This window comes from Microtus oregoni, unplaced genomic scaffold, assembly GCF_018167655.1.
Source record: "Microtus oregoni isolate MIOR12 unplaced genomic scaffold, Mior012 000080F_ref0000499, whole genome shotgun sequence".
NCBI classification, from domain to species: Eukaryota; Metazoa; Chordata; class Mammalia; order Rodentia; family Cricetidae; genus Microtus; species Microtus oregoni.
This window is the reverse complement of record NW_024544538.1, coordinates 2,249,581-2,321,669: the sequence shown is the minus strand read 5'-3', so window position 1 is coordinate 2,321,669 and position 72,089 is coordinate 2,249,581. Positions and strand designations below refer to the sequence as shown.

The following is a 72,089-nucleotide window of genomic DNA, read 5'->3' as shown; positions in this document are numbered from 1 at the left end:
AGGTTATAGTGCAACCCCTTATTTTGTACATCAAAAGTGATTGATAGAAAAAAAATCAATGAAAAAGGCTAATCAATGTGTGCATCAGTGATTGCAACACTTTCAATACAAGTGTGTGTCAGAAGCATCTGCATGACTTGAGAGATTGGCAGAAGTGTGCAATCTCAGGTGGCTTGGCTGAGAATGAGTGGAAGCCATTCTTTGTTTATGAAATCCAATGGTCATGAAAAATGAAGATCATTTTCCCTTGAGCCCATAGAAACAGAAATGTGGGCACATTTACATCATTTAACTTCCTATACCTGGTTAAAGTTCTTGTTATTGTCTCTGGTATTCAGCACTGTATTACTTACTTTTCTCATCATTGTGATCAAGTCCTTGACATGAAGCAACCTCAGGGAAGAAGGATTTACTCTGGTTCACAATTTGAATGAATACTGTCTATAATGGTGGCTAGAATCTCTGGGATGGCAGAAGCCAAAAGTGAATTGCTTATATCTTGGTGGGCTAGAAAATTGACAGGCCAGGGCTAAAAATGAGACTGAGCTATAACTCAAGGTCTGTTCTCTAGTGACCCACTTCCCCTACCAAGTACCACTTCCTAAAGATGTCACAACTTCTCAGAATAGCACCATCATCTAAGGACTTAGTTTTCAAACATATAAGGCTGGGGGGAACCTTTTCTATCCAAACCATGACAAACATGGTATTACCTTTCCTCTTTATTATTGTATCTTTCTCCTCCAATTTCCCCATGCCTATACCCACCATACCGGCTAATTTAATGAGTGTATTCTCTGTACTAGTTACTCTGTTCTGTAACAGCTTTTCATACATTTGCTTAAAACATGTGAATGAGGGGCTATTAGCATCCCTGCTAGCCTGCTTAGGAGGTGATGCTTAGAGGTGAAGGATCCTACCCAAGGTCACTCAGCTAGGAAGGAGTGGTAGATTTGGAATTAGAATTCAGTCCTCGGTGGCGGGGAAGAGACAGAAAACTTAAATAAATAAATAAATAAATAAATAAATAAATAAATAAATAAATAAATAAATAAATATTAAAAAAAGAATTCAGTCCTCATTGTTCCTAGTTAAATAACCTTGTTGCTTCTTTTTTATTTTTATTGATTTAAAAAAATTTATGTGTATGGGTGTTTTGCCTACATGTTTGTCTGTACACCACTTGTGTGCCCGTTACCCACAGAGACCAGAAGATGGCATCATATTCCCTAGAAATGGAGTTACATATGGTTGTGAGTTGCTGACTGAGGTTTCTGTCCTGCCCAGTTCCCACAGTCGTTAAGCCCCTAAAGAAATCACACAGAGGTCTACATTAATTATAAACTGATTGGCCTAGTATCTCAGGCTTCTTATTAACTCTTATAACTTATATTAGCCCATAATTCTTGTCTATATTAGCCACATGGCTTGGTACGTTTTACGGCGAGGCAGTCACATCTGTGTCTGGTTTCCTCTCTGTCTGGGTGATGACTGCAAACTGAAACTTCCCTCTTCTTGTAATTCTTGTTGCCATGCCTCTACTTCCTGCCTGGTCGCCATCACCCTTCCTATACTTCCCGCCTGGCTACTGGCCAATCAGCATTTTATAATTTTGTAATTGTTTTGTAAAAATAATACAAGTGATAGGATAAAAGACCATTGTCCCACAGTAATGATTTACCATGTAAGTACCAGGAATCAAACCTGAGACCTCTACAAGAGCAGCCAGTACTGTTAACTGCTGAGCCATTTCTCTAGCTCCATGTGGTAGGCCAGAAAAAGTCCCACCATACTGATACCTACTTATTATGTGTGTAATGCTAAAAATCGAGCCCAGAACCTAGCATAAATTAGGCAAATGGATGACTGAGCATCACCAGCCCCTGTTTTTTGAGACAGGGTCTCACCATGTAGCCCAGGGTGGCCTCAAACTCATTATCTGTTGAAGGCTGGGATTAGAGGTTCATGTCACCATGTCTGACTGATGTCCATGTTGTAATCCCTGTAGTCTAGAAACATGCCATTTATAGTGAAACAGTTACTTTGCAGATGCAACTTTGCAGATATGAATAAGTTAAGGATCTTGAGATGTACTTATTATTCTAGATTTTCCAGGTGCACCCAAAAATATCATTACAAGTGTCCTTGTGAGCAATGATCAAATGAATGATCAGCATGAACAATTGGCAGTCTGACAAGAGAGTCCAAAGTTAAGTGATGCAAGGCAGAGATTGTCAACCAAGAATCGCTGTCAAGTAACCTCTTTCAGAGCTTCCAGAATAAACCATGTCGCTCAGCACTCTGACTGACATTAGCTCACTGAAATTCACTTCAGAATTCTGGCCTCAAGAATGGAAGGAAATGGTTTTTAAAGAAGTGGGTGGAGAGGGTAATAGAATACATGAACCATGAAAGTGGAAAGAAGACTACAGGGAGTAGAAGGGGACAAGAGAGGGAGGGAGGATCAGGCAAAACAAAGTATTACGAGAATGCCACAATTAGTCTTGCTGCTTTTGCCTGCTAATTAGAAAGATCCAGAGGCCAGGAAGATGGGTCCATCAATGAAGGACTTGCTGTACAAACATGAGAACCCGAGTTTGGATCTCCAGCACCCATGAATAAAAAGCTCAGCACAGCAGTTATAATCATGCTTATAATCCCAGCATTAGAGGCAGAGGTTAAAGGATCTCTGGGGTTTGCTGGTTAGCCTTTTAGCCAAATGGGCAATCTCCAAGTTCAGGGAGAGACTTTGTCTGAAAAAGAATTGATAGCAATACCCAATATCGACTTCTGGTCTCTACATATGAATGCATTCATGTGTGCGTGCACATACACATGGACACATATATGAACATGTATACACCATTGCACCACGTGTATACAAAAATAAATACACACCAATCAATAGATACCAAGAAAAAAAGACAACTGAAGGAAAATGAATCTGTCATTTTAAGCCACTGAAGTTTGCAGTTAGTTATTATAGCAACAATAGAAAAACAAGGTATGAGGTTAAAGGTTAACATGAGGAGAAAATTTAAAAAATTTGGCTCTGTTTATATTGCTTTTCAGTAGTGAAGCATTTGGCTGCCAAAATACAAAGATATCCTCAAAAGCATGCTGGCAGAAGACACCAAGGTACCAGTGATCAGAACGTCCAGCAGAGGGCACTATGCATGGAAAAAACAATGTAGGAAAGGTGTTTAAAAGAAAAGATGCAGTTCATCACTTCTGGGTTGCTCCAGCTGTGCTGCATCTTAGATGCTGCTTTCATGCAGGTCAGAGGAGCTCTAGTCTGTTGAGTATACACAATTTTTGACTTGATATTTAGAACTTAGTTCCTGTGTTTTGTGTGCGTGTACCCTCCCCACCCCCCGTGTGTGTGTGTTCCTGCTAGAAAACAACCTTGGCATCATTATCAGGAGAACCTTCCACCTCCTTTGAGACAAGGTTTCCCATTCTTTTGAAGCTCACCAATTATGTCAGACTGGCTGGCCAGTTAGCCCCACGGATCCTCCTGTTGGCACCTCAGCAGTACCAGGATTACAAGCTCACCCTACCATGCCCCAACATTTTTATGTAGCTTCTTCTGGGGACTGAGCTCAGGTTCTCATGCTTGCAAGGCAAGCACTTTACCCATTTAGCTCTCTGCTGGGACCTCTCTTTCTTCTTCATTTCAAACTTATCTTTGGGACTGAAGAAATGGCTCAGAGCACTTGGGGCTCTCACAAAGGATCCGAGTTTGGTTCACAGCATCCACATGGAAGCTCATAACCATTTGTGGTCCCAGCTTTAGGAGAGCCAAGGCTGACTTCTGGCTTCCATGGACAGCAGGCATATACACGGTGCACAGACATACATGCAGATACCCATACACATGAAAATAAAGATTTTTTTTAAAAAAAAGTTTATTTATATCACTGGAACAAGTATATTGAAATCCTTCCTTACCCTGTAGAACTGGGTACAAACCTTCTTAGCTAATGTCTTGTGGAATGAGGTGGAGTCAGGGGAGAAACTATATATATTCTTTCTTGGGTTTTTTGTTTCACTGAAGGATTGTCTTAAAGAAAGACTTTACTAAAGAGAAAATTCTAGCCTGAAGTTTATGTAGCACCTCTCTAACTCCAAGATATCTATTCTCAAGTTTTACCTAAGAGAATAAGATTTTTGGGACCAACAATGAATTGACAAATATGAGGGCAGCCTGGGCTACATAGATCTGGGCAAGTATAGGGAAGAACAAATCAGTTTTTGAGAGAGAGAGAGAGAGAGAGAGAGAGAGAGAGAGAGAGAGAGAGAGAAAGGGGTGAGATCAGTTCATCTAACCATTATCACAATCCTGAGGAGATACTTTCACCATTTCGTAATTTTGGCATCCTAACACAAACAAGAGAATTGGAGCTAAATTATCCAAAGTCTCAAAGCTAGCAAGTAGTGGGACCAAGACTTGCTACAGGTCTTCTAAACCTTAGATTCTGTGTTTTAACTAGGCCGTGTGGTCTTTCCAGAATGAAAGAAGATGCTGACCAGACACAGGATGAAAACTGGGTCATTATTCTATGACTCTGAAAACCTGTGGCCAGCCCTCCAAAGCTTTCCAGTTTAAAAAAAAAATAATGGCTCCGAGCCTTCATGTATATTCATTGCAATTTGAGCCATGACTGGCTTCATTAGTCACCTTTTTTTTTCTGTGATAAAATGTTCTCACAAAAGACAACTTAATGTGAGGCAGAGGCAGGCTGATCTTTCTGAGTTTGAGGCCAGCCTGGTCTATACAGTGAGTTTTGGGCCACTTTGGCCCATGTAGTTGAGACCCTCTCTCAAAAGGAAACCAAAAATCAATTTAATGACAGATTACTTTTTTTAACTCAAGGTTCTGGGATACAGTCCATCGTGATGGGAAAGTCGTGAGTCACAGCAGGAGCATAAGGCAGCTGGCCACATGACACCCGAAGTCAGGAGGCAGAGTGATGAATGCTGGTGCTCAGCTCACTTTCTCCTTTCTCTTCAGTCCAGAGCCCCATCTCAGGAGATGGTGCCACCCATGGGTAAGGTGGCTCTTGTCACCTCAACCAACCTCAGCTAGATAATCTACGCAGACCAAGAAGCTAAATACTCCTTACAGGTATGCCCAGAGTCTTGCCTCCTAGACGATTCTAAAGTGTATCACATTGACAAAATTAACCATCACACAGGCCAACACCACCATGCTTTGTCTCTGAGGTTTTAGTATTGTCCTATGGCATTTTTGTCACCTGTCTGTTCCAGTGCCATGTTTTACTTGGCATTCCTGATCTTTGGCCTATCCTCTCCCTTCCCACAGACTGTCTCCTGTTGGACGGGTTTCACCTGGTATTCTTGTAGTATAATATACTATCATGTTATATGTCTCAGCAATAGAGCACTCCTGGAAAAATCTGGGTTGAGAACAGTGAAAGTGACAGAGAAAAGGGGAAAAGTGTCCCTTGCAAACAATCTTTTGGAGAAGAGAAGGTGGCCATTACTCAGTGGCTTGAAACAACCTGCTTCAATGTAGTTGTGGCAGTCATTTGGGAACTCTTGCCCTGGGCAGCCTTCTGCTAGTCCTTAAAATTCTTTTTTCATTGAGTTCTAGTTTAGATTGACCCGGTAACATATTTTATCAAACCCTGTCTGCTTATCCCCTCCCCCTTTTTTTAGCCTGGCCTTCCTGTCTTTTAGGCTTGCATGCCAGTGTGGACTTCACATGAATGTGGTGTAAATGTGATTTGTGATGAATGGTGCCTCTTTAAGCATCTTTTCTTTCTCCCTGGAACGGAATTCTGCTTTTTAATCAACTTTGGCAGATTCAGCTCTGAAATTTGTGCTGACTGAGGTATGGAAAATTACTGCTTTGACCTGGGCAGAGGAAGAAAAGTAAATGTAAACAGTGGCAGCCGGGTGGAAAGGAAACAAAATACATACCATCTGTATGTCTTTAGGAAAACAAAATACATACCATCTGTATGTCTTTAGGAAAACAAAATACATATTATCTGTATGTCTTTAGGAAAACAAAATACATATTATCTGTATGTCTTTAGGAAAACAAAATACATATCATCTGTTTTTCTTTAAGAAAACAAAATACATATCATCTGTATGTCTTTAGGAAAACAAAATACATATCATCTGTATGTCTTTTGGAAGGCACAGTCACCCCTGGAAATAACTTGGCCTCTTCTTAAGAATTTAGGTTCTCTATTCAGCATCTCCATGTTATTCTTAAGCATGAGATTGCTAACTCTCTTAACTCATGCTAGTTTTCTTGCAACAACTTCTTGAAAGCTTAGCAACAGCTCGTGGTTGTCTCTGGGTAACAGTATTCACAGGCAATCATTAATACTCTAAAGCAGTGGTCATTAGTTGTTTGTTTGTTTGTTTGTTTGTTTGAGCCACAGAACTCTTTTAGAATCTAAGAGGCACCACAACTCATTTTCAAAATGTACTTGCTCGTATGTGCACACACATACAAACTCAGGATCATCATAGACTCCTTGAGGCCCATGAATGGATCCCAACTTAGTATACCTGGAAGAAGTGATAAGAGCTTCTATTGATGGAGCACATATTTATTATTCTCTTTATTTTCCCACTCAATTCACCATTCAGCCAGTTGACATGGCTACGTCATACACAGATGAAGGGACTCATGCATGAACACAAGGGCTTAGCTGAATCATACATGGGTGATGTAATCCACGCCACATGTGGGTGGGTCATGTGGGGAGGGAGGTTAACATCCACGGAGGGGGGGGGTGCAATTAGGCACTTCTGCCTGAGGGCTTGTCTGCACCTGCTTGACCCCTAGAACCTGGAAGTATCAGCTTATGTGGCTGAAATCATTACAAAGCCCACATTCACTCTTTTTGATTTATTGTTTGTTTCATTAAATAGCATTATTCCTAATGTCGTCGGTGCAAAATTAGGTAAAATATAGGATGGCAGAACTGTGATGTTGAATTAACTTTTTTTGATAGTAACTTTGTTTTGGGTCAATTGAAATTAGTGGGTGAAAACAAGTACCCAACAAATGTGATTGGCTGGATGAATGAAGATTGTCCTGGTGCTGTGATCAACAGCAGGACTAAAAGGCACTGGGGAGTAAAGGATTTTTTGGTTTTCACATCTGATCACAGTGTCATTGACAGGAACTCACACAAGAGCAGAGGCAGGAACGGTGGAGGAAATCTGCTTATCAGTTTGAGTCCTGTGGCTTGCTCAGCTTGTTTTTGTCTTTTTTTTTTAAACCTTAGTTAAAATATAAACACAACATTTCCCCCTTCTCTTTTGTCTTTCCAATGCATCCTTTATCCTCTCCCCGCCCAACTCCTCCCATAATCCCTATCCTATTTATAGTCTCTCTTTTTCTATGACTGTTGAGTCCATTTAGTGTTGCTTGCATGAACAGAATTTCAGGCTTGGCATTGTATATCTCATTAGGGGGCTCATCCTTGGTGAAGACAAGTTCTCTCTCTCTCTCTCTCTCTCTCTCTCTCTCTCTCTCTCTCTCTCTCTCTCTTTCTCTCTCTCAGAAATCATTAGTTGCTTGATTTTTTTAAGTCTAGGTGCCAGGCACTATGAGCTATTCCCCTTTTGTGTTAACATGTGTTTTGGTGTTGTCTTTCTTTGGGTCTTGATTAGGCAGTCATACTGTTGTGGTATCATAGGTATAGCTTTCCTCTTGCCTGTAATTTGTCAGAGATACAATATCCTAGCAGACTTCCCCCAGCTTTTACAATTGTTGTTTACCTTCTCCTTGATGTTCCTTTAGCACGTTCTCTGTATTTTGACCAGTTGTGGTTTTCTGTGATGGTCTCTATCACAGCTATACTTATCAAGCATAAATATCAGGAATAAATCCAGCTCATTGAGTTGTTGGTTTGTGATGTGGAGATGGTAGCAGGAGCAGATGAGAAAGCTCAGCTGCTTTCTTACATAACGCAGGACCAAGCTGCCCAAGGGTGGCACTATTCACAGTGGGCTGGGCCCTCCCACATCCACCAGTGTTCAAGAAAATGCCTCACAGACATGTCCACAGGATAATCTGATGGAGTCGGTTCTTCAGTTGAGATTCCCTATTGCCAGATATATCTAGATTTGTGTTAAGTTGACAAAGAGGTTTAGAGACTATGTCAGAAGAGGTGATGGGAAGATTGTAAGAGTCAGAAGAACAGCAAGGCTGCTACAATATTGTGTTTACTGGACTTGACAGGGATGCTGCTGAATAGCTATGGTTGCCTTCCTAAGACCTGCACAATACACATTGGTCAACATTCCAGCATTGAAGGGAAGGTGGGCTCACAAATCTCCTCAAATAGGGGTGAGATGTTCCTTAAGCCTTGGGTGTGTTTGAGGGTGGGCACTTGACAGTCCCTTATTATCTGCACTTCAACCGCCATCTTCTGAAAAAAAAAAAGCTGCTTTGATAAGGGATGAGAGCTGCACTAATCCTTGGGTATGAGGATAACTATTTAGAAGACAGTTATTAATTTAGCAAATGGTAGTAGTAGGTTCTCCTCTAGAGTCTGTGACCTCTAGCCATGACGTCTTAGCTAGGTTTTCCATGCCAAGCATAGTTCCCTTCTTTTGAGCAGGTCTTCAGTCCAATCAGGCATCTGTTTGTTTCTCCCAAGGCATTAGTGCCACTATTGCACCACTGAGCATATCTTTCTGAGCCAATCATCGTAGTTTGTAGGATTTATAGCTGGGTAGTACTGTTGATAACCCTTCTTCTCTGGCAACTTGCACAAGATCTTCCAACACTATGAGAGTTGGCCACCCAGAAGAGACTTCCAGGTCAGCACCAGTTTGATTTTTTTGAGTTCTGTGGCCAGAAAAAAAACTTTATTATTTAAAACAGATATAAGTTGAATAAACAAAATACAAAGTGCTTAATGTCATAAAGAAGGTGTGAGTGATTGGCGTCAGGATGGGGTGAGGAAGAAATAATTTTGATTACTCTAAGGCCTGGGGATAGAAAACAGATTGTCAGAGGAAAGTACACACAGATAACTGGCTCACAGTTGAGCTGGGCCTTGGAGACAGACACTGCAGGAGATGGATACCATGCAGAGAGCATTTCCAGTAGATGTCCAGCCCAAGGCAAAAGCATGGGGGGGCATAAATACATAATAAATGAAGAAGACAGAAATTTGAGAGAAGGGTATTAAGGTGGAAGTGGGAGGGAGGAGCTGAGGGGATGATGGAGATGTAGTTAAGATCAAAATGCAATGTAAAACAGCGGGGCAGATCTGTAAGAAAATGAAGAGCAAGTCATGCTTTCATGGCTCTGGGATCAGAGTGTTCCACGAATTGGGAATGTTCAGTACAGATGTCCTGAGACAGGTCTCTGTTTAAGAAACAGCAAGTTGTGGCTAGGGAGATGGCTCAGTGCAAGTTTGAGGAACTAAAGTTTGGATCACGAACATGCACATAAATAGCAACCTGCTTGTAATCTCAGTCCTTACGAGGCAGAGACATGGAATCCCTGGGACCAGCTGGCAAGATAGATTAGCTGAACCCACGAGGTTCAAGTGTGTGTGTGTGTGTGAGAGAGAGAGAGAGAGACCCTACTTTAACTTACACGATGGAGAATGATCAAGAAAGATGCCTGCTGTCAAACTTTTATCTCCACACACATGTACAGCACACATATATGTGACTGATAATACACAGACGCACACAACACATACACATGCTCAGGTGCTCATGCTTTTGCTCTTAGTTGCCTGCCAGAATTTGAGGGTACTATCCTATTGCTGAAGATGCCATGGTTTTTCAGTTTAATCAACTACCTTCCCTTTATACAGCAGCAAAACCACACCATACTTTGTCCCCTTAGCCTGCTTCACTCTTCCTTTATAGCATTTATTGATACAGGATGTATCTACACATTTATTTCCCATCTTCTCCAATAAGAATACAGGCTCCGCGGAGACAGGAACTTTGCTTGATTTGTTCATGGTTAAATCTCTAGCATCTAGGATAGCATTTGACATTTAATAGATGCTTGTTAAATATTTGCTGAGTGAATAAATAAATGGCAAAAAAAGAAATGCCAGGAATGCTCTTCCAAGATAGTTTAGCAATAAAAACAGAAGAATCTGGATAAGGATAAGACTATTATAATTGTATAGCTAGGTACCAAAGGGAACAAAGGCATCTTCTACCTTCTACACCCTGAGGGTGTGCAAGGCCAGAGCCTTACCTCTCAGGGTCTCATAGTCTCATTGGGAGAGTGTAAAGGATTTCTGAAGTGCTACAGAGTTCAGAAGTAGGAGCCATCACAGGGAACTGGCAGAATGGAGTGGGTTTTTGTTGTTGTTGTTGTTTTGTTTTGCTTTTGTTTTGTAGGACAGAAGACTGGATGGGGCATTGGAGTTTGAGCAGGTTTCAATCAGAGAGATGATGATGGCCCAGGGCATGTGACTTTCTTGGCAGATGTGTGTAGTTTGCATAATGAGCTGGGCCTCAAGGGAAGAGGCTAGATGAAGTGAAGGCTTTATGTTGAGAGATCAGGAAGATAGCTAGATAGGAGTTAGGGCAGCTTTGATGCATGCTCAAAAAAGCCAGGGGTGATAAATGTTTGTAGTAGAATTGTGATTTGAATAGATGTATCTCACAGGCACTGTAGTAGATCTTGGTGATTGGATAAGGAATGTAAGGGGAGAAATAAGAATGGAGCCTAGGAAATCTGGAAAACCATTTTCACTGATGTAAATAGGGAAACCAGTAAAGGAAACTGTTTGAGGGTGTGGTGTGGTAAGATGATGAGAATATTGATAAACAAAATTTCCAGTCTTTCCTTAATATGGGTTTTCCCTTTGACTTCTTTAGCTAGTACTACATGTTACATACAGCAATTACTAAATGAATGTTATTTATGGATATCGCCAACAGCTATCTTTCATGGATGGCAAATCCATTTTCTCCTCTCCAGCGTTAAATTCTGAGGGCACTTTCGACCTTTATCCCTTTTAAATTAGACTTCCATATATTTTCTAGGCATCATTACTTAACAGTTCCTACTAACTATAAACACCACCATGAAAAACATGGCTTCTTGCTTCTTCTGGCTCCTCTGGGGTGATCAGATTTCCAAGTTTATGCCTGGCTTGCCTTTTAGAACAGTGAAATCTAAGGTCTCAGGAAGTCCTTAATACTAGCACATTGGGATAGTGTTCAGCTCCCTCAGTTCTAGAACAGCTCTGCTGATTGGGCATGGTAGCAGGGAAAGGCAGGAGGACTGGGAGTTCAAGCTATATAAGACTCTGTCTCAGACAACAGAAGAAGAAGAAGAAGAAGAAGAAGAAGAAGAAGAAGAAGAAGAAGAAGAAGAAGAAGAAGAAGAAGAAGAAGAAGAAGAAGAAGAAGAAGAAGAAGAAGAAGAAGTTGAAGAAGAAGAAGAAGAAGAAGAGGAGGAGGAGGAGGAGGAGGAGGAGGAGAAAGGAAGAAAGGAAAGGAAGGAAGGAAGGAAGGAAGGAAGGAAGGAAGGAAGGAAGGAAGGAAAGAAGGAAGAAAACCAAACTGTAACGGCGTAAACGAATGCAGACAGATTGTAAAAATATATACAGCTTTAATGGAGAAATAGACTTACAGAACCACCATTCAGCGGAGACCAGGAAAGCAGAAGCAAGTGCTGCAAACACACTCACTAGATTTATAGGTAAACATTAGCCTGAGGCGAACATGCACCCTAAGGGGCGGGACTTATCCCTACATCTCCCCCTTTTGTCTAAAAAAGACAGAACTAAACCAAATACAACTATATACAATAATAACAAATAATAAATATAACAAACAATATCGAGAACAAAAGTTTTGCTAAACATTCTATCTCAAGGAGTCTAAATAATGTAGAGAGTAACTACAATTATATAATCTTCAACTCCGTCAAAGATCTGAGAAGGGAATAAATATTACTTAACAAACAAGATGTATCCAAAATGTGCAACAATTGACAGAGACAACTGACTACCTGGGCAATCACCCAAAGTCTCATTTGCAATGTTGAGTCAACCAATTTTGGCTAAGGCCTAACATAACTGACATACCATTATTAAAGGCAAGGAACTTTTCAAAACTATCTTACCCTGTCTTGGCAGGATATGACAGTCCTGTTTTATCCATTGATGCACGCTCTGTATCTCTGTCAGTGGTTGAGGTATGGGCATTTCTTTGCCCAAAGGCCAGTTCTGCCAAAAAGAAAGGCTCCAGGTGGAGTGTCTTTGGTGCTCAACATTCTCTCGGGAATAGAGTGGTGTTGCCAGGAGCAATTGTGTCTCACTATCACGAAACTCTGAGTTAGATTAAAGGCCATTTTTTACAGCTCTTTGAAGAGGTTGAAGATAATCTATCTATACTGAGTATAATCTCTATATATCTAGAGAACCTGATTAGTCTAATTATAAATGACAAACTTAGATGACTATTTATCTATATAATTCTCAATATCTATCTAACTTAAAGACTAAGACAATAAACAACTGTGTAACAAATGAGGACAATGACCTCCAAATATAAACACTGTACAAATATACATTGCTATATGGTAAATATATATCAATACACAAATATTATATAAGTATCTTAATCAGAGATAGAAATGTACACTGCAATATGGTAAATATATACAATATATATATCAATACAATATATGTCAATACATAAACAATGTTTTAAACAGAGGTAGAAACATGCATGCATAAAATAGTCAATATAATTTAACTTTGTATCAATACACAAGAATTGATACCAATATATTTGTCTAAAAACAGTAACTCACAATTATAAATCTATTATCCCATAATTCCCTCTCTTTTTTTTCCAAAATGATCCCTGAGCTTATAAAATTCCTCCCCCAACCTCCCAACCCCTAAATGATGTCCCTAAACCCAGGGGCAAACTTTACTGGGAGAGGGGACGTCATCCTCTAGAATTACTTCCAGCTGTCATGGGGGCGACGTTCTTTCTGGGGGATCCTGTGAAAGTAAAATGATGGTTAAATTTCAAGATCAATGTCTTTTAAAATTGCAAATAGTCTCTGAGTATTTTGTGGGGGTCTGGCCAGAATGTTGTACAAGATGTGCACCATTTCAGCTAACCAAGTTGGGATCGTCTTGTGCAGCTGGTACCCAAAACAGGTCTTGTAGTAGCGCTATCAGTATTATGACGTCATATCAACCAGGTAGAGTTGATGTTGTGGGGCTCCATCTTCTTCCTGGAAACTTCAAAAGTCACTTCAGGAAAAACTCATTGTTCATTGTGAAAAACTTAAACATTAATCATATAGACATATATAGACATACATATATATATTCAATTAAAGGCATGATAGATATATTTAATGAAAAGTATGATAGATATGAAGAAAAGCAAAGATGTTTTCTAAACTCATATTTCTTTCTGTCCCATATCATGGCTCTTGACATGAGACAGAAACTCCAGAAACTCTGGGTTTTTCTTACTAACAGGCTTGGAATTGGAGAGGGACTGAGCCAGAGTCCAACTTCAAAACCAGCTCTATATATTTATAAAGAAATGTTTAATACAACATATATATATATATAATTAATACTTACAAAATGTGTCCATCCGTCAGTAATTAAATATTCAGGGTCCCTTAATTTCTTTGAAGATGAGTATTTTCCTGTGGAGATAAGAAAAGAACCCTGCCCCCAACCTATCTGTATTTCTTACCATCAGTATGCTCGCCATCCTTGTGAATGAATTGTTATTTATCTTTTCCAAGTGGCTTCTCTTCTTCAAACCGAACCTTTATTAATTTTGACAGTATCCACAATTTTTCCTCACCTGTGGAGATAAGAGCAAAACCCCTTCCCCAACGCAACACATCTCCTGGCTTCCATTGTGAGGTCAGCACATCCTTGAAATAAACTGGTTGATTTAGTTCAGTAGACTTTTCCATTATCCAATGTCTTTCTGCAGCCGTTGTTCCCTTCTCATTAGCGTTGAGAAAATTCAAGGTTAACAAAGCATTATGTAACCTATTTCTGGGCATGTTTTCCACCCCTTTCTGTTTGTTCAACATATCCTTTATAGTTCGATTTGATCTTTCTATGACTGCTTGACCTGTAGGATTGTATGGTATACCTGTAACATGCTTGATATTGTAAAAATCAAAAAACCGTTTCATTTTCCTAGAGACATAAGCAGTATCATTATCTGTCTTTATTTGTGTAGGTATACCCATGATAGCCATGACTTCTAATAAATGAGTGATTACTGAATCAGCTTTTTCTGAACTTAAAGCAGTTGCCCACTGAAAGCCTGAATAAGTGTCAATGGTGTAATGAACATATTTTAATTTGCCAAATTCTGCAAAGTGGAACACATCCATCTGCCAGATTTCATTCCTTTGGGTGCCCTTTGGATTAGCCCCTGCAGGCAGTGGCGTTTGGTCATAGAAAGAGCAAGTAGGGCATTTTTTTTTTTAATTTTCGAGACAGGGTTTCTCCGCAGCTTTTTGGTTCCAGTCCTGGAACTAGCTCTTGTAGACCAGGCTGGCCTCGAACTCCCAGAGATCCACCTGCCTCTGCCTCCCGAGTGCTGGGATTAAAGGCGTGCGCCACCACTGCCCGGCCAGTAGGGCATTTCTTTACAATCTCCTTAGCTTGTTGCCATGTAATAGAAAACTCTTTCTTCAAACCTTTGCTATTAACATGATGTTTTTTATGAAATTCAGAGGCTTGTAGCATACTACCAATCAATAATTGATCAATTTCTGCATTATTTTGTGCTAGAGGACCTGGCAGACCTGTATGGGATCGGATGTGTGTTATGTACATAGGGCAAAGCCTGTTCCTGATCAAATCTTGAACCTGGAGAAACAATGAGGTTAGTTCTTATCATCAGGTATAAATTCAGCAGTTTCAATATGTAAAATAACTCTTTCTGTGTATTGTGAATCAGTAACTATGTTAATAGATTCTTTAAAATCCCTTAGCACCATAAGAATGGCATATAATTCCGCTTTCTGGACAGAATCATAAGGACGTTGTTCCACCTTACCCAATTCTTCTGATTTGTAACCTGCCTTCCCTGATTTATTGGCATCAGTATAGAATGTACGGGCTCCAGTTATTGGAGCATCACGGACGATTCGAGGAAGAATCCAAGAAGTTCTCTTTATGAAGTTAAAGCCTTTCCTTTTTGTTTAAACAGAAAAAGGGGAAATGATGGAGGAAGGTCATTGGTTAAGTAATAAAGAAACTGCTTGGCCTCATAGGTTAAGTAATAAAGAAACTGCTTGGCCTCATAGGTTAAAACATAGGTGGGAGGAGTAAACAGAACAGAATGCTGGGAGGAAGAGGAAGTGAGGTAAGACAGACGCCATATCTCAGCTCTCGGGGGCACACGTGATCAAGCTCCGGCCCAGGATGGACGTAGGCTAGAATCTTCCCGGTAAGTGCACCTCGGTGCTTCACACTTTATTAGAAATGGGCTAGTCCAGGTGTGAGAGTTAGCTGAGAAGAGGCTAGATATAATGGGCCAAGCAGTGTTTAAAAGAATACAGTGTCTGTGTAATTATTTCGGGGCATAAGCTAGCAGGAGGCTGGGGTGCTGGGGACGCAGCCCCGCCGCTCCTATTACAACATCAAACTAAACCAATGAGCATTTCTGTGAGGGGAGGAGGAGAAAGGAAGGAAAAGAAGGAAGGAAGAAAGAAAGAAAGGAAGGAAGGAAGGAAACCAAACTAAACCAATGAGCATTTCTGTGAGGAGAGGAGGCGAAAGGAAGGAAAAGAAGGAAGAAAGGAAGGAAGGAAGGAAGGAAACCAAACTAAACCAATGAGCATTTCTGTGAAACCCAAAAGTTCGATAGAAATATTCCCCATTCTCAACATAAATTATCCTTCCATTTGGTTGACCCCACTTTCTCTTATGCTCCACCTTCCTTCTGAATTCAGATGACTGAGCCCCAGGTGTATCCCCAACTTGCTTATTTCACAGTTACCAGAAGACACCAGCAAGATAATACTGCCTGCAAGCTTATCACTTTGCAAGTGGCTACTATAGTCCTACCAACAAAGCAAGTGGAGATTTCTAGGAACAGATAAAATCCAATATGCAATCTGTCACTGTTTAGTTTTCACCGGCAATATTATTCAGCAAAGTTAATGAATAGCAGGGTAGGAAGGGAGAAGAGGGTGTAGCTGGCTTGAAGTGAGGAAGTCAAAGGCAGGCCCCTAATTCACAGGTGAACACCTGAGGAGAAACTGTCCTTGGTAGGCAGACTTTGCTTCTTGCAGGAACCTGGATGTAGGTTGAGCCAGTTGATAGTACAATTATCATCAGCAAAATACTTTTGTGAATGGCCTTATATCTGGTGCTCTGAATAAGGGCCACTAAAACTACTAACTATCCCTCTGAAGCTTCACTTTTAGAGTATTATATTTCATGACCAGATATTGATATAGACATACAGGATAGCATACATATGACATACATATATTCTGTAAGGCTCATGTCACATGTTATGTGTTATTATTTCTTCAATTTGCTAGGTAGCTAGACAGACATTAGTAAACTTGGAAGCCATTGAAGATGGGCCCCTCCATCTTAACCAGCTTTGCCTTTCTTTAAAGTTTAAAATACCATATGTAAAGGTAGAGGTATCAGAGCTTTGTTAAGGTCCATTAATGGAAAGCTACTTCCTCTTGGTAAAGGACTGTATTGTGAGTTCTACCTCTGGCTTTAGGTGGAGACAAGACATTTTGAGCTGTCTCAAATGAGAATATTACATATTGTCCTGTACTGTAAAAGGTCCATGCTGCCTTTAGTCACAGCACTTGGAAGGCAAAGGCAGGCAGATCTCTGTGAATCTGAGACCAGGTTGGCTTACATGGTGAATTCCAGGAAAGACAGAGCTATATAGTGAGACCCTGACTCAAAAAAAAAAAAAGAAAAAGAAGAAGAAAAGAAAGGAGTTCCATGCTTCTGGATTGGTAGAACAAATATTGTGAATATGACTATACTATCAAAATTAATTTGTAAATTAAATGTAACACCTTTCAAACTTCTGATACATTTCACAGGTTTAGGAGAAAAACAAGACTTCATATGGAACCCCAAAAGACTACAGAAAGCCAAAGAAATCCCAAAGAGTAAGAGCAGTGCTGGAGGTATTATGATACCTGGCCTTAAAGTTTCCTATAGAGTTATAGTCATAAAGACAGCCTGGTACTGGAGTAAAAATAGACATTAACACCAGTGGAATAGAATGAGAGGAACCAGAAATAAAATGACAAATCTATGCCCACTTAATTTTTGACAAAGAGGTTAAAAACATACACTGGGGAAAAGAGAGCCTATTCAGCAAACAGCTGACCAACTGAATTTCTCCCTGCAGAAGACAGAAATTAGATTCTTATCCTTCACCTTGTACAAAAATCAGTTCAGAAATATATCAAGAACCTTAATTAAAAATCTGAAATACGGACACTTCTAGAAGAAAACATGAGGATACTCTTTAAGATATTGGGATAGGCAAGAATTTTTTGAATCGAACACCAATAGCACAGGAACTAACCCTATGTTTTCACAGATGGGACTACATGGAAATAAAAAGTCTCTTTATGGCAAAGGAAATTAGTGTGGGAGAATTGTCTGTATTCTGTCAATCATGTTTTAAATAAATGTTGATTGGCCAGGCAGGAAGTATAGGCAGGTCAACCAGACAGGAAGTAGAGGCAGGGCCATGAGAACAGGAGAATTCTAGGAAGGAGGAAGACCATTCTCACTAGTCCAGCCCAGACCACCAAAGAGGCAACATGTGACCTGCCCGGCTGAGAAAGGTACAGAGCCGTGTGGCTAGCATAGATAAGAGTAATGGGTTAATATAAGCTACAAGAGCTAATAAGAAGACTGAGCTAATGGGTCAATCAGTTTTATAACTTATGGAGATCTCTGTGTGATTTTTCTTTGGGACTTGCCAGCTGTGGGGTACTGGGCGGGACAGAAACCCCAACAAGTCGGCCCTCATGTTACAGGAAATGCTCAGCAGAGCTAACAGACAGCCCACGGGATGGGAGAAAATATTTACCAGCTATACTTCAGAGGTCTACTTTTGAAAACTTACAAAAAAATTGTAATTAAACAACAAGGATTTAAAGAAATTTGTCAGTCAACAAATAGGTTTACTATCCAAAGCCATCAGGAAAATAAAAATTACAAATAATAAAATTAAATTTAAATAGGAAATAAAAATCACCACTTAGAGATACCACCACAAGGTGTCACCTGTCAGAGTGGCTATAGTCAATGAATCTAACAACAAATGTTGGAGAGGACGTGGAGAGAAAAGAAACTTCATTCACTGGTGGTGGTGGTGGGTGCAAATTAATACAACCATTGTGGAAATCAACTTTCAGAGTTTTCAAAAAAATTAAAACTAGAACTACCATATGACCCTTATGTTTTACTCCTGGCATATACCCAGAGAGTTCCATACATCATAGACATATTTGCATCCCTATGTTTATTACTTCTTTATTCACTATAATCAGCCTTACTACTCAGCAACAAGAGAATAGATAATTAAAAGTTGGTATATGTAAAAGGTGGAATACTATTTAACTATAAGAAAAAATATGAAACCACAAAATTTGTAGAAAATGGATGGAATTATGATGTATAACATTAAGTGAGGTCACACAGTCTCAGAAAGTCTCTGCATCCCTCATATGCATAATTTAGCTATATATATATATATATATATATATATATATATATATATTCTAGCTAGCTATACATGTACATGCCAGTGCAGTACATTGTGTAGAAAAGAGAACAAGAAAGGCTCAATATTAGGTGATAAGGATGGACTGAATGCAAATAATGGACATGAGCGAAAGAGGATATAAATCAAATTCTTCTACTAGTTCTTTTTTATTGATTTTTATTGAGCTCTACATTTTTCTCTGCTCTCCTCCCTGCTTCTCCCCTCCCCTTTAACCCTCTCCCAAGGTCCCCAGCTCCCAATTTACTCAGGAGATTTTTTTTCTACTTCCCTCTTCTTCTAGTTCTAATGTGGTGTGTAGTGAGCCGGACAGGATCGCCATTACAAGATGGCGCTGACATCCTGTCTTGTTGGAAACAAACAACTCCATATTTGGCTATGGCTTTGAGAGCTGCTCGTCCCCGCTTCCCGCATGCGCAGAGGATGAGGATCCTTGAGCCTATCCCGATGCGGTCTGATGTCAGCTGTTGGTGGCAGCCAATCACGGGGCGACCCGTGTGCCATTTCCCTATTTAAGCAGCTGCCTAAGTGCCCTTCGACCCCTTCGCTTCATGCTCTCCCTCCCCTTCGCTTCCTGCTGCCTCTCCCGTCTGCTCCCTGTTCCTCGTTTTCCCGCCCCTCATTCCATGCTCCCCGTCAATCAAGGGCACTCCAGTAAAAGCGTGATCTGAGTGGAATCCTGGTGTGGTGGTCATTCTTCATCGCCGGTCGAGAGGTCCGCCACAGCTGGTGCCGGAAACCCGGGAACTTCGGTCACCAGGCGAAGGGCCGAAGAGGATTCTAAACTCAACACGCGGAGTGGCGACGTCGGTAAGTTTCTCCCAGTATGCTAATTTCAGTCTCCCCAAGTATGCTGTTTGTGGGAGTGGGTTCTTGGGTGTTTGGTCTCGTGTTCGTGGCGTTTATGATGTTTATACTGGCCTGCTGTCTCTGGTTGCACTGCCGTAAGTCCGGCCGCAACCTCAGGGCGGGGAACAAAGTTGACGTTCCGAGAGAGGGGCGAAAGGCCCGCATTAAACACAAGAACAGTTTTTCAGATTCAGATTCAAAGGGAGGAAACTTGGAAAGGCCTGAAAGAAAAAAAAGTAAGAGAAAAGGATCCTGGTACAAACCTCTCTAAAAGAGAGGCTAATGAGATGAGGGGAGGTCCCCTCTATCCAGCGCTCGAGGAATTTGCGGGCCTGGATCGGTCTGAGGAGGAGGAAGAACTGGAGAAAGCCGCCTCTGGCAACCTTAATGTGTCATCCTATGATAGGCTTGATAGAGATCTGGCTGCTAAACAAGATATGCTAAGGAAGGGAATTATATTCTTCTGGTTCGAGTTACCAAGGCCTCCAGATTTTGTAAAATATGAACAGCTGTGGCTCCAAGATGCAAAGCTACAAACATAGGACCTGCCTTGAGGACCGACAGGCTAGAATGCTAGGCCACTCCCAATGTGGGCCTCAGGGCATAGCGCAGCAAGACCCTGGTGAGGCTCACCAGCTTGAACCTCTGTCCTAGCCCGGAGCAACCGGCCTGGATCAGGTCGGCACAACTGCTCCACTCAGCCACACCTCCAAGCAAGGCTGAGCACATGTTCTTGTGGTTAAACAACTATGTATTTAAGCCCAAAAGGGGTATTGCTAAGTTTTGAGGTAGATATTTGCCTAATTTTAAAAAATAGACATAATGGGAGACTCCCAATGCTGGGGAGACTCTCACTAAGGTCTAGGGATGGCGCGGGCCCCCACATGGCTCGCCGGAGACCGTCCTTGCTGAGGTCACATGGCTTTGATTGGCAGGGGAGGAGTTTGACCCCTAGTGACCTGAAAAAAAATTTTTTAAGAAAAGAGGCCACAGCCCTATACTCAGGGAGGGTCATAAATTCCAAAAATCCAATGGTGGTCGCAGGGGGACTCCCTGCCTCGGGACCACTCCCAAGGTCATAATCAGCTAGTTCCTAAAACAGCAAGCTGATAATCACAAGGAGGAAACTCACTGTTTATCTGGATTGTTATCAGGATTGCAGTCTGGTTTTGTCTTCAGCTAGTTCCTGATGCAGGGTCGCTGAAGCGGCTAGTCCTGGATTTTTGGTTCTTCTCTTCCTGCTGGAGGAGTCTAGATTTGTTCAGGTTTTTCAATAAAATGTGTGATCCAAAGATGGCTGTCGGTTTACACTTCCAACAATAAGGTTTTTTTCTTTACCCACATTTTCTTAAGCATAAATTGTTAACAATAATTTTTAATCTTGGTCATTTTTACAAGGTTAAGATAAAATCTCAAAGTTTTGGTTTACATTTCTCTGATGGCTAAAGGATGTTATGTTTAAAAAATTTTTAAATGTCTCAGTCATTTTTAAGTTCGTCTGTTGAAAATTTTCAGTTTAGGTCTGTAATAGGTAAAGATCTTTTCCCACTCTAACCTTGTTATACAAAAGTTTCTCAATTCAAGAGATATAATTTATGGTTTCTCACAATGTTTGTGCCACTAAGGCTATGTTTGAGACGTGACAAAATGTGCTTCAAAAATTTTTCTCTGTGAGGTTCAACATAATTTTTATATGCTAAGGCCTTTGGCTCATTTAAACTTAAATTTTGTACATGGAGATGGATGTAGATCTATTTTCATTTTTCTACGCCGTTGGGGCCTGGTCTTGGCACCCGATGAGATCCAAGAGACTACTACTATAAAATTTCTGGGGGCAATTATATCCCCTTTGACGGTGACCCCTCAAAAGATTTCCATTCGCACCCATCATTTGAGGACACTTAATGATTTTCAACAATTATTGGGGGATATTAATTGGATTAGGGGGTATTTAAACATCCCCCGGGCAAAGTTGTTGCCCTTGTTTTCTATTTTGGAAGGTGATCCAAATGTTAATTCTAGCAGAACCTTGACCCCCTTGGCTAAAAAGGCTTTAAAACAGGTGGAGAAAGCAATGACTAAGGCACAATTGTGCCGAGTCGATCCTGCTTTGCCCATATTCTTATGCATCTTAAAAACTACACATTACCCTACTGGGGTGCTATGGCAAGATGGCCCTTTATGGTGGTTCCATGGTAATTCTTCAGGTACCAAAGCTATTCAATATTATCCTGAGTTGGTTGCTTCTCAAGCGGTATTGGGGATAAAGCATTGCTTAACATCTTTTGCAACCATGCCAGATAAATTAATTATTCCCTATACCAAGGGACAGGTGGAGACATTGGCAGCTACAGTAAATGAATGGGCTGTTTTGGTTTGCGCTTTTCCTAACCTTATTGATAATCATTATCCAAGACATCCCATATTGAATTTTGTGGAAAGGAACTTAGTGTATTTTCCTAAGGTTACCTTTAAAAAGCCCATTAATATGGCCTTGACTGTTTTTACTGATGGCTCCAAAACTGGCAAAGGTGCCATAGTAATTGAAGGTAGGGAACCCATTTTGCTTGATTTTCGACCTGATTCCCCACAAGTCACGGAATGTATGACCATGCTGGAAGTTTTTAAAAGATTTTCAGAACCCTTCAATTTATTTTCAGATTCTAAATATGTGGTGAATGCTGTTGCCTCGTTGGAGGTGGCCGCCTTTGTTAGAAATTCAAGTACAGTTTCCAATATTTTATGTCAAATTCAAGCGTACATTTTACAAAGGGATAATCCCTTTTTCATTGGACATATTCGGGCACATACTTTGCTTCCAGGACCCATGTCTGAGGCCAATGATTTGGCTGACTGCCTTACCCGGTCCATGGCTTTGGTCGTCTCGGACCCTGTAGAATTAGCACGAGATTTTCATAAGCTTTGGCATGTGCCTGCCAATACCCTTAGAAAAAAAAATTTCATATTTCCAGACAAATAGCCAGAGATATAGTTAAAGCCTGTTCTTCATATGTGACCTTTTTATACCCCCCTAATGTTGGGGTCAACCCTAGAGGGCTGCAACCTAACGCGTTGTGGCAAATGGATGTTACCCATCTGCCTGATTTTGGCAAATTAAAATATTTACATATATCAGTGGATACCTTTTCTGGCATTATTCATGCCACGCCCCTAGCGGGAGAAAAGGTGACTCATGTAAAAACACATTGCCTTGAGGCCTGGGCTGCCTGGGGAAAACCCCTACGCCTAAAGACAGACAATGGCCCGGCATATACCTCCCATGGATTTCGTGCCTTTTGCACACAGCTCCAAGTGACCCACATTACGGGTCTTCCATACAATCCACAAGGACAAGGTATTGTGGAGAGAGCCAACAAAAATATTAAAAAAATTCTACAAAAACAAAAAGGGGGAATAGCTGAATCCGCCTCCCCCAGGGAAAGAATCTCCCTTGCTCTCTTCACACTTAATTTTTTAAACCTGAATGAGTCGGGTACTGCAGCAGCTGAAAAGCATGCAGCAGGCCCTATGGAACAAAAGGAATATGTGATGTGGAAAGATATATTGGATAACAAATGGTATGGACCGGATCTTGCGGTGGCAAGATCCAGGGGAGCTGTATGTGTTTTTCCACAGGGCCAAGAGGCTCCACTTTGGATTCCGAGCCGGCTGACACGCATGATCAAGGAAGTTCCTAAGGAAGAGGCTGAGTCGCTGGAGAAAGTTCCTGCTAACATCCCTGATGACGTGGATCCAGGGGAAGGTGGAGCACAGAAGGAGAAGCCTGTCAGCCTTCCCAAAGGCGATGCCCATTCGCCATGATTTCCCCAGATTTTTACCACCGATAGAAACCTTGAGTTATAAGTCTAAAGTGGCCCTTTTAGGAAAAGCACGTAACATTACAGAGAAAGCGTCCCTGTGCTTTCAGTTCCATGGGCATGTTTTTTGGCAAGCTGCCTGGGTGGCTATGTGTTGTGCCTGTGGTTGGTTTGCTGCCTTCGAGCACCAGACCAATAGGGATAAGGCTATATTGGGATAAGGTTATAATCTCTCAGGCTTTAGCTACCCTGGAGTGTGGCTCCTTCCCCCAGATATGGTTGTCAGCACTAAGAGACGCTTAGGGCTTCCATCCTGCACAGCCTTTGCACCCCATGGGATCTGTTGATTGATCCATTGCACTTGGGTAGGTGTGCGGATGTAGGTTCCTCCTGCACAGCCTTTGCACCCCATGGGATCTGTCGATCCATTGCACTTGGGAAGGTGTGTGGTTGTAGGTTCCTGCGACACAGCCTTTGCACCCCCGGGGTTCCTCGAGTACCCATTGCACAGGGGAAGGTGTGTCCATGGAAAATATCTTCCATCCTCGATCGACCAACACATCATGAGGTGGGGGTCAGATTGGATGACGTTAGTCCTGCGCTCATTGCTTACAAACAATAAGGGGGATCTGTAGTGAGCCGGACAGGATCGCCATTACAAGATGGCGCTGACATCCTGTCTTGTTGGAAACAAACAACTCCATATTTGGCTATGGCTTTGAGAGCTGCTCGTCCCCGCTTCCCGCATGCGCAGAGGATGAGGATCCTTGAGCCTATCCCGATGCGGTCTGATGTCAGCTGTTGGTGGCAGCCAATCACGGGGCGACCCGTGTGCCATTTCCCTATTTAAGCAGCTGCCTAAGTGCCCTTCGACCCCTTCGCTTCATGCTCTCCCTCCCCTTCGCTTCCTGCTGCCTCTCCCGTCTGCTCCCTGTTCCTCGTTTTCCCGCCCCTCATTCCATGCTCCCCGTCAATCAAGGGCACTCCAGTAAAAGCGTGATCTGAGTGGAATCCTGGTGTGGTGGTCATTCTTCATCGCCGGTCGAGAGGTCCGCCACAGTGGTGGACAAGTGAGTAAAATATATTTATTAGTGATAGCATGAAGTCCAAAATGAAGTTGCACAGCTTCTGTTCTGAATGCTACTCAAACTGTGTACAAGTTCATTGGGTTGTATTGTCTTTGGGTCTGGTTAATTTCAGTGTTAAACTTGCAATCTTCTCTTTTGAAATAATTAAGTTTGAAATAAAACAATTAATGTGAGTTAACCCAGTAGGATCTGTTGATCACCTACTCATGAGATTATCCCTCAGCAAAGCTGCTTCGCCTGTAGACCCTAAATCAAAAGGCATCGCTTTCTTGTTTCCTTTTAAACATCTTCCTTCCACTAGCTGCCAAGATTTGTAGTTTCCTCGCACTGTTGTCATTCAAAATTTAATAAACTGGCCTTTACGTTTTCTTCTGAGTCCATTTAAAAATTCTATTATTAAAGAGACTAAGAATTCACAAAATGGCACCCCTATTCTCTGCTGGCATATGGACTTCTGAATATTTATGACATGAACTATCCAAGTAAATATGTATTGCCCCTTCAGATTCCTTTCTACAGACCAACTGTACAGGACAAACCTAGATGCTCAATAAGGGCTGCTTAAATTGGCCTGACCTGATTGGGACAAGCAGAGCAGTTCGAACTACTCAAAATGTAAAAGATTAATTAGTTTTATTCATGTGTATGTATGTGTGTGTATGCCATGTGCGTGCAGGTACCTACAGAGGCTGGAGGAGAAGGATGGGTCTTTTGAAACTGGAGTTGTGGTTTGCCTGTTGTGGGTGCTGGAAGCTAAATACAGGTCCTCCAGAAGATTACCAAATAGTTGTAACCACTGAGCAGTATCTCCAGACCTTCAAGCTAGCTAATTGCTTTGGAGTGCAGTTTCTCCCTCTGTAAAATGGGGATAATAACTGTTAGGAGTTTGAGTTCTTGGGGTTGTTGGGAGGGTAGAGATTGAATGAAAAAATGAAAATGGTTCAGTTCTATGGGGATCCGGCTGGGGAAAGGGAAGCAGAAGCCCAGCCCCTGGGAGGGAGAGGTTTAGGGTAGGGGAGGAGTGAAGAGTGCTGGTGGGAGTCACAGGTACTGAACGAGACCTAACAGAGATAGCCTGTTTAAGTTGTCTACCCCATCATTCATCGCTTGTTCACTATCTTCTCAATTGATAGATACTAATTTGACTATATTAATTTCTGCTTGCTGGTGGAAAGAGGCCACATTTCTTACATAAATCTGTGGGTATTTAATTCAGTTTGTAGAGCAACACCGGTCCATCCTTAATATTGGGGCAGGAAACAATATCTAGCATCTCATGGCTATCTTCTTTACTTTTCCGCTGTTTTCGTCCTGAAAAGGGACGCTTTGAGGGACTGTTTCTGAGCAGCTACCCAAGAGTAAAAGAACAGGGCTTTAGATTAAGAGATAGAACTGGGACTTTCAGACCCCGGAGCAGACACACTACCTCATTCAGAAAACGTTTAAAGCTAAATCAAATAATGCCTTATCCAGAAAGCCAACGATCCCGCCCCTGCTTACATCACAAAAGGAAGCAACGACTAACTCGGGAACTATTTGCCTCAGGAGCAAAGATTACTAAGCGTGAGAAAGCGCTTCCGCCTACTGCGCAGATGCCAGTAGCAGGGAACTTACAGCGGAAGTTCCGCCTCGAGTTCTGCAGGCTCCAATCTGAGCTGTGTGATCAGGTTGCGTGCGCTCTTCGTAGCTTCACCCGGAAGCTGATGACTTGAGCGTGGAGCGCGAAGGCGCAAATATGAAGTAAGGCTTTAGTTTCTCTGTGGAAGGGGGAGTGGGATGCGGGTGGTCGCCCACAAAGACGGTGACCGGTCCTCGCCGGGGTGGTAGGGCCTTCATGGCCTCGGGGCGGGAGAAGATCGGTATCTAGAAGGTACCTCATAGAGGAAAGCTGCTTAATGTCTTTCATTTCTCCCGCGCAGCCCTTTAACCAAGGTGAAGCTGATCAACGAACTGAATGAGCGAGAGGTTCAGCTCGGGGTGGCAGAAAAGGTGTCTTGGCACTCGGAATACAAGGACAGCGCCTGGATTTTTCTTGGTGAGGTCCACAGTTTTCTCTAACAGTGCTGTTCAAAGTCGCTGCGCCCCCGCTCCGGGTATTTTGCACCTCTGGTCATTACTTCTGACCAATCTAGTCACCCACCCTCTTGTAACTTGTCTGCCCGCAGGTCCGTTTTTTATTTTTATTTTTTTTTACTCGTCCATTTTAAGTTGTCTTAAAAACCAGTGCTTTTAAGGATTGTTATTTACTTAAAATCTTGTACTTAAAATTTTGCCACTTGGCTGCTGAAACACAGGTAACTCCACAATGAACCCATTATGATATCAAAGAAACTGAGGTGCAGACAGATTAATAGAGTTCTTTAAGGTCACACACTGCTGCACTGAAAACTGTAAGATTAGTGCTTATTATTTCATGTTTACTATCTGTCCTCAAAATTATTTTCTCCTCTGATTGACTTTTGCTTCTAGTCCTTTGCTGTATTGCTAGGCATCAGGACAAACATTAGCCAGCGTGGAAGACACTGAAGGCAGACTCCCCACTCAAAATCAGCTCCACTCCTGTTTAAGATTTAAAATGCTACCTGAAAAAGGTGGCGGTATCGCGGTTTGTTCTTTAAGGGAAAGCTACTTCTCCTGATGAAAAGAATACCGTCTGTATTACACTCTTGGCCCTGGGTGGCTATGGGACATTTTAAGCAAACCTAAGTACTACATACTAATGTGTCCCTTCCTTAAGACTTAATCCAACTGGGTTTAAGATCATCTGGCTAGCCGGGCGGTGGTGGCACACGCCTTTAATCCCAGCACTCGGGAGGCAGAGGCAGGCGGATCTCTGTGAGTTCGAGGCCAGCCTGGTCTACAAGAGCTAGTTCCAGGACAGTAACCAAAAGCTACGGAGAAACCCTGTCTCGAAAATCAAAAAAAAAAAAAAAAAAAAAAATCATCTGGCTAGGAGTCGCCTGCCAGAAAAGTTCATTCACCTGAAGACATGGGAAGAAAAACGATCCCATTAATGAAACAGTGTCCTTATACACCTGAGGAGGTTCTCAGTGCGGGTGTTTGCCGATTGCTGTTAAGTCTACCTGCTGTTCTGACTTCTTACTTATCTACCCCCTTCCCTTATATCCCTTCTTTGGATACTGACTGAAATCCTGAGCGTGCTTGTCCCAACACACTAGACTTCCTTATTTCAAATCTAAAGGCTCTGCTGTTCCCTTGCAGCCGCTTCTCAGCCTCCAATTCTGAGCATGCCTGCCTGCCTGACCCTCTAATTCAGTAGGCACGGCAACATATTTCTTATTTCCCTCCTCCCAGTAGCTGGTGTAACTGACGACTTGCTGGACCTTAAGCTTCTTCCTTAATCTTTTTTTTTAATTTATTTATTTATTTTTACTTAAAATTTTCTACCTCCTCCCATTTCCCTCCCCCTCCCTCCATCCTCCTCCTCCTCCCTCCATCCCCCTCCCCCTCCCTCTCCAGTCCATCCTTAGTCCATCCTTAATCTGTTTTAAAATTACTAGCGAGACTAAGAACCTGCAAAGGGGACCTGTTACGTCTCTGGTAACAGTATTACTATTCTGTGTTCACTTTATGACTTTTGTTTTTTGTTTTTTTTCTTAACTTTATGACTTTTGAAAGAGTCTGTTCCACTAGATATTGTGTTAAGCACTTTCTATGCACAGTTTTGTGTCTGTGACATTCCCGTGAGGCAAGTATACTGATGACCCCTGTCTACACATGAGGGGAAAGTCATGGAGGGGAATTTATGTCCTCTGAAATGCATAACAGCTTTTTTATGTCTATAATTCCTAGTTTGCGTGTAGCTGAGCATAAAGGCATATTTGAACTTAGTGTTTGTGAGATATGAGTCTTTTGCAGGAAATGATCTGCTTTATAGGATTTTGGTTGTGAGGACTGAATGATAAGATTCATTTGGTAAGTGGTGACTCCTTTCCACTCAGAATTAATCACTTTTATTCCTCTTTTTTTTTTTGAGACAGTCTCATTATGTAGCTCTTGCTGTTCGGGAACACACTATGTAGACCAGGCTGGCCTCAAACTCAGAGATCCAAGAGTTACTTTTCCTCTGGACTATTGTCACCTTCCCCACTCTGTCATGGTATGAGGCTGATTTCTGTGAGCTCAAGGCTTACTGACTCTGCAACTCCAGTGTCTGTTAGTGCATAGTATGCAGTAAACACTTGATTAATGCTTGCTGAACTGGACTGTGCTTTTTTCTTTTCTAGGAGGGCTTCCTTATGAACTGACAGAAGGAGACATCATCTGTGTGTTCTCACAGTAAGTCTTCTTTCATTCCCTACCTTCTGGGTGCACAGAGCACTTTGCTTCTGTAGTTTATTTTTGTAATGCCAAAAAGGTATTACACCTCTGACACCGGTAGAAGAAGCTGAAGTAGGAGGATCACCATGAGTTTGAGGCCTGCCTAGGCTACATAATACATTCTATCTAGGTCAGCCTGCACTACAGAGTGAGACCTTGTCTCAAAAAGCCACCAATTTTCATTCTAGGCTGAATGACATCCCTGCATGAGGAAGGCTAGAGCTTTGATCAGTCCCAGGATAGATAAGGTTCCAGAACATTAGCACGTGGGAGATTCCAGAGCTTGGAACTTTTAGAGTCCACTTCTGTTAAGTTTTTACTGAACCTTGTTCAGCATGGGCTTGCATTGGAACAAAGTGGAATTCCCAGGAGGGTGCAGTGCCAGGGCCCCTTGACCTTATCTGTGTGGCATTGTAGAATTAGGGCAAAGCACTGAAAAATTGGGCAAAACAGACATAGTTTTAGCCTGGTATGTTTTATCAGCATTGCTGCATTGCTGTCTGAAATGGTTTTACTAATTTCTGCTTTCACTGAAATGCCTATTTATCCAAATCCTTTTTTTCCCTTTTGATAAAGGGTTTCTTGGTATAGCCCTGGCTGTACTGGAACTCCCTATCCTGTTACTTTACTGTTTATTTTTGTCATTGTTTATCATTGTTTATTAAACATCGATGCTGTTTAATTTTCTATATAAGCTATTGTATATATTCTGCAAGCAGATACTTTTACTTTTCCATTTCTTGTATCTATTTATCTAATTGTATTGGCTATAGCTCCATTATATTGTCAAATAGTTCTCAACCTTTGTTGAATCACATTTACTATTTTGCACTAAGATTCTAAATTTTGGATTGGAGTGTGTGTGTGTATAAAGTCATGTAACATATATCAATTCCCATTTTATTTTCTGATTTTTTTTATTTATAAAGCATATTTAGAATTCGTTTTAGAAGAAGTAAGGTAGGCTATTTTTGTATTCAATTAATTTTTGCTTTGATCTTTATTAAAGCCTATCTTTATTAGGTTAGTTTTATTTTATATTCATTCTTTTTAAGGAGTCAAATTCTTCAAGGTTACAGATTTTCCTGAGTGTAGCTTCTATAAATTTTCATGTATTTTAAATTTTTTGTTAGTTTTTAAGTGATATACCCTTGACATTTTAAATTTTGTTTAATTTTTCTTTCATCTAGCTATTACCTAAGAGAATAGATTTTAAGTTCAGGTTAGTGGGAAGTTTTCTTTCTAATTATTTTTTTTTTAATTTTATGTGTATGGGTATTTTACTTGCATGTATGTCTGTACTATGTAAGTGCCCAGGCACAGAAGAGGATACCATGATGGTCATGAGCCTGCAAGTGGGCGCTTAGGAAGTGAACCTGGGTCCTCTAGGAAGAGCAACCAGTGCTCTTCGCCATTGAGTCATCTCTTTAGCTGCAGTAGCAGGTTTTGTTTAAAATAGTATTTCGAGTTTTATCACACTAATTGGGAAGTATATACTGTAGATTTTTAGAGTTTATTTTTAACTAGGTTTTTTTTTTTGTTTCGTTTTGTTTTTCGAGGCAGGGTTTCTCTGTATAGCTTTGGAGTCTGTCCTGGCACTTGCTCTGTAGTCCAGGCTCACCTCAAACTCACAGAGGTCCACCTGCCTCTGCCTCCCGAGTGCTGGGATTAAAGGTGAGCGCTACCACTGCCTGGCTATTTTTAACTAAATTATATATATATATATATATATATATATATATATATATATATATATATATATATATATATATGTGGTTGTGTGCGCATGTGTTTGTGTGAGTGTGAGTATGCACTGTAGAATCAATCCAGAGACATCGGAGTCCCCCGGAGGTACAGAGGTTGTGAGACACCTGGCTTGGATAATGGGAACTAGATTTGGGTTTTCTGCAAGAGCAGTAGGTGCTCTTAACTGCTGAGCTGTCTTTTTTTTTTTTTTTTAGAAGCTTTAGTGCTTATTGATATTTATTTTGGGACCTTACAAATAGTGAATTTAATTTGTTTCATGAATTCTTGAAAATAATTTATATCATTATACACTTCAAAAATACCTATACGTTTCCTAGTCTGACATTAGTGGATTATTGGTAATTATTTTTATTTGATATTAATTCATCTACTCTTATTTTTGTCAACTTTGTTTTAAATGTAAAAATCTCTGATAAGTGTCTATTTCTTTTGTGTAGCCCTGGCTGACCTGAAAATTGAAATATAAATTAGGCTGTCTGGCCTCAAACTTATGGAGATCTGCTTATCTCTGCCTTCACCCACACCTGCTCAAAAGTTTTGATTCATGAGTTATGTTTTTTTTTCAGTGTAAAATAATTTAGTCAGTTTCATTTAATGCATTCATTTTGGCCTTGTTATAGTCTTCTTTTTCTTCTTTTTTTTTTTTTTTTTTTTTGGTTTTTTGAGACAGGGTTTCTCTGTGGTTTTGGAGCCTGTCCTGTAACTAGCTCTTGTAGACCAGGCTGGTCTCGAACTCACAGAAATCCGCCTGCCTCTGCCTCCCAAGTGCTGGGATTAAAGGCGTGCGCCACCACTGCCCGGCTGTTATATTCTTATTTAACTTTTTCTTTTCAACCTACTGTGTCATCTTAATTGATTTCTCCTGTACTGAGTATTTGAATTTTGTTTCAGTATGAAAATTTTTGCATTTTAAATGAATAATACATTTTATAAACTCAACAGATATGGGGAGATTGTCAACATTAATCTTGTGAGAGACAAGAAGACTGGGAAATCCAAAGGATTCTGTTTCCTGTGCTATGAAGATCAGAGGAGCACAGTTCTGGCTGTTGACAATTTTAATGGAATTAAGGTAAATATACTTACTGTGCAGGATTTGGCTGGACTTCTCCTGTGTCTAAGATAGGCTTCATTCTTTTTTTGCTTGCTGTTTATAGGTGCAGAAAAAGTCCTGGTCAGCTGGATGTATTGTGGGGGTTGTAGAGGTGCCTAGACACACTGGATAGGGAATGATTCCAGGAAACCATTTTCTGGCTCATGCATCTGCCGGGACTTATTCTTTTTCCCTATGTGTTAGCAAACTGTCATTCCAGAAACATGGGTACTATGCCCCCTTATCTGGAGGATGTTTTTCTTATACACATTTTCCATCTGTTCTAATGCATTAGAGACTGGAAACACTGCTCTTGGATATTGTGCTGTGCTAGAGAACCGGGGGCTTCATCAGGGCTTTAGGAGCTAAGACAAACATCTGTATTTAGTATATGATTCTAGTGACTTAACTTATTGGCTCTTGGAAACTCTTTACTTAAATCTGCTGACCAATTCTATAAAAATAGGCCATTCTGGAATTTTAAGGGAATGACCTTCAGAAGAAGTTGTCATCAAAGGAAAATTGCTTTTTTTTTTAAAAAAAAAAGTATCAAAATGAGAAATAGAATGGATGACAGAAGCTTCTCAGGTTTAAAGGCACACGTAAAAATGTAGTCTTGGAATGGAACAGTAAAACTGCTATTCCGCGTTCAGATGCTGTTACCTGTATAGAAGTGTATCTACTTGAAAATAGACTGTTTATAAAGCAAAGGGTACATTTTATTGTTGTTCACCTGCACAACTATAGTCTATAGTCCAATAATCAGTGGAAACTGAAAGGTCCTGTGTGGCAGGAGTAGAAAAAGATATGAGAGCTTAAGAAAAAAAAGGAAGTAAAAAGATAATCATGGAACTAAATTTCAAGCTCCCACAGTGAAGCTCATGGGAGTCTGATGGGACCATGTATCCGAGTAGCAAGTGAGAATCACATCAATCTTCTGCCTTTAGGCAAAAAATAAATACATGGGAAAAAAACCAGAAGGGAAGGGAGTAGTAACACACATTAATGCCGCACCAGATGAGTTCTTATATTCGGAGTAGTTGAGTATCTGTAGTTGACATTAATAATGTCTTGTCACTTGAACATTAATACTAGAAACTTAGGTGACAGGTTCTGTTTAATTAGAAAAGTAGTAAGGAATGACTCTTTGGTAACATCAGACTCTGTAAGTTATCCCTGGAGAGGGTAGCTATTAGATTTATCTTGTGACTATAAATTAGGAAAGTGAGTCTAGATATTTTATTCTCAATTTTATCATTTTCCAAAGACTCACTAAAAACAGAATGAGCCCATTTTCTTTTTTTCCTGACCCCTTGCCATTCTGCAATTTCCCCTTGACTTACCCAATCTCTAACAGTGACAGTTTGCTGCCTCTAAGCAGAGCATTCAAATGAATTAGCTTAGCCCATGACTTCTGTGAAGTTGCCTTTTCTAATGGCGTTATTACTGTTATTACTCAGTGATGCGCAGATGTGGTATTTGCCCTACTGGCAGGCAAGCAAAGGTCTGGTAAAGAATGATAACCTGTTATTTCTTTAAGGAGCGCCAAAGACTTATGCTTTACTCTGTTTTGGTTTTAGGAGAAATAGTAGCCATTTTGATTATGAAACTTGGTAGTATTTGTAAGTTGATTGTACTGTGTAGATGTCTAAAGTTAAATGTAAGGATAGCTGGCCTTATAAAATGTAATGAAAATTCGTCAGTTTCTCTAAACCAGTAAATATCATCCTTGACAATATTTGTTTAAGCAACTCACTCTCCCTTCTAGGTGTTATCTTGATGGACTAGTACCTTCTGTGTTTTTCTGTACTCTGACCTGTGCCTACAGGACAATGTATTTCACTATGGTCAAGTCATGAGGCTAGGAATTTTTCCTGAGCTTGAGACTTGTGAGAAATAGTTAACTGTAGTTAATACCTGTTCAGCTATGTTCAGGGTCAGCTTACTTTCACTAAATGGGATTCATGTGCTCCTATTTATATGTACAAATGGTGATAAAATGAAATTTTACCATATTCTCCATTTGGGCTTTTAAAACTCAAGTAAAGATTTCAATATGTAAAATCTTGTGTAAAAATCATCTGTAATGATTTATACTTTATTAAAAGATGGCCTAATTAGTTTTAAGGAAGAATTATCAACCTTGCAAATAAACTACAGTTTATTTACACTAAAAAGAAAAAAGGAAGTAAAGGTAGGAATATTGTTCAGTGATACTCAGTGCTGGAGTCTTCTCCAGTATATATGAGACCCTTAGTTCAGTACCACTCCCTCAACAAAAGAACTTTGTTCCCTTGGTCTGAGTTTGCCTCCTGATTACTTTGTTGAAAAAGCAGCTGTTACAAATCACAACTCCAAAGAACTTAGACAACAATGAGGACACTAAGAGAGACTTACATAGATCTAATTTACATGGGAAGTAGGAAATGACAAGATCTCCTGAGTAAATTGGGAGCATGGAGACCCTGGGGGAGGATTGAAGGGGGGAGGGGAGAGGCAGAGAGGGGAGCAGAGAAAAATGTAGAGCTCAATAAAAATCAATAATAAAAGAAAAAGCAGCTGTAACATCAGATTTCATGTTCTAGTCTTCATTATTTTCTAGGACATGTTGTTTTCTTGTTAAATGTGTATAACTTTGTGTATATGTGTATTCATGCGTGAGCGCATATAGGTGGACAGCATCAGCATCATTTCTCAAGATCTGTCTACCTTTTCCTCTTCCTCCTTTTTTTGAGACAAGATCTCTCACTTGTCTGGAACTTGTCAAGTAGGCAGGATTGCTTTGACTGTGAGCTCCAACAGTCTTCCTGTCTCTCCCTCCCAATGCTGGAATTACAAGTGTGTGCTACCACACCCAGACTGTGTGCGCTTTTAGGATTAACCTCAGGTTCTTTTCTTACAAGGCAAGTGCTTTAACAACTGTATTATTTCCCTATCCTTATAGATAATCAACTGTGCTTTAAATCCTATATTCTCATAGACTTTTTTTTAAAGATTTATTTATTTATTATGTATACAACATTCTACCTCTGCCCGCATGCCAGAGGAGGGCGCCAGATGTCAGTACAGATGGTTGTGAGCCACCATGTGGTTGCTGGGAATTGAACTTAGGACCTCTGGAAGAGCAGCCAGTGCTCTTAACCTCTGAGCCATCTCTCCAGCCCTCTCATAGACTTTCTTGATGATGTGCTTTAGGGTAGTACTTCTGAGTGTTTTTGAACTTCATGATACATGCAGGACATGAAGAAATTTGCATAGTCCCCGTAGTATATATCAAGGGAAACTCTGGTCACAGTTGCCCCAGAGATCTCACCTGCCCTAGGCCCCATTCAGCTGTGTATTATTAGTTATTAAATATATATATTTTTTATATATATTTATTTTATATTTATTTATATTTATTTATTTATATATACATATTTATATATATTTATATATATTATATATTATATCATATATTATATTATGTTATATATTATATATTATATATTTATATATATTTATTTATTCAGCTGTGTATTATTAGTTATTAAATATATATTTTTATATATATTTATATATATTTATTTATTTTATATATATTTAATATATATATGCTATAACATACCAGTTGAGCATGTTTTCTTTTATGGTTTTCCTGTTTAAGGTGATGGATATGATTCAAACCTGATTCTCTGTAGTTTTGTTCAGAGAGTTGGATGCTGGGGCTGTCTTTGTTAAAACATTTCTGGTCTTGCTTAGATCAAGGGAAGGACTATCCGCGTGGACCATGTGTCAAACTACCGGACTCCTCAGGAATCAGAAGATGTGGATGATGTGACCAGAGAGCTGCAGGAGAAGGGCTGTGGGGCTAATACACCTCCATCAAGTTCTCCTGAGGTCTCTGAAGATGAAGATGGCAAACCCACAAAAAAACACAAAAAAGGTGGAGTGTTCAAACTCAGGAGAAGATTCTGGGTAGTCTTAGCGTCTTCTTTTCCAGCATGCATAGATAGTCAGTAATTCACTCTTAAGTGGAAAAAGGGAAGGTGTGAGAATCCTTATTTTAATTGAGAAAGCAGATGTTTCTGAGGAAGGAAGGCTACTTGTAGGGGCTGAATTATGGCTCCCTAAGTTGATATATTGCCATCCTTCACTCGTCTGTATCTCAAAATGAGATTGTATTTGGAGATACAGCCCTTTGGTGTGGGGTTGTTTTGTACAACTTGACTTATCAGGACTAACAGATATCCAGTTTGATTCTGGGAGACATTTTCCCTGGAGGCACAACCTGTGACTGCTTCTTGCTGCTGCCTGGGATGTTTTTCACATGCATATTCTCCATCTGCTAGCATGGGAACATTTTGGAATGTCTCAGTTTTATGTGATCTACTGAGAGAAGAAAGGCACATTTTAAAGAGATTTCTTTGTTTTCTTTTACTTATTGATTTCCCTGCGCAGACAAAAAAGAGAAAAAGAAAAAGAAAGGAAAAGAGAAGACTGAACACAGGAAACTAGCAGAACCGCCGTCCTGCTCTTTGTCCTCCAGCAGCAAGACAGCAAAGGAAAAGGATGACCATGGCCCAAAGAAGCACAACAGCAGGAACTCAGAGAAAGCCCAGAAGTCTGAATCCAGAGAGGGAAAGAAGAACCAAGCAGACTCCCCTGATGTCAGGAGTTCCTTCCATGGTAGAGCAGGGGATCCTGAGTGGGAGCCAAAGAAAGAGAAACCCAAGCACGAGCAGAAGTCCTCGAGCAGGAGGCAGGGAGAAGAAAAGAGCAGAGAAAAGGATAGAGGGAGGAGCTCAGGTGCTGCTTATTCCAGCAGGCATGGTGGGCATTCTGAAGGGCGGAGTCATAGAAGCAGAAGTAGGAGTCTGGATAGGTCCCATTGGCATAAAAAGCATAGGCACTCCCGGGAGCGGGAGTCCTTCCATGCCAGTGACCGTAGACATTACTGAAGCCTGTGCCAACAAAATTATGAATTTTCTTGTATTAATATCAGATTCTCTTTGTTGTTGATATTTCTCTATATAAAGTTTTGGGGACTGAATTTTTTCAATCCCTTACACGGCAGACTTGTTCAGAAGGCTTTAGTTTCAATAGCTAGATACCTTGAATTTGAAAAACTACACCAACACCATCCACTGTTCATGGAAAATAGTTGGCACTGGCCAGAGTATGTGGCTAAAATTTGGTTTATAGACTTGGCTCTTAAACCCATAGACCTGATTTGTGATTGCTAGCAAAGGCAAAGAAGGCAATGCTGAGTTCTAGTCTTTATGTTAGACATTTAGAGCCCAGCAGTGTAGGACCTTACAGATGGCAGGCACAATTGCAGAGAGCTGCAACTTCTGAGGTTTGGACAGCTTAATGTGGATGTGATAGGATTCTTAAGACCAGCCAGTTCCCTCCCCAATACGTCTCTTTTCTGTTTGCAGGGATGGAACCCAGGATTTGGTACATGCTAGAGAAGTGCTCTATTAGAGTCAGCTATATCCCAATTCTCTTTATTTTGTTTGTGGTTTTTGATGGTTACATTATCTCTTTATGCATTTTTTTTCTTTGTAACTTATTTATTTGTATTGAGATAAATACATATAAAATAAAAGTAACCATTTTAAGCAATTCAGTGGCATTTAGTAATACAGTGTTGGACTAAAACCATTTTCATGTAGTTCTAAATTGTTTATATCTTTCTCTATTGTCTCTAAAAATCATAAATGGGCTTTTGTTTCTATGGATTCACCTATTGCTTACTGTTCTCATTTCTGTGACCAATTTCAGAATCCCTGATGAAAGCAGTTTAAGGAAGGGTTTGTTTTCTTGTGTTTGTATGCTTGTGGAGGCTACTGACAACTTGTGTCTGTCACTTTTCTCCTTTATTTGAGACAGTATCTCTTCCTCCCCTGAGAGATGTTTGGGGTAGACCAACTTGTCCGACTGACATATCCTTGGGTTCGTCCCCCCTCTTTTCCTCACCCAGCACTAGGGTTACAGGTATCTAGGTGCTGTTTAGCAAGCACTTTTGGTGGAGGAGGTGGCAGTGGAGAGCCAGAGTCCCCACCTTGGCAGTGGCCATGACTGCTGCAGTTTCAACCCAGAAGGCCCCTGCTCCCCACTAGCCATCCTTGTCCCCCGTGCAACTGAGAGGGTGGCCACTGCCAAGGCAGAGATTCCAAATTGCAACTGCTGCCTCCCCCACCCTGAGGCCTGGGCTAGCTCAGTTGATAGAGCATGAGATTCTTAATCTCAGGGTCGCGGGTTCAAGCTCCATGTTGGGCACCAGGTGACGCAAGAATTTACAAAAGTCTCTTATGGGAATTCAATGGGAAATAAACCTCAAAGGACAAAGTGGAAGCCCCCATGGGGTCCAGCTGTCATGTTCCACTGTTTGGCTTGCTTCTGCTCTAACCCCCCAAAGGGGCAAGAGAGACCCCCCTTCCTCATATGAGGTCACATCAGACATCTGCACACAGAAGCCACAGCCTAAGGCCTGTACCCCCAAGCTATTGGCAGAATGAATTCCCACAACATACTTTACCTACTGAGCCCTTTTCCCTACCTTTATTTTATCTTACAGTTTTAGGGAATACTGCGCAGCATGGTGAGAAAGACATGTAGCAGGTGTCTGAGTGATACAAGGCCACATTGTGTACTCAGGAAGCAGAGAGAGACGAATATTGGTGCTCAGCTCACATTCTCATTCTTTTCATCCAGTTCAGGATTCCAGCCCATGGTGTGGTGCCACCCACATTCAGGAATTATCATCACAGACACACCCAGAGGTATATCTACTAGGTTGACAGTGATGATTAAATATAACTTTTGCTTTGCATGTTTCAGTGAAATTATACCGGAGTGGTCCTTTGTGTCTCCTTTTTTAACCTAGTGTGTTTCCAAAGCTGATATTGTAGCATGTTTGTAGTGCTTTCCTTTTCATGTCTTCATAGTAATGAAGAGATTATAGTTTTTGTTCATGGATGGACATTTTGAATTTTTACTGTTTGGCTAATCATTGTGACTTTTTGTGTTCCAGACATGCCAGGCTTCCTTCAACTCTGCTAAGATGGGAAGTTGTCATCTCTATCGTCTATCTAGTCTAATTAGCGGTTCCTTCTTAACTTTCTTCTTTAAAAAGGTTTTAAGATGGAAAATTTAATTGCATCATTTCCCCTGTTCCACTCCTCCGTCCATGACCTCCCATGTCCACTCAAATTCCTAGCCTCTTATTCTTGAATTATTACTGTTACATATAAATGTATGAATAATTATATAAGTGCCACCCATTGAGCCTGTTTAGTGTTGGCTTGTATGTATATGTTTTCTGGCTGGCCACTTGGTCTGAGATAAATGCTTAAAGGACTCATCCTTGGAGAAGACTAATTTTCCCTCTCATCAGTCTTTAATTGCCCGTATCTCTTCATCTATGGTTGGGCCTTTGTGATTTCCACCAGGCACATTGGCAAGTCAACTGATGTCATCATTCAGGTCTTCATTTAGTAGCCCTATCTCTGAGATTTCATGAATGTATCTTGCCTGTCATGTGTAGAAGATAGTCTTGCAGCAGACTTCCTAATCCTCTGGCTCTTGGAATCTTTCCACCCCTTCCTCTGAGATGCTCCCTGAGCCTTAGGTGTGGGGGTTATGATGTAGATGTTTCAACTGGGGCTGGGTACCCTATGGTCAGTTCTCTGCATTTTGATGAGTTCCTACTTTGTGTAATTATCTCTGCTGTGAAAAGAAGCTTCTTGGATAAGGGGTGAGAGCTACACTAATATGTGTATGAAGTATTTAGAACACAGTTAGGAATTACATTGGGTTAGGAAAGTGGTAATTGTAGTTTAAGATCCACGACCTCATTAGCCGTGGATGGCTGACTAGGATTATAGTACTAGGCATGATTTCCCTTCTGTGGAGTGGACCTAAGTCCAGTTAGACAGCTGTTGGTTACCCCCAATATGTAAGTGCCACTAGTGAACCTTTAGGGGTAACTCGCTACACAGATTTGTAGTGCATGTAATGCACGCTTCGTCGTGCATTGTAGGTATCACAGCTGCATGGGATTATTGATTGCTTCCTCCCTTGGCAGCTTGCTAATAGCTTTTGGTGCTACTGAAGCTAGTCTTCCGGGGAGGAGGCTTTCAGGTCAGATCAAACTCAAATCCCCTGAGTGTAGTTTCCAAAGTAGGTGGTGCCTTCGCAATAGAGACTGACTTTCAACTTCAGGTAGGCATCCAAGGGCCACAGCAATAACCTATATTGTTTGGGGGAGTCTCTTGGACTCCTGACCAACAACTGGAACAGAGATTTCTCATGCCTGGTACTTGGATTTTTATTAGATAGCCTAGGGCTCTTTTTAAAATTCTCTCCTTTTATTGAAAATATCCTGATTACAGTGTCTGCTCCCTCTACTCCTCCAAGTTCCTGCCCACCTCTGCCTCCCATCTGCATCCACTTCCTTTCTGTATCTCATTAGAAAACAAGCAGGCATTTAAGGGACAATAATAATAAAATGAAATATAAGATACAGCAAAAATAACACATTGGAATTGTACAAAACAACCAGAAGGAAGAGTTCATGAGAAGGCACAAGAAACAAAGACCCACTCATTTGCACACTCAGGATTCCCATAAAAATGCTAAACTGGAGGCCATAATATATACACAAATGACCTGGTGTAGACCCATGCAGGTCCCGTGCATGCTGCCTCAGTCTCTGAGTTCATATGCGCTTTGTTCATGTTGATTTAGAGGGCCTTGTTTTCTTGATGTCCTCCATCACCTCTGGCTCTTACGCTCTCTCTGACTCCTTTTCCACAGGTTCCCTGAGCCCTAGGGTGTCATGGGGTATCCACCAGAGAAGACTGCCAAGAAGAGAAGACTGAGTTTAAGCCAATAGAAAGTCTTTATTTGCTGGTCAGTGACTACACTGGCTATTCAGGATCCCAGTGTAGCACCCACCTTTCTCAGGGTGAGCGTTTAAGTACAAAAAAACATATTCTGGGTTAATATACTTCAGTTAACAAGCCTGAAGCAGAACTACAGAAGCCAAAAAGCAAGGTTAGTACATTTAGAGCCTTTCCCCAAAGGCCTTTGTTTTCATTTTCGTAGGTGGGCTATGTGCTGAATTTTACAGTCTGAATGATACTTCTATCATGGTGTCAGTATTGCTAAGGGCTACGACTCTGTTACATTCCCCAATGGTCTTAGTGAATGAGTCAAATCATGGACTTACTCTGCTCTAAATCATGTAGTTGGTCCTAAGGAACCTTAATTTTAATGAACTAATATGTAATTGGCCATATAGTTTAACATGCAGGGTCCTAGCATTAATCCAATCAGAATGAGAATTAAAGGCCCAGTCAGTGCTGATGGCAGAGTAGTTAGCCAGGGGGACCAAGAGAACAGAAACTGGTATCAATTATCTCATTTATATCTTTGCCTCTTTTGCTTTTTAAGATTTTCCCCAACCATGGCAAGATTTTCTCTAATTACTCCTGATCAATTGGCTTAGAAATACAAGCTTCTCCCAAAGTCATTCATAGTTTCCTTTATCCTGTGAGAGATAAGTTTAAGCCTCTCCAATTTTGTAGGACCATTTCTACAAGGGAATCTAACTGTTGCTTTCATTCAGAAATGAAATCTTTTAATACCTCCAGGTCCAGATCAACCTGTCTACTTACTTTGGCAAGCATCAAAAAGGCATATTTAGTCAAACCATTAGGACATGCCCACCAAGTAGCCTCAGAAGCTAGGTAATATGGTTGTTGTCCAGAAGAATTAACCCTTAAGGCAGAATAGCAGGCATCAGAAGAAGGGGAAGTGCCTAGATTAAAGGTTTTGGATAGTAGACCCGTTTCAGCCTCTTGTAAATCCTCTAATGTTAATTTGGGGTGGCCCTAGTCCTAGTGAGTTTTGTCAGTGGACTGACAGGCTGATTAGTTCCTATCCCTATGTAGTCTGGCGGCGTGTGTGTGTGTGTGTGTGTGTGTGTGTGTGTGTGTGTGTGTGTGCAGTCTAAGTAACCAGCAATCCTTGCTGATTTCAGACTGGGAATGATTAACTCTGTCCCCAGGGTCGCTTCCTGTGGCATAGAGTCTGACTCCCCAGGTTTTTCCCTGTTTTTTAAAGTCCAGAATCTTTGTTATGGAATTTCCAGATTCTTAATTTTATGGCCATTGGATTACATTTTTCTATTGTGCATTTCTTGGGAGGGGGCTTTTTTCTGTATATTCATCTGTATGTTTTAAGGAAGTCTCTGTTTTACAACCCTAATTTTTGCAATGGAAGTTTTCTTGTTCCTGGTAACTAAGGGGCCCAGCCTCAGGGCATGAATAGAATTGTATGCTCTGTATTCCTATCTCAGAATATAAACTTCCATACCTTTCCTTTTTTTCCAATGTAACCAGACATTAAAGTTCAAGACAGAATATGGGTTGCTGGTCTGCAGACACATTAGCTATCACCACCCCTGAGGGCAGTGGGAATTAGACCTGACCCTGTATTTATACCAAACATAAGACCCAGGAGGATGTAGAGGGCAGACAGAGGAAGGACCTTATGTCCAATGAAGCCTTAATTTTCCTGGGTCCATAGTCTGGAGACATTCCATTTGGCTGCATCCGTGACTTATTTTGACCTGGGTGTAGTGGATCTATGGTGTAATGTCAGCTCTCTTCACAGCTGTAGGAATGGAGAGAATCACCATGTAGAGTCCTTTTCGAGTTGGTTTCAGTGCCCCTTTGGGTACCTGCTTGACCCAGACAGTATCACCAGACTGAACAAGGGGAAACTGATGGTGAACTCAGGTCAGTTTGGTCTTTTGGATAGTCTCATGAATATCTTTTATTCAAGAACTGGAGGGGCTGTAGTAACTTGAGAAAGGAATAGTTAGAGAGTTCTGGCAACTGCTGGTCTCGGAGCCTGGGAAACAGTGGGGGAGGTCTTCTAAACATAATCACATAGTGGGCTAATTCCACCCTCTATGGGACTCAGCAGGCCCAAAACAAAGGAAGGAGGTCTATTTATCTTTTACTGAACTCTGATGATAGTTTTGTTAGGGTTAATGTGCTGTGTTTTTTTTTTTTTAACCTGCCTAGAATTCTGAGGTCTGTATGCACAATAAAGTTCTCAATCTATGTCTAAAGCTTTAGCTATTAGTTGAGAGTTGTGGTGATCTGATTGAAAATGACCCCCCATAGACTCATAGGGAGTGGCATTTGTGGAGGTGTAGCCTTGCTAGAGAAGGTGTGGCCTTGTTTGAGGAAATGTGTCACTGGGGGTAGGCTTTGAGGTTTCAGAAGCTCAATCCAGGCCTAGTGGCCCACTGTCTCTTCCTGCTGCCCGTGGATCCAGATGTAGAATTCTAAGCTACCTCTCCAGCACCATGTCTGTCTACATGCCTCCATGCTTCCTGTCATGATGATAATGGACTAAATTTCTGAATTGTAAGGCAGCCCAAGTTAAATTTTTCCTTTATAAGAGTTGCCATGGTCATGGTGTCTCTTCACAGCAATAGAAACCCTAACTAAGATGAAGTTTTAGCTATGAAAGCCAAGCCAATGTTGGACCCCATTGGTAAGAGGAGGCCAAATGAGGGAACCAGTTCCTGGAGGAGCTTTTTAGCTACTATTTAAGCAGTTTCAGTCTGTGGGCAGAACGCCTCTACCCCCTCAAAACAGGTATCTATAAAAACTAGCAAGTACTTCTATTCTCCCCGGCAGGCTGGATCTTGGTGAAATAAGTTTTCCCAGAGTTCTCTGGAGGGCTGGCCTCCCATTTAGACCCTCCCTGGGTAAGGGCTCTCTGTTTTGGATTTAAGTGAGCACAAACCTGACATCTGACTGAGACATACTGTGCCAGGCTGTTCAGTCTAGGCATAGCCTGCCTTGGTCTGAACAACTCAGAAAGTTTTGTAGATCCCAGATGAGTAGCCTGCTAGGGGTCAGTTACCAGAGTTCTGCCAGTTGTTTCTCAGAGAATGATCTTTCCCTCTGGTATCCTCCATCAAGGTGTGTTTGAGCTCACCACTTTTTCCATTTGCATCACCATTTCCTCTTAGTTGTACCATGGAGTCTCAGGAAGCACTGGGTGGGGGTATGCTATCAGAATTTCAATAGGCCCTAGGGGTCATAGGGCAGCTAAGTCAGTTGTCCATTACCTTTTACCTCAGGGGAGTCATCTTTTTGATGTTCTTGGCAGTAGAGCAGTGGAAGATAGTAATTCGTAGTAGAAGTCAGATAGCCTCTAGTAGGGTCAAGATTTTCTTTTGTTTTTAATGTCCTTTTCCCCAACAGGGAAAAGCCCTCTTTCTCTCAGACGGTATACATGCTTGGCAGTGAAAGCACAGTAACTGTCCAGTATATGGTGGTAGACTTTCCTTTTCCCCATCTGAGAGCCTGTGTCAGATCTATCAGTTCTGCTTTCTGGGCTGAGGTACCTGGCTTGGGCCCAAATTGTTTTGGTTAAAGTAACTATTGCAGCTCCCACATTCCTGGTTTCATCTGTTGTCATGTGATAGTTAAGGATGAGCACCTGTGGGTTGTCATCAGGCAAGAGGGTCATAGCAGGATTGCTGGCAGTGGGTTTCTCATGCCAGACTTGAGGGTGGTTCAGAAATGGGGCCTGGTACTGGGTCACATGGGCACAGACTGCCACTGTTCTGGTGTTCTGGAGGAGGGCCTCAGTGGCTTAAGGTTCTGTGAGTTATAAGATCCTGATCCCTGACTCAGAGTTAACTTTGATTTTTGTGTATTTTTATTCGACTAGCAGTAAGCCAGGCATAGTGGTACACGCCTTTAATCCCAGCCCTTGGGAGGCAGAGGCAGGAGGTTCTCTGTGAGTTCAAGGCCAGGCTGGTCTATATAGTGAGTTCCAGGACAGCCAGGGCTAAATAGTGAGACCCTGTCTTGAAACAAACAAACAAAAAAGACAAATTAGTAGCTGCACATTTCTTAGACAGGTGGATCCTCCCGTGGCTACAGGGTATAATGGTTTAGACAGGTATGTCACAGAGCATTTCTATGGCCCCAAGGTTTGGGTTGAAACCCCATTTCTAATGTCTTTTGTTTCATGGACAAACAGATGAAAAGGTTTTGAGACATCTGGAAGTGCTAGGGTTGGAGCCAAAGTCAGAGCTGTTTTTAAAATTTCAAGTGCCTTTTTGTTTCAGTCTAGATTGCCCCTCTCTACTGAGGCCTTGCTGTTTCTCAAACTCCAGTATCCGAGGCAGCAATACCTAGTAGCGTCTAGAAACTCTTCTCACACCTGTCTCTTAGTCTTTGGAGTTGGGATCTGAATGATGGCAGCAGTCCTACTCTGAGGCAGGCCTCTTGCCCTAAGGGCATTTTTTACATCTTTTCAGAGAATGGTTGGTTTTTAGTTTTGTAATTATACAGATATTGGTTGAAATGGAGACATAAATCATGAAAGAGTAAGAGGTGGGTCTTCCTCTTTCACCTTCCCTGGGATTGCTTAGAGCAGGCAGGTTAGTGTAGGAGGTAACACTCACCTCAGGGAACTATTTCCCCCCTCCCTGTGTTCATTCTGCTTAGATATCAGGAAGCCCTGGATGAGAAGTTTAACCCCTCCCTGGCTTCATAGAGGGACCAGGACCCTGGATGACCCAGGACTGTGAGCAGGAGTCAAGGGATGAAACAAGTAAATACTCCAAAAATGGGAAAGGTGGAGTTTTTTTTTTTTGCTTTTTGTTTGTTTTTGGTTTCTCTGGACAACCTGGCAGCACCAAAAGTATTTGGATTCCAAACTATAGAGAACAAGTCTTAAGTTGTGTGTGTGTCACCAGAGAATAAACCATTGGTCAATAAAGGGAAACAAAACTGGCAAAAACACATAGAAAGACACACAGAGACACACATGAACAAAGAGACACACAATAAAAACAACCGGGGTGGCCACTATACATTCATACACCTGAACAGATAGGAGAAAATCTAATGGTATTTCGCATAGATCCTGGATATAGGATCAGTAGCAGCATCCAACCTCTATGTGTCCAATCAGAAAGTGCCTTAATCAGATTTACCCCCAGAAGTGAGAGACCAGTTGACTTTCTATTTTTTTTTTTTTTGAGACAGGATTTCTCTGTAGCTTTGGAGCTTGTTCTGGAACTAGCTCTTGTAGACCAGGATGGCCTCTGCCTCTTGAGTGCTGGGATTAAAGGCATGGGCCACCACAGCCTGGTATGACTGTGTAATTTGTTTCCTTTGGGGGCAGAGGTGCCAGGCTCCTCCAAAGCATTAGGCAAAAATTGATAAAATGGAATCCTGGGGCGCTAGAACATCTCAGGTTGTGTACCCCATAGGAGTCCCCAAACCACCACACTCTTCCTTGATCTGAGGGACTCTAAGACCTCTGGTGTCTCAAGGTCTGGTTGTCTCTGGGGATCTCAGTGGAACCTCCAGAAATGTTTTGGGTCATGCACCAGAGAAGACTGCTTAGACATGCTTTTAGTCAATAGAAAGTCTTGGTAAGGGCTGGAGAGATGGCTCAGAGGTTAAGAGCACTAGCTGCTTGTAAATGAAGTTTCTGTCCTGTTTTTTTTTTTGTTTTTTTTTGTTTTTTTTTTTTTTGTAAATGGCCTGGCCCCACAGCCGTTCAGTTCCAAAGAAATACACAGAGGCTTATATTAATTATAAATTGTTTGGCTTATTAGCTCATGCTTATTATTAACTAGCACTTACAACTTAAATTAACCCATAATTCTTGTCCATGATAGCTATGTAGCTTGGTACCTTTTATCAGTGAGGCATTCTCGTCTTGCTTCCTCTGCATCTGGCTGGTGACTGCCAACTGAGCTTTTCCTCTTCCCAGAATTCTCCTAGTCTAGTCACCCCACCTATACTTCCTGCCTGGCTACTGGCCAATCAGCGTTTTATTAAACCAATATGAGTGACAAATCTTTACAAGGTACAAGAGCATTATTCCACAGCAGATCTATCTGTCTCTGCCTCCCAAGTGCTGGGATTAAAGATGTGTGCCACCACACCCAACTATTCTGTTTCTTTTTTTTTGTTTTTGTTTTGTTTTTCATTCTTTTATTATTATTACAAAATTTTATATTGACCAAATTTATCTTTTATTTTTTTATTTTTTTTAATTTATTTATTAAGGATTTCTGCCTCGTCCTCGCAACCGCTTCCCATTTCCCTCCCCCTCCCCCGAACAAGTCCCCCTCCCTCATCTGCTCGAAGAGCAATCAGGGTTCCCTGACCTGTACTTTTTCTTTTCTCTCCCAAGCCTACGTATAATTTTAAAAACACTGCAAACCATTTAGAGGGCTTTACTGTATATCTCTCTTTTTCTGACCACATGAGTCTTTAATTTGCTAAACAACTTGGCTAGGATTAAAGCCACAGCTTTGGCAGCTGGATCTGCCCCACTCCTTGGCTTCCTGAGAATTAGCTTCATGGTAGAGATACTGGCAGGAGCTGTGTTTTTTATCACATCTCGCTGGAGTTTCTAAGTCCATGCCACCACCAAGAAGCCTGATGCCAGCTGCTCATAAACACCATTTAAGGTTTTTGTGGCAGGGCCCCTTAAAAGAGCTGTGAGGTGTTTGCTGCTAACACTGAATCAGGAAACCTCTTTTAAAGGAGATGAGCTTGCCTCTAGCGAACAGAGCGCTTCCACCTGAGAAAATGCTGCTACCAAGAAGCTATGCTTAATTCTGTTCTTTTGTGTCTAGAATTTCTTCCCAAGCTCTCTCAGGTTTTATGCGGATGTAGTTGCCCCACATTGGCTCCATTTGTAAACAGAAGATCCTGTCCCACCTGGTCCCAGCTGCTCTTACAGAGGCCCTGAGTTCAATTCCCAGAAACTATATGGTGGTTCAAAACCATCTGTAATGAGATCTAGTGTTTCCTTTTGATGTGAAAGCAGACATGCAGGCAGAACACTGTATACATAATAAATAAATAAAATATTAAAAAAAGAAGGGGAGGGACTTATGGGGCTATCACATTTAGGGATGAGTGTTCCAAAGTCTCTCACTCTGTATAATGTCTGGTTGTAGGTCTCTGTATTTGTTCCCATCTGATACAGGAAGCTTCCCTGATGATGGCTGAGCAATGCTCTGATTCATGAATATAACAAAATGTCATTAGTAGTCATTTGATCACTATATACTTTCTTTTAAAGAATATTTAAAAGTATTTGATTTCCCCTTAGGTCCCTAAGTTATCTAGTCTTAGGTTTTTGGTCACTGCAGCAGTGTCAGGTATGGGTTCCATCTCGAAGAGTGGGTCTTAAGTCAAATGAGATATGGTTGGTTACTCCTACAAACTTTGTGCCACCATTGCACTAGTATACCTTACAGACAAGCCTCTACTGTGCATCAAAGGATTTGGGATAATGTTTTTCTTTTGGGGGCATGATGACTACCTTCTTGTATGAAAGACAAGAGAACCTAGGGGTGAAGGCGCTATGTAGGCACAAGCTCTACTTCTCCATGTTCAATGAGTTGTGTAGGCATTGTTTTCAGTAGTGGGGTTTTGGTTCCAGGTTGTGGAAAGCAACCTATAGTCTTGGCAACAGCCTGGATTGTTTGTAGATTCCCATGGGTTCCCTTAGGCCAGCAACTCAATAAAGTGTGACCCAATCTAGGTCTTGGAAGCTTCATTTGTTAATGAGATGTCAAGTTGGGATTCTGTTTTTCTTATTATTTAGCAATTTCATTTAGATCACTTTCATAATATTTATATTTTAGGAAGCTGCTACTATATTAGATTTTCATACTACTTAATGGTCCTTAATTTTAATTGTCTTTCCCCATATTCCCTTGCCAAGGGTGGTAAAGCTGGATCTTGAGGCAGATGGATTCCCATCTTTTTGAGGAACAAACAGACTAGTAGATTTCCATGATGGTTGTATGAATTTGCACTCCCACCAGCAAAGGATGAATGTTCCCTTTACATCCTCACCAGCATAAGCAGGTGTGGAGGTCCCAGCAGGTGTCAATGCAGGCAGTGATTCATGAAGAGGTAAGAATGAAAACCTGGTACAGACTGACTTTGTCAACCTGGGTCAGACTTCAGAGAGTCTAATGCCAGGTAGTTCATAGCATATTTAAGACAGTGCAATTTTAGAAACGGTTTCCAGGAAACAATCAGTCCAGTCAGTCCAATGCCAGGTACACATTAAGCTTACGGCGTGACTACATAGAAATGCCTTTACAAAGTACATGTGACAGTGAGGGTGGGTTCTATAGCTAAAAGGCCTAGAATCTAGCCTCCGACTGATAGCATAAAGGTCAGCAGACCATAGAGTACATATGACGCCTCCACTAAGAATGGGGAATAGTCTAAGGAGGAAAGAGTTTGGGATAATCCTTCTGGGGAATTTGAGTGAAGTCTGCCTCTATAGCAAAAGGTCTTCCTCAAAGATAGCAACAGGTCACCCTGCCATTAACAAAATCCACTCTCAGCTATCTGGATGGAATTCAGGTATTTGATTTTTATCTCCTCCCTTGGGGAGAAGGCCAAGCCTGATTAACATTCTGGTTCTCTTAGTGTGCCTGTGCCAGTACAAGGGCCTCTGTGACCTCAACAAGTTGTTACTTGTTTTATTGGTCTTAGCTATTCTGACAAGTGTAAGAAGAAATCTTAAAGTAGTTTTGATTTGCATTTCCCTGATGACTAAGACTAATCCACCTTTCTTTAAGTGCTTCTCAATCATTTGAGTTTCCTTTATTGAGAATTCTCTGTTTAGATCGGTACTCTATTTTTAATTGGGTTATTTGTTTTCTTGATACCTAGGATTTTTAGTTCTTTATATATTTTTAACCCTTTATTGAATGTGTAGTTGGTAAAAATCTTTTCCCATTCTCAAGGTTGCTGCTTTGTCTGAATGATGGTGTTTTTTTGCCTTACAGAAAATTTTCAGTTTCACGAGGTCCCATTTATTAATTGTTGATCTTATTGCCCGTGCTACTGGTGTTCTGTTTAAGACATCTTCTCCTGTGCCAAGGCTAGTCTCCACTTTCTCTTCTATCAGATTCAGTGTATATGGTTTTATATTGAGGTCTTTGATCCATTTGGAGTTAAGTTTTATGCAGGGTGATATGTATGGATCTGTTTAGATTCTTTTACATGCAGCCAACACCATTTGCTGAAGAGTCTGCCTTTTTTTCCATTGTATATTTCTGGCTTCTTTATATAAAAACAGGTGTCCATAGGTGTATGGACATTGGTGTATTCTGGGTCTTCAATTTTATTCCATTGACCAACATGTCTGTTTTTGTGCCAACCATGTGATTTTTAGTTCTCTAACTCTGTAGGACGACTTAGAATCAGGGCAGAGGATGCCATCAGCAGTTTCTTACTTACTTAGGACCATTTTAGTTGTCCTAAGTTTTATATCTATTTCCATCTGAAGCACAAAATTGTTCTTTTTAGCTTTGTGGAGAATTGTGTTGGAGTTTTGATGGGGATTGCATTGAATCTGTACATTTCTTTTGGTAGGATGGCCATGTTACTATATTAATCCCACTGATCTATGGGCATGGGAGATCTTTCCTTCTTCTGATATCTTCTTCAATGTCTTAAAGTGTTTTTTTAATCATACAAGTCTTTCACTTGCTTGATTAGAGTTACTCCAAGATATTTTATATTATTGAGGTAAAAGATGTTGTTTACCATTTGTATATAGGAGGGCTACTGATTTTTTTTTTTAAGTTAATCTTGTATCTAGCTACTTTACTCAAGGTGTTTATCATCTATGGGAGTTTCCAAGCAGAACTTTTAGGGTCACTTATATATATTGTCATATTATCCGCAAATAAAGATACTTAGACTTATTCCTTTCTAATTTGCATCTCCTTGTTCTTCTTTGGATTCTCTTATTTCTCTAGCTTAGACTTTAAGTAGTATATTGAATAAATGTGGAGAGACTAGACAACTTTATCTTGTTTTTGATTATAGTGGAATTGCTTTGAGTTTGTCTCCATTTAAGTTGATTTTCGATATAGGTTTGCTGTAAATTGCCTTTATTATGTTTAGGTATGTCCCTTGTATCTCTAATCGCTCTAGGACTTTTATCATGAAGAGGTGTTGGAATTTTGTCAAAGGCCCTTTCGGCATCTAATGAGATGATCATGTGGTTTTTGTCTTTCAGTTTGTTTATATGGTGGATTACATTTATCGATTTGCATGTGTTGAACCATTCCTGTATCTCTGGGATGAAGCCTACTTGATCATACTAAATGATATTTTCTGTTGTGTTCTTGGATTTGGCTTGCAAGTATTTTATTGAGTGTTTTTGCTTTTATGGTAATAAGGGAAATTGGTCTGTACTTTTCTTTCTTTGTTGTGTCTTTGTGTGCTTTGCATATCTGGGTAACTGTGGCCTCATAGAATAAACTGGACAATGTCCCTTCTGTTTCTATTTTGTGAAATAATTTGAGAAATTGGCATCAGAGAAAAAAGTCAGATCCTTTAATGTTGTTTGTTACAGGGCTGAGAATGAGACTGGGGAACTGGAATTGGAGGATATGAAGGAGAGTCAAGAATTTTCCATTGTGGGGGACTGGAGATGTGGCTCAGAGGTTAAGAATATTGGTTGCTCTTCCAAAGGTCCTGAGTTCAATTCCAAGCAACCGCGTGGTAGCTCACAACCATTTGTAATGAGATCTGGTACCCTTTACTGGCTTGCAGGGATAGATACAGGCAGAACACTGTATACATAATACACAAATAAATATTAAAAAAAGAATTGAATTTTCTATTGTGACAAGTTCAAGTGTCCAGTATGGCTCCAGGGACAGACTGACTGGGGCAGTGAGTGAATGAAGGAAAAGACACAGACACAGACAGATTCATAGACAGAGAACTGGGATCAGATGATCTCGCCCTGGGCTAGGAGAAGCTGCAGCACAGGGGAAGCTCAGTGAGTTTATTATATAGAGGTGAACAGAGAAGTGGGGTTATTACATAAAGCTGAACGCGGAGGAGGAGTTATTAACATGGATAAACAAGGAAGTGGGGTTTATGCCCTAGATTATGGGGGAACATTTCTCCTTCCAACTACCATAACTCTTTTTTCTCCTTTTCCTCTATTTCTTTAATCGGGAACACCAGCCCATGGGATGATGCTGTCCATATTTGGATGGATCAGTAACCATCCTCATGGGAATGAGGATATTCTAAAGAGATATACCCACCCCTCCCTTTATATGTCACACTACAAAACAATAGACTCAAATGCATTTGAATTCCCTTAGCGGTTAATGCCGGAAGAAGGAAAAACCTGGGTCCCTGGTGTCAGGCAGAGAGGGGATAATCTGGAAAAGATATGCAAAACTGTCAGAATACCTTCAAGGAGAGAGGATAATGGGCAGAGCCACACCTTGAACACACTGCTTAGTTATATACCTTCTGATATCTATTTAAACCTAAACCTCATATCAAACCCTCAAAGATGGACTTGCAGAGTTGGTGTATCCCTGACTAGATTGTTCCTTTTCTCAAAGTGGCCATTTTTAACTTTTTTTTGTTTATTCTTTGTTCACACCATGCATCTCCATTCCATTCATTTTCCTGTCCCTTCATATCCACCCGCTGCCCTCAAAATAAAATAAAATACAATTGAAGAGAGACAAAAAGAAAAATCAGTTTTGTCATGAAAGCTGCAGTGTGAAAGTCACGCAGTAAGCCCTTTTTAATCAATATAGACTTACTTTCAAGCATTCATTGCAAAGAGTCATTGGTCTGGTTTGAGGCCTCTGGTTTCTGCTATACTATTAATGCTGGGTGGGCCTTACCTGGACTCCTCTTGGATATTCTGATGTTGCCCTGTGTCTGGAGATCTTGCAGTTTTGGGTCTGCAGGACCAGCTCCTTAACATGCTTCAGCAGATCATAGATGGGGTGGGCCAACTCATAACCCTGGTTGGTCAGTCCACCAACTCTCCCCCATCCTCACCACCAGAGTAAGCCCTCCTGCATTGCCCTGGCTAGTTCAACCCTTGCAGCGATGGACAAAGGGTGAGGCCAGTCCCGATTTCACTTCCTCAGGGTCTGTTCTCCCATACCTACCCCTTCAGGGACAGCTCTACTGTGCTGTCCAGATGTGGTACAGGGCCTGCTCTCCTGAGTGTTGCAGCTGCTGGGGGCAAGGACAGCTCACCCACACTTATGATCTCAAGGCCAGCTCTCCCATCTGCCTCAGGTGTTGATGGGTAAGGGGAGGATATCTCTTCTCTGCCTATGATAACACATGGCAGATGAGTAATGGGGACAGCTCTCCCATCCTTAAAAATTCAGGGCTGGCTCACCCACACCTCTGCCAATGAGGTTGGCTCTATTGTGCTACCTTGACGAGGTTCAGGGCCTGCTTTCCTGAGTATTGCATTGTTTTTATTTATTCTTCTCTCTTACATTATATACCAACTATAGTTTTCCAACCCCTCCTCCACCTTTCTTCTTCCCCAGATGTTTCCAGAGCTCCTTCCGCTCCTTCAGTTAATAGCCGCTGAGATGCCAGCCCATTGAGACGTGGTCTCTCTCTCTAAAAAAGCAGCCACTGCCCTGGCTCGCTCTCTGGCTTCCGGCTCCACTTCTGGTGACTAGGCTCCCTTCCTGGATTGCGCAGAGGGCTGTTGTCTGGGACGGTGATCTGTAAGTTTTTCCCCTTTAAATAAATCACCATTCTATTAATCATAATTCCAAACTGGTGTGGGATTGTTTGTCACTTATGCATTCACCCAGATTGACTGCTCCTCAGTTCCCCTTCAGAAAGGAGCAGGCCTCCCTGGGATATCAATGGAATATGGCATAACAAGTAACAATAAGGATAGGCACAAGCCCTCATATCAGGGCTGGGCAATAAATCTGCCTTTTTTGGTTTTCAGTATTGTTTCTTTAATTGATCTATTGGAGATGGGTGGCTGAGGTAGAATCCAGGTTGTGAGCCTGACAACTCTGGTAACAACTTTGGTGAGCCATGGGCAGGAGAAATGGCACAGTTTTAGTGTCAGCCATTTCCAGTAAATTGACCTTGGGTGGAGAGGAAAAATTGAACAGTACCACATAGCAGTTGGAATCATTTTATTTCACAGATTTGTGTGTGTGCATTTGGAGGCCAGAGCAGGCCTTTGGGTGGCTTCCATCTAGCTCCTCTTGTCTTGAAACATTCTCTCATTGATCAGGAAGCTTGTCAGTTTTGGCCAGACTGATCTTTTAAAATGTCCTTTTGAGATTTTATTTTACTTATATTTATTTTCCTATGTTTTTATGTATATGGATCTTTTGCCTGGTGCACACAAAGACCAGAAGAGGGCACTTTATCTTCAGGGACTGGAGTTTCAGATGATTGTTAACCACCATGTGGGTGCTGGGAATTGAATCCAGGTCCTCTGGAAGAACACCCAGGGCTCTTAGCTGCTGAGCCATCTCTCCAGTCCTCTGCCTAGACTTTTTAAATTTATGTGGTTTCTAAACCATGAGGAAAAAACTTTAGTCAGCTCCCACTAAAGGTCCTGAACATAACTAAATAACAAACCTCTGGCCACCTCATTGTTCACTTTCTTTTTGGAACTTATTGTGAAGTAAATTATTATTATTGACCTGCCTAATTTAAAGGTGTGTGTGTCTTAGGGTTTCTATTGTTATGAAGAGACACCATGACCATGGCAGCTCATAAACAAAAACGTTTAATTAGGGATGACTTACAGTTCAGAAATTTAGTACCATTATTGGCATGGCAGGAAGCATGGTGACATGAAGGCAGACGTGGTGCTGGAGGAGGTGAGACTTCTACATCTTTATTCTCAGACAGCAGGAAGAGACTGCCCCACTAGGCCTAGCTTGAGCATCTAAGATCTCAAAGCCTGACCTCATAGTGACACACTTCTTCCAACAAGGTCACACCTACTCCAACAAGGCCACACCTCCTAATAGTGCCACTACCTTTGGGGGCCATTTTCTTTCAAACCACTACAGTGTGTTTGTTAATCTGTCTGTGTTGTAGTCTGTATATGTGAATGTAAATATTTTGGGGATGATTTTTTGGACTACATTAATGTGTAAGAGTTATTGTCCCTAACATTTATTTTATTTCTTTTATAAAACTGTTAGCATTTAATCTACATGGGAAGTAGAAAAAGAAGATCTCCTGAACAAATTAGGAGCATGGGGATCATGGGAGAGGGTAAAAGGGGAGGGGGGAGGAAGAGAAGGGAGTAGAGAAAAATATATATATCTCAATAAAAACATTATAAGCATTTGAAAATGTGTAACCACAAAAAAAGCTGTTAGCTAATATACAAGAATTTAACAGTTAATTGTAGAATTTGGGACTGAAGGAAAAAAACTGGCTATATAGGACATCTTTTTTCTAAACCTCAGTCAGGTCTACCAAAAAGATAACTAATTGAATTGTTTGTTTTGAGCTTCTTCCAGGTGGAATGTTTTGGGTCCAGGACTTCTAACTGTTAATTCTAGAAACTGGGACTGATTACAAATAATCTTGTTACAGGATTTAGAAGATATATTTGATTTTATGAAATATGTATTTTATTAAAAAACCACAGTTTGCTTATGTAAAACATCATTCATTTAATCATAAAATGAAAGCTTTATTGTTATAAGATTTTTAATTTGATAGATATATTTTGATACAAATTTTCTTTCAAAATGCATTCTAGAAAGAAATAGAATTTTATTAACTTTTTAATAGTTAACAGTATCAGAAAAAGAGAAAACACAAAATACTTTACATTGATCAAAATAACTCTAAATAATGCTGTTGGGTTATTGCCATAGTTTTGTTCTACAGTAATATTCTTAATATGCCAATGGGAGGCATGAGGTTTTAAAATGGATATATATATATGAAATGGTGGGCTAATTTTGCTATTGGATGGATGCTAGCAGATAATACATTTTTGTTGTAAGTAATGTTATGAGATTGGATATTTTCATATCTAATTTGTATATTATAAAATTATCAAGATTTTATGTTTTATTAAGATATTTTCTGATGATTTTGTGAAGCTTTTAGCTACTTAGGAAAATATTTTTTAAAAGTCAAGATTCGTTTAATAACTGTTTATGGGGCTGGAGAGATGGCTCAGTGGTTAAGAGCACTGGCTGCTCTGCAAGAGGACCTGGGTTCAATTCCCAGTACCCATATCGTAGTCTCTCAACTGTCCATAACTCCAGTTTCAGGGAATCCAATTCCTGCTCCTGGCCTCTGCTTGTGCCAGGCATGCATGTGGTTCACAGACATAAATATAATTGAAACACCCATACACAAAACATAAAATAAAATGAGAACTTAACAAGTATATGTTTCTGTTAGTCTTACATTTTATTTCACTTTGTGTATGTGTGTGTGTGTGTGTGTGTGTGTGTGTGTATGTGTGTGTGTGCGCGCGCGCTAGAGGAGGTTAGAGAAGAACTTGTGGGAATTGGTTAGCTCATTTTACCACATGGGGTTTGTTGATTGACATGAGATTGTCAGGGTTGGTGGCAGGTGCTTTTATTCACTGAGCCATCTTGAGGGCTTACATAATAGTATTTTAAGTTGCTGCTTTATTTAACAATGATTTAAAGGTGATTTCAACACATTTAATACCCTATTTATCTGCAACTGGAAATGTGTAAAGATCCATGTCTAAACTTTATGTATTGTGCACAAATTTATTCAGTTAAAGACATGTAAGTTCAATACATATAAATGGACTAATAGGTGCTTACTCTTTCAAATTTTTATTTTTTTATGTGTATAAGTGTCTTGTCTTCACATATATGTATACCACTTTTGTGCCTAGTGCTCACAAAAACTGTTAAGAGGGCATTGGATCCCTTAGAACTCTTATTACAGATGATTGTGAGCCACTATGTAGGTTCTGGGAATTGAACCTGGGTATTCTGCAAGATCAACAAGTGCCCTTAAGTTTTGAGCTATCTCTCCAGCTCCAAATGCTTAGTCTTATGTAAATGTATTATGACATTGATATTCTTTTGACATTTATGTTATTTTTATTTAGTTACATTCAGATGAAAAAATGCTATTTGGGATATCCTGCTGTTTGATCTTGTCTCTACGTCTACTTGCCATGACTAAACATTTTGTAACTGTACATATGAGGTGTTCCTATATGTCAGAAAATAAGTCTGTTGATGGTCATTAGCACTGTTCTCTCAATTTGTTAGAAGTCTAAACTTTTAAGTTTGCTAGGACTATAAACCTATTACTCTACCAAGCCAAAGATATACAGTTTGCTCTCCAAATAGAAGCTGAGTTCATATATGAAGGACTTCTATGTAGCTCCTCTGCATAATGATAGCCATTGCAGCTGGCTCCTTTATATATTATATTTACATAAGCTTTCTTATATAAAGCAAAGCTTAAAAGAACACTTTACCAAGTTGATGTCTTCCAGACTAGAATTGTCTGAGGTGTTAGTCCTTTTCAGACCTGTATTCCCATGTTCCCTAATTATACTGTGACTGTTATCTTTAGGCAAAGATAATTAGACATGCCATAACACTATATACTCCACATAGTGCCTCTTGAAAACTAATTGGTATTGGGTATTGACCAATATACAAAGCATACATTTATTTTTATAATAGTACTTAATTTAAAAAGATTTTATTTTTTATTATGTTAAATTATGTGTAGGTGTATGTGTCTGCATGTGTGCATGAACACTTGAGTGTAGGTGCTTGCACAAGAGGGAGGCATCAGATCTTCTGGAGCTAGAGTTATAGACAGTTGTGAGTTGCCTTCTGTGGGTGCTGGGAACCAAAATTAGGTCCTCTGGAAGAGCAGCAAGGGTTTTTAACTACTGATCCATCTCGCTAGCCACGTTCCCCACCCCCCTTTTGTTTTTTGGTTTTTCAAGACAGGGTTTCTCTGTGGCTTTGGAGCCTGTCCTGGAACTAGCTCTTGTAGACCAGGCTGGTCTCGAACTCACAGAGATCCTCCTGCCTCTGCCTCCTGAGTGCTGGGATTAAAGGCGTGCACCACCACCGCCCGGCTTTTTGTTGTTTATTTTTGAGTTATTTTAATTATAACATTTCTCCTTCCCTTTCCTCCCTCCAACACCCCCATATACCTCTCTCCACTCTGCTTCAAATTCATGCTCTCATGTTTCACGAATTCTATTGCATAGATATACGTTTTTGTATATACATATATATCTCCAACTATAACCCATGGAATTTATGTAATGTTAGTTGTTTGTATGTTTTCAGTTTGCCATTGAACAATAAATTGGTGTCCTTGCTTACTTTTTTGAGGTGAGGACTCATTGTGCCTTTATCTTCTGTGTGCTGAGATAATAGGTATTTGCCAACATACTTGGTTTATGCAGTGTGACACCAGTGGCTCTAGCCTAGGCTTCATAGCAAGACTTTGTCTTAGAGCCAACAACAAAATGAATTTAAACCCAGACCTTTATGAATTCTAGGCAAGCACTCTGTCAACTGAGCTACAGTCCCAGTTGTCCCCACTTTTAAAGGAACTTACTTTTTGATATTGTCTTCTTGAAATATTTGCTTTTGATGGTTGTGGTTTTTTTTTTTATAAAGCTTTGTAACTGTTGTCCATTAACATTCTGCAGAAGCACAAGTGCCAAAAGAACCTGAGCAGCATTTTTGAGTTGTTAAAATGTTACCAGTATGACAGACCGAATTAAAGCTTGGTGATGGACTATATGTAGTCCTGGCCTAAGAGCCACCCGTTTTATACTTCTTAGTTGCTTAAAATTGGCAATAACAGATTTTATTGGAACTGATTCTTTGATATCTGTCACTCTACAATATAGGACTACAGCAGATCAGCCAGCACAGATCTCATCCATGTTGAAGGATAGTCAAGATCTAACTATCACAAAGTCTTCAGAAAATATTGTTCTCTGTGTTGTCAAGGGGGAAATTGTCAGGAGAAAAATAAAGTCATTCTGTTTGTTGTGCCTCTTGCATGTAATAAAACTTAGGGGGGTGGTAAACAAAGACGATCATAGATTTGAGGACAATCTAAGCTTCATAGTAAGGCTTGTCTCATGCCAACAACAAAATGGAGTCACTTGTGCCATACCTTCGCAAAATAACTAAAGCTAGGAAGTTATTGAGAAATGGTTCTAATGCATGATCATCTGACACTAACTGAATGCCTCCATTTCAACCATTGTTGTTCTTCTGTTAATAGGCCCATTGTATCCAGGGTATGGTAATTAGTGGCAAAGACCCATTCAGTTGGCTAAGTCATTTTTGTCTTTTCAGTTTAAATTATATAACAGAATTATACTGCACAATTTTGAGGGATGTTTAAACATACCTGAAATTTATAGGGCAGGAGCCAGGATTAGTACACAGGTAGAATTTTTGTTATGTGAAGCTCATTTGGCCTTAAGGACTTCTGTTGATTGACTAAGGCCCACCCAGCTTATCAGGTAGGTGATTTTTTATGTAAAATAAACTGATGATTATTATTTACCACATTTACAAAAGGTCTTCATGGAAATAGGTTAGTATTTATTGAGTAACTTGGAAACACAGCCTTAACTGAGTTGAGAGAAAACTATTCATCAAAGTTTATCTTCTTGTCTAAGGTATGAGAGGCATTTCCAGAGCTTTCCTCTTGGCTTTCTTCAACTCACAGTGAAAATAATTTCTCCCAATGTTTTGAAAATATAATTTATTTATTTTCACATAGTCTTAGTTTGGATTTCTTTTACTATGAAGAGACATCATGACCATGGCAACTCTTATAAAGAAAACATTTAATTGGGGTGACTCAATTATAATTACAGAAGTTCAGTCCACTTTCATCATGGTGGGAAGCTTTGCAGCATGCAGGCAGAAGTGGTACTGGCTCTTGGCTTACAGGGTACAGGAAGATAGCTGAGACACTGGATAGTATCCACACTCTCCCCTACTATGACACACTTCCTCCAACAAGACCATACTTCCTTCAGCTAAGCTACATCTCCGAATAGTGCCATTCCTTATGAGATTAGGTGGGTCAATTACATCCAAACAACCATATATATATAATTTCATACAATATATTCTGATCACAGTTTCCTCTTCCTCAGCTCCTCCAAGATCTTCCTCACCTACCCGCCCCACCTACACACTCACCAACCCAACTCCACCCCTTTTATTTCTCTCTCTCTTTAGCAAACAGAACAGCAAAAAAACCAAGCAACACAATTTTACAAAGCACAAGGGGCTGGAGAGATAGCTCAGAGGTTAATAGCACTGGCTGCTCTTTCAGAGGTCCTGAATTCAATTCCCAGCGACCAAATAGTGGCTCACAGCCATCTATGAGGTCTGGTGCCCTCTTCTGGTGGGCAGGCATACATGCAGGCAGAACATTGTATACATACTAAATAAATAAATTAAAAAACCACAAAACACACACACATAAACACACTAAAACAAAACACACAAATACGAAATTGGAAACCGTAATATACGAGCAAAAGGCTAATAAAAACAATAAAGTCCCAAACAAAAACATATGAGACAAAAAGTCTACAAAGATATCATTGAGGTCTAGGATGGTTTGAATAAGAAAGTTGTTCATAAGCTCATGTATTTGAATGTGTGGTCATCAGGGAGTGACACTGCTTGTGATGGATTAAGAGGTATGGCTTTGTTGGGGTAGGTGTGACTTTTTTGGAGGAAGTGTGTCACTAGAGGTGAGCTTTGAGGTTTTAAAAGCCCAAGCCAGGGCAATGATTCTTTCTCTTCCTGCTGCCTGTGGATCCAGATGTAGAACTCTCAGCTACTTTTCCAGCGCGATGTCTGCCTGCATGCCACCATGTTCCCTGCCATGATGACTGGACCTCTGAAACTGAGCAATCCCCAATTAAATGCTTTTTTTTAAAAAAAAAATAAGAGTTGCCATGGTCAACTCTCCTCTTCCCTCCTCTCCTCTCCCCTTCTGTGCTTCCCCTACCCTACCATGCTCCCAATTTACTCAGGAGATCTTGTGGACAAGTCCATTTTTGTGTTGACAAAACAGGCACGGGGGCCTTGTTATTTATGTGAGATTCAATTGAAAAAGACTAATTTTTCCTTTGCAAGTAGATGTCAGTTGGACATAACTTCTTGATTAAAGATGGGAACTCATGTCTACTTCCCCTCTTAGTCCTGGAACTCCGTCTGGTTTGGACCTCTGCAGGCATTGTGCATGCTACCACCAACACTATGAGTTAATATGTGTGTCAGTCCTGTTGTATTTGGAAGACTCTTTCTTTGGTGTCATCCAGCTCCTCTGGCTCTTACAGTATTTCTGCCTCTTCATCTGTATTGTTCACTGAGCCCTGAGTGGAGGGACTTCATGAAGACATCACATTTAGTACTGAATACTCCAAGGTGTCTCTTTCTCTGCACATTGTCAAGTTGTGGGTTTCTATATTAGTTCTCATCTACTATATGAGGAAGCTTCTATGATGCAGACCTTGGTTGAAGGAGTCAGTGATTTATGGGTATAGCAGAATGTTGTTAGAACTCATTTAATTTTTATGTCCCTTTAGTAGAACAATAGTATTTGGTTTTTCCCTAGTCCTATGGCCTAATAAGTTTCAGGTTCTGAACAGTGTTAGGCATGGGTTTCATCCTCTTGGGGTGGGTCTTAAATGCAATTAAAGACTGCTTGGTTGCTCCAAATTTTGGGCTACTATTGTACTAGTGTATATTGCAGGCAGATCACCATTGTAGATCACAGTATTTAGAGCCGGGATGGTGGTTACCTTTATCCTTTGGCAGCATGCAAAGTACCTTCCAGTACCATTAAAACTAGTCAATAGAGGTGAAGGTTCTAGTTAGGCACCAGCTTGACTTCTCCATGTTCAATGAGATATGTAAATGCTGTCTTCAGCAACAGGGCCATATCTACAGGAGATTATTGCCAAGTCAATTCAAGTTACATAAATGGGGCTGAAATTACTCCTGGGTAGGGTAGCAGGCCTCCTATGAGCTCTATTTGGAGTCAGCCCTTAAGGTGTTACTTGGCTTCTATATACTCCTTGAAATGACACGGCGGTGGTGGCGCACGCCTTTAATCCAAGCAGGCGGGAGGCAGAGACAGGCAGATCTCTGGGAGTTTGAGGCCAGCCTAGTCTACAAGAGCTAGTTCCAGGACAGTCTCCAAAAGCTACAGAGAAACCCTGTCTCGAACAACCAAAAAAAAAAAAAAAAGAAAGAAAGAAAGTAAGAAAGAAAGAAAGGAAATGACAGGATATTCTTATTCCAGAGGACAGACACCCAAGTAAGTGGCTATAGGTCCGTTTGTGGAAGTACTGTGAAAGTCATTATATACTCACCATTACCCTTCTTCACAGGAACCCATCTGAAAAAGGGCTGAATTTGGTGAACTGAACAATGAATGAAGAGTTCATTGGGAAAAACTTCTTTTGGTCTTTTATTTGATCTTTTCCAGTCTATAAATATTGAGCAGCACCTTTATTATCTATTGGCTGTTCAGCTGTTCGCGGTGTCTCATTTGCCATCTCCAGACTCTTTGAAAATAAAGTCTCTCTGGTTTCCCTTCAGACCACGTGGTTATTCAGTATGTGGCTTCCTGGAGTCTTGTGGTTAAACACCTCTGCTTGATGTCTTTGCTCACAGGCCCCTTTGTCTTTGTGGATGCTAATAAACCCTCTTCTAATAATCTTCCTTACTGTAGAGGAGTCCATTTCTAACATTAGGAGAGCTCGTGTCCTTCTCACTTGTGCCCTCCTGTTCATGTCCTCTGGTTCTGGCTCTCTGCAGATACTGTCTACTGGTTGTGATTTTGGCTTTATGTAGTCTTTCCCTCAGCATTTTCATTCCTCTTTCTGTAGCTTTCCAGAGCTGTTCAGGCCTCTCCTTTTTGTTCAGTGTTGGTTATTACTGCACCCGGTCTCTGTGAGCTACAATAGTAGGAACATCTGACTCGTGGTCCTTTTCATGGGGCTAGATTCTGTGTCCTGAGAGAAGACTTCTAACTCTAAACTCTTTCTTTTATTTATTTGTATGCATGTACATGTTTGTATACCCATGTGTGTGTGTGTGTGTTCATATGTGGAGTCCAACAGTAGATGACAAGTGCCTTCTTCAGTCACCCTTCACTGGATTTTTTTTTTTGAGACCGAGTCCACTGTTGAATTTCGAGTATGATGATAAGACTATGGTGGTATTGTGGTTTGAATTGGAATGCCCCCCTGTGCTCATATATCTCAAGAATCAGGATGTGGCCTTGTTGGAAGAGGTGTGTCACTAGAGGTAGGCTTTGAGAATTTAAAAGTCCATGACAGGCCTAGTCTTTCTTTCTCTGCCTGCTGCTCGAAGATGAGGATGAAAGCTCTTAGCTCCTGTTTCAGTGCTATGTCTGCCTGCCTCCATCTTCCCCAATATGATAGTCATAGATTAGCCCTCTGAAACTATAAGCCCACAATTAAATGCTTCCTTTTAAGTTTCCTTGGTAATGGGTCTCTTCACAGCAACAAAGCAATAACTAGGGCAAGCCATTGGCCACTAACCCTAGAGATCCTCTCCTCTCTGCCTTCTCAGTGCTGAGATTACAGGTACCCATCATTTGACATTTTCACATAGGTTCTCTAATTTGTGCCGCAAACATTTTATCAACTAAACTGATTTTCCAGCCCCTGAAATCTTGGTTTTCCAACCCTCTTAATAATAGCACCCACGTGCTTTTTGGACTTATGTTGATCCCGTAAGCTCTTTGGGTTTGTACTCTTCTTTGTTAAGCCCAGTGCTTCCCCAGCCAAACCTTGTGTTCCTTCTCAGCTTAATAACCAGGAGAGGCTGTTGACCACTCTTTCCAGGGGGATGCTAATTGTCAAATATAGGGAACACCTTCTGTAGCTTTTGATTGCTGAGTTTCCCAACCATCTCCATTCTTTTTATAAGCCCATTTCATCCAGATTTTTTTTCACAAGTATAAAAGTCAATATGCTGTAAATGCCATTTATCTCCTAGGTCATCTCCATAGAAATCTTTATCAGGGCCTTGTTGGAGTCTGGGGATCATGCTTCAGCTGGAGCCATACAGATCTGAATGGCCTGTGCTCTGAGCTAGAGTCAGGATACCATCTGGGCCATGCTGCTGCCATGTCTGGGTCTGTGGTCCTGCTCTGGGAACCATGTGGGATGGAATCAGAGGACCATGCTGAGCTGGCCCTGCCCTTCACTGGCCTTGGGAGAGCTGGCCCTGCCCCTTGCTGGATGTTGTAGCAAGAGAGCTGGCCCTGAACTTCATGGGCAAGCTGCCCCTCCCTCCTCCCACTCAGGAGAGATGGCCCCACCCCTCACCACAGCAGGAGAGGAGGAAGAGCTGACTCTGATGGCATGGGTATAGGGGAGCCGACCCTGCTCATCTCCTGAGGTGGGTGCCCCCAGTGGCCTGGACTGACCAGCTAAACTACTACCCAGGTCCACAGCCAGGTTTTGGCTCAGTCCACTCTAACATCTACTCCATATAGGACTTGCTGGAACTTGCGAAGGAACTGGTACTGTGAAATGATAACCACAGGATATCCGAGAAAAGTTCCGATGAGGATTCAGTGATGGTGGTGTACCAGAAACCAGACACCTTGAACCAGACCAGTGACTCATTGAAGTTAGCATTTGCAAGTAAAGCTGATTAGACAAAAGGGTATACTGTGTGACACTCCCCTACTCCCAACACCATCAGGAAGCTGAAGAAGTGTTGGAGAGACAAGAAAGATGGAAGAGCAAAGTGGTTTGTTTTGTTGTGATTTTGGTTCATTTACTTTTTGTTTGTTTGCCGTTTTGTTTTGCTTTTTTAAATTTTTCATTTGGTGCTCTTTGGACTGGAGAGGGAGGGGGAAAGGAGTGGGAGGAGGGGGAGAAGGGTGGGAGGAGGGGGAGAAGGGTGGGAGAAGGGGGAGGGAAATGGGAGGCTGGGAGGAGGTGGAAACTTGTTTATTTTCTCCTTTTCTCAATAAAAAAAATGAAAAAAAATAAATAAAACCATCAAGGGAAAAAAATTTTTTTTTCATTTGGAGTGCCACTGCAGAGGAGAGAGGAGGATATGGAGGGACTGTGAGGTAAGCAGAATGTGTCTATTGGGAGAGATTATACAACTGGGACCCTGAGCAACCTGTCACATTCTTAGTGTCTAGGACTCCAAGGATTATCATGCCATTGCACAGCATCCCATGAGCAGCGAAGTAGGCCCACAAGTATCACAGTGTAGCTATTGATTAACTGCTCACTTCCCAGGTAGAAGGTCACTGGTTTGTTTGGTCACTGCCCAAGGAGTCTTTTCTTCCACAGCCACAGTGCAGCATCCCCACACTTGTAACATCTAAGCCTTGCATTGTAGTGGTAGGATCTGAAGGCATGGTAGCAGGATAATCTATACCAGTGGTTCTCAACCTCCTAATGCCATGGCCCTAATACAGTTCCTCATGCTGCGGTGACCTACAACCATAAAATTATTTTCATTGCTACTTCATAACTGTAATTTTGCTGCTATTATGAATTGTGATGTAAATATCTGTGTTTTCTGATGATCTTGGGCCACCCCTGTAAAAGGGTTATCTGACCCCTGAAGGGGTTGAGAATCTCAGGTTGAGAACTGCTGATCTACATGAATGTTCATGCCATTTGTTGTGTTGAAACAAGCCCTGGTCTAACCAATAAATGCTCACTGACTTCTGTAGCATAAATTCTAATTGGTATTAATAATAAGAACCCAGAGTCAGATATAGAGGTTAATGCTGAAGATCAGAGAAGCAGAGCACCAGCCACTAGAGAAACTTTTTACTTCTACCGAATCCTCTGACTGTATCTCCAGACTTCAATGAGCTCTTGTCTTCTCCTGCCTTATATTTCTCTCTCTGCCCAGCCATATCACTCCTGTCTCAACCTCCCTAGTGCTGGGATTAAAGGCATGGGATCCCAAGTGCTGGGTTCACCTTTGTGTGAGCTCTGTTTCTCTATTGGTTAAATTTAATCTAGTGTAGCCCAGTGTGGCCTTGGACTCACAGAGATCCCTCTGCCTCTGTCTCCTGATTCCTGGGATTAAAGGTATGTGCCCTCACTCTCTGGTCTGTATGGCTGACTAGTGTGGCTAGCTCTGCACTCTGATCCTCACGTAAGCATTATTTGGTAAACTATCAAAATATCACTACAGACTTCTTCCCATACTTGGGATGTAAATGTCAAGTTCATTTCTTGCCATCATCCATGAGACTAGGGGCTCTTCTCTGATAGTGTCTTTGGATATAAGTGACCTGTCAGGGGAGTGTCATATATTGCAGGAATGGTAAGTCACACTGAGAAGTAACTGGAAAGTTAGGGCTTGGCGAAGACATGGCTGCTGAACTTTAGCAGCGTGGACTTTCAGCTTCAGCTTAGCAACATCCTTTTTACCAAGCTCAATGGCTGGGGCCAGCAGTCACTTAAGTTCCTTTCAGGCAGAGATACCGATTCATCCCTTGCTTGGCACAGCCTGAAGCAATCCACCAGCTACTGGTTAGCTAACCTTTGCAAATCCTGAATACTTCCTCATTCCTTTCATGGTTCGGCTCACAGACAGCAGCAGGAGTTCATTGGTGCACAGTTTCCTAGGGATGACAAGAGTATTCACATTGAATCAGATGCTCACAAAGAATGGTTTTGGCACATCTATTTTATTGATGTGGCCTCATTATCACCATAGTCTATCTGTCTCTGCTGCACTTCCTCTAACCTTTTGGGGCATGTATCTAGTATGTACCTGTCTTGGCAGTTTATATGCTCATTGGATCTTAAATTGGAAATAATCTGTATCTGCTGCAGGTTAGCCTTTCTGTAAACATGTGTGAAGCTCTTGGAAAAGAATAACCTGGCTTGCATCTAAATGGCATTCTAGTAAACTGTAGCATGTTCCACACCGTGCTGTTATGACCAAGGAATAAGGCCAGACGCTTCCTGCTGTCTTCATTTTATCTGATAATGTAAACCCAGAAGACCATACATAATGTGGGATGTGCTTATTTGCAGTATGAGTGATTTAACCTAGAGCTCTTCTTTGACGAAGAAAGTGTTACTGGAAACTGCATCATAAATGGATGATAAGAGCAGGTCTTCTTTTTAATAGGAAATAATCACAATTACATCAGAGATAAACATTTGGCATTTTATGTGCAAGGTCCTGTAAAGGAACAAATGGTGTATATTATGAATGTCACTCTAATGAAAATGCTGTGTCACAAAAGCAGGGAGGTTGCATATTTAGTGCCCTCTGGTGTGAGTATCAGTAAGAGCTGGTTACTTTTTATACCTTAGAATTTAGAAGGATACTTTGGAGATCTTGTGAGGTAACCTAGTTCTCTGAAGAAGCCATTTATGCAATCTAAATGAATGTTTCCTTCTGTCTCTTGCCTCAGTATCAGATTAAGCATTTTTTGTAATCTTTTTTACTTCAGATTAATATTAGAACTTGCTTAAGGTGTGATGTTGGTGATAATTATGATGATTCTTCTTCAAGAAGAAGTTTCATTTATACATTTGTCTGTCTGTCTGTTTTGAGACAATGTTTCTCTGTGTATCCCTGGCTATCCTAGAAGTAGCTCTGTAGACCAGGCTGGCCTTGAACTCACAGAGATCCCCCTGCCTCTGCCTCAAGAGTGCTGAGATTAAAGGTGTGTGTAGTAATAGGAAGCAGCGGGGCTGCGTCCCCAGCACCCCAGCCGCCTGCTCTGCTAGCTTAGTTTATGCCCCGAAATAACAACACACAAACTGTATTCATTTAATCACTGCTTGGCCCATTCTCTTCTAGGCTAATTCTCACATATTAATTTAGCCCATTTCTAATCATCTGTGTGTAGCACCCCAAGGTGCGCTTACCGGGAAGATTCTAGCCTATGTCCATCCTGGGTCGGAGCTTCATCCAGGGAGCGGGGCATGGCGTCTCTCTCAGGCGTCTGCTCCAGAGAGGAGAGCTGTCGAGAGTGAGCTCACTTCCTCTTCCTCCCAGCGTCCTGTTCTGTTTACTCCTCCCACCTATCCTCTAACCAATAAAATGGGCCAAGGCAGTTCCTTTATTAGCCAATGACCTTCCTCCATCATTTCCCCTTTTTCGGTTTAAACAAAAAAAAGGCTTTAAGGTTTCAACTGGGCAGGACACTGGCGGTACCGAATTACCTGTACATGGCGCAACTTAAGTTTTTAAGAACTGCTTAACATTTTAAGAAATGCTCCTGGATAGTAAAAAAATGTTACAGATTCACAATAAAACAGATTCAGACATAAAAGACCACACTGTTGGATGAATATACATAGGCTTGAGAGAGAGAAGAAAAAAAAATAGAGAATAAAGTTAATGGTTTAAAAAAAAAAGTAAAGTCTTTAAAGAGACAGAGTACAGATAGTTAAGAGATTAAAAGAAATAAAGAAAAATAAGCCACGTAAAAATGGAAAATTCACACAGAGTCTGGATTATGTACATTGTGTTTTCTTTAAAATTTTTGACTGTGAAGGAGCTAAGTACAGAGAGACATTTCATTCTATGGGCTGCCAAATGGAACCAAAACGGATATTATGAGGGTATGACTTCAGAATTTGGGTCTAAGGATATGATGCTTTGGAAAGGGTCTTCTTTTGTTTTCACAGAGGACCAGACCCTGTGGATTGCATCTATCCCGATATGGTATGATAGACCACGGCCTCCCGAAAAGTTCCTGTGAACACCCTCAAAAAATTACTTCACTCAACTGCCAACTGAGATAAACCTGGCACACAGGTTACACCCTAAATGATCTGATTAACAGCACCCCCATTCGGCAGGAAGCAGTTTGGAGAGAAAAAACTGTGCCCATGTTCCCAAAATATTGTTTATAAATGTTCTTTTACATTTAAAGGGGGAAATGATATAGGTATGAGTAATTTGCATTGGTATGGATTTTAAGGTCAATTTTGTTATATGTATATGTATTTCTGATCTTGATTAAGGTATTGTGAGTGTGTAGTTCATTTAAAAATGTAATGTATAATTAAGAAATATAGGTTAATGGATGATCATCAATAATAGTCAAGATTGTAGTCATGTTAGTTAGATTTTCTAGATATATAGAGATACATTTCAGTTAGACATTCTTCATATCTTTCAAAGACTGCAGAATATGGCATTTAATGTTTTAATAACTTAGGACTTTTCATGACAATGAGACATATCTGCTCCTGGCGGCACCAATCTACTTCGAGAGGAAGATGGGCATCAAAGAGGATCCTTATGGAGTTGGATAGCCATTTGGGCAAGAAACTTCTCTTGCCTGGACTGTTGCATAAAATGGACACAGAGAACCCGCAGAGAGAGGACTGCTGAACTTGCCTAATGGTGAGACGGTCTTTTGGGGTTCATGACTCATGAAAGAGTCTGCGAGACATTCTGCAGGACACAACAGATAGTGACTGAACTGTCTTTGGAATTTCCTGCTTCATGAAAATGTCTGCTGGATACTATGGGCCTAAAGGCTGAAGATGGATGCCCCAACGGTACAAAAGAACTTTGGGTGACTGTCCAGGCAGCGAGATGTCTCTGTCATTTCTAGAGTTTGGATTTCTTGTTTGCTTAGATAATATTATATCCTTCTGGAGTCTTTGATGGAGTTGAAGAATGGATAGGTAGTTACAGTTTTCCATTGTTATGATAAAAGATAAAATAGATATAAATATTGTAACTGTGATTCTTGCTTAATAACTGTTTTGCTATATGTAATTTTGCTATGTTAAAGTTAAAGCCTTCCTTTTTTTTGTTTAAACAGAAAAAGGGGAATTGATGTGGGAGTGTCATATATCAATCTGTTGATTTCATTGGTTAAGCAATAAAGAAACTGCTTGGCCCCCATAGGTTAAAACATAGGTGGGAGGAGTAAACAGAACAGAAGGCTGGGAGAAAGAAACTGAATCAAGAGTCGCCATGATTCTACCACTCCAGGCAGATGCAGGTTAAGATCATTCCTGGTAAGCCAGCTCGCGGGCTACATAGATTATTAGAAATGGGCTAGTCCAGGTGCAAGAGTTAACCGAGAAAAGGCTGGAACTAATGGGCCAAGCGGTGTTTAAAAGAATACAATTTCTGTGTAATTATTTCGGGTAAAGCTAGCCAGGTGGTGGGACACAGCCGGCTGCTTCGTATTACAACAGGTGTGTGCCACCATCACCCCCTGGCTTTATTTATTTATTTATTTATTTATTTATTTATTTATTTATTTATTGCTTGTTCATATGTATACAGGTGCACTGCAGTGTGTGTGTGTGTGTGTGTGTGTGTGTGTGTGTGTGTGTGTGTGTAGAACAGAGGTCAACCTCAGATGTTATTCATTGGGAGTTGTTCATCTTGAATTTTGATACAGAGTCTCTCTCTCTTTTTTTTTTTTTCGAGACAGGGTTTCTCTGTGGTTTTGGAGCCTGTCCTGGAACTAGCTCTTGTAGACCAGGCTGGTCTCGAACTCACAGAGATCCGCCTGCCTCTGCCTGATACAGAGTCTCTTACTGGGACCTGAGTTCATCAATTAGACAAGGCTAGGTGTCCTGCAAGCCCCAGAAATCAGCTACAGTAGGATGCCTAGTTTTTACATGGTTCTGATCCTCAAGTGCTTTCTTGAATGACATATCTTCCAAACTCCTATTTTTATTTATTTATCCAGACATGTTTTATTTAGTTCATGTGTGTACATGTGTGTGCATGCGTGCTTCTGAATCCAGATGTATATGTGCCACAGTGTGCATGTGTAGTTCAGAGAACAATCTTCATGATTTAGTTCTGTCTTTATAGCATGGGTTATGGGTATCAAAGCTGAGTCATCTTGCTGGCCCTTATTTATTTTTTAACAATAATAAACTTTTATTATTCATTTCTTTTTTGAGATTATAATTACAGCATGTCCCCTTCCCTTTTCTCCCTCCAAACTCTTTCATATACCATTCCTCACTCCTTCAAATTCATAGCCTCTTTTTTTCACTAATTGTTGTCACACACACAGAGACACACACACACTCCTAAATGCATAAATACAACCTGTCCATTCTGTATAATGTTGCTTTTATGTGTATTTTAAATTCCTATTGTTTGGTATTGGATAACCAGTTGGTGTACTCTTCGCTGAGGATGACTATTTCTCCTGCTGTCAGCATTCCATAGGTGCCTGTAGTTCTCTGTCTAGGATTGAAGCCCCATGGGCTTTCCCTTGTCCATGTTAGCATGCCCATTGGTGTTGTCATTGTACAGCTCGCTCATTATAAGTAGTCATGTTGGCAAGACTTCATGGGTGTAGCTTCTGACATTACTAGGAGGCACACTCTTACAAAAAGATCCCTGATCCTCCGTTATAATCTTTTTGCTCGCTCTTCTACAGTGTTTTCTAAACATTAGATGCAGGAGTTGTTTTGTAGATGTATCCATTGGTTCCGAGCTGCACAATTCTGGGTATTGATTGGATGTGGTTTTCTGTAATGGTCTCTGTTGCAAGGAGAAGTTTCCTTAATGAGAAGGGTGAGGACTACACTCATCTGTTGGTATTAGGACAAATATCTAGAATGAACTTAGGAGTCATGTTGATTTAGTAAAGTGGCAGTTGTAAGTTCCCCTCTAAGAGCCGTGACTTTACTAGCCCTGGAAAATTGACTAGGTTTCTAATACTAGCCATTTCTCTCTTGTTGAATGTGTTTTAAGTCCAATTAGAGAGCTGTTGGTTTTGATCAAGGCATGTGTGCCACTAGTGCACTGTTAGGGTTATCGTACTATGTTGGTGGTTGAGTTGGTTCATAAGCATCATATCTGCGTAGTACTATTGGATGCTTCCCTTCTTTGGAAGTTTCCATGGCTTTTTCTGGTACCATGAAAACTAGTCATCAGAAAAGAGCCCTGTGTCTGTAATGCATTATATATTTAGTATGGACAGCCAAAGGCAATACAAATAGCATGTAAAATTTTGGGAGTCATTTGGGAAACTCTTACAACTCAAAAGAGGGCTTCCCACACCTGGTGTTCGTGTTTGTGTTATAGGTGGTCTTTGGCTATTGGAGGGAGCATTGCCAGCCCAGATGTGAAAATTTCATTTAAACTATATATGTTTATTTATCTACAGACTTATGTATATTATAGTGATTTTTAGGTGAATGCTTAATGGTAAGATTCCTTATAATGTTTCCAGACACCCTTACTCTTATTTTACCCAGTTCCTTCTGTCTTTATCTGCTTCCCCTCCCTAGTTAGGCTCCCTTTATTCCTATTTTCCCAATCAGATCAATTGTCCTCTGAAAACCCCTCTCTAATGCTCCTACACCTTCCTGACCCAGGCGATGATCCCTTTTTACTTTCTTGGTTTCTGTACTTAGTCTAGGCTATGTACTCAGTTTTGAAAATTCTTATCTCTGGAG

The 72,089-nt window shown here is 40.9% G+C and overlaps 1 protein-coding gene across 4 annotated transcripts; it reads left to right on the top strand.

Annotated features, from left to right (window-relative positions):
- The first annotated feature begins 26,211 nt into the window (after positions 1–26,211).
- Positions 26,212–53,221, top strand: LOC121441681 (RNA-binding motif protein, X-linked 2-like). 4 transcript variants are annotated; one of them, XM_041642895.1, is made up of 8 exons: positions 26,212–26,278; positions 26,458–26,573; positions 28,786–28,837; positions 31,589–31,718; positions 35,481–35,664; positions 36,180–36,407; positions 38,439–38,506; positions 40,542–40,700. In XM_041642895.1, exons 1-8 carry the CDS (start codon positions 26,274–26,276, stop codon positions 40,548–40,550), a joined length of 792 nt encoding a protein of 263 aa, XP_041498829.1. In that variant the 5' UTR covers positions 26,212–26,273; the 3' UTR covers positions 40,551–40,700. The 4 variants fall into 4 exon arrangements, with proteins under 4 accessions (XP_041498829.1, XP_041498831.1, XP_041498828.1 ...); XM_041642897.1 differs by lacking the exons at positions 38,439–38,506; positions 40,542–40,700 and adding an exon at positions 53,167–53,221; XM_041642894.1 differs by lacking the exons at positions 38,439–38,506; positions 40,542–40,700 and adding an exon at positions 37,160–37,462.
- Positions 53,222–72,089: the final 18,868 nt, after the last annotated feature.

What these genes read in the sequence shown, in the direction of transcription:
- LOC121441681 (XM_041642893.1), top strand. An exon ending in CAGCGCCTGGATTTTTCTTG is followed by an intron (nt 26,574 to 28,785) that starts GTGAGGTCCACA and finishes TTTCTTTTCTAG; the next exon opens with GAGGGCTTCCTTATGAACTG. An exon ending in ATCATCTGTGTGTTCTCACA is followed by an intron (nt 28,838 to 31,588) that starts GTAAGTCTTCTT and finishes TAAACTCAACAG; the next exon opens with ATATGGGGAGATTGTCAACA.